At 47.4% G+C, this 59,863-nt stretch overlaps 1 protein-coding gene across 1 annotated transcript; it reads right to left on the bottom strand.

Moving 5' to 3' along the window:
- Window positions 1–2,697: 2,697 nt before the first annotated feature.
- On the bottom strand, window positions 2,698–37,147 carry LOC147114707 (myosin light chain 3, skeletal muscle isoform-like). The gene is made up of 7 exons (XM_085992566.1): window positions 36,956–37,147; window positions 31,968–31,995; window positions 29,423–29,572; window positions 25,169–25,342; window positions 8,144–8,221; window positions 5,845–5,889; window positions 2,698–2,962 (listed from the first exon to the last, which is right to left on the bottom strand). The coding sequence occupies exons 1-6, from the start codon at window positions 37,061–37,063 to the stop codon at window positions 5,861–5,863; spliced, it is 567 nt and encodes a 188-aa protein (XP_085848692.1). The 5' UTR covers window positions 37,064–37,147; the 3' UTR covers window positions 2,698–2,962; window positions 5,845–5,860.
- Window positions 37,148–59,863: the final 22,716 nt, after the last annotated feature.

Here is a 59,863-nt window from a genome sequence, read left to right as displayed (position 1 = left end):
GATTTTTAAACCCAGTATATCATTATTAATAATGTCAGAAATCATAGGATGGTGTATTTTTCTGAAATATGGCTTATTCCTTCACATATAATGGACAGATGCATCTGCGACACGTAGTTTGATGAGAATGCGGTCAAGTAGGTCTTTCCCTCGTGTTGTTTCTCACACCACCTGCCGCAAGCCTAGTCTGGCAGCTATGTCCTTCCAGACTCAGCCATTTCGGTCAGTAGTGGTGCTACTGAGCCACTCTCGGTGATAGACATTGAAGTCCCCCACCCAGAGTACGTTCTGTGCTCTTGCTACCCTCAGTGCTTCTTCCAAATGGTTTTCAACATGGAGTACTACTGATTCATAAGAAAATTAGAAACATAAGAAATAGGAGCAGGAGTAGGCCATTTGGCCCTTATAGCCTGCTCTGCCATTCAATAAGATCATGGCTGATCTTTTACCTCATCTCCACTTTCCTGCACTATCTCCATATCCCTTGATTCCCTTAATATTCAAAAATTATTTTCTCTGTCTTGAATATACTTAACGACTAAGCCTCCACAGCCCTCTGGGGTAGAGAATTCCAAAAATTCACCACCCTGAGTGAAGAAATTTCTCCTCATCTCGGCCCTAAATGGCCGACCCCTTATTCTGAGACTGTGACCCCTGGTTCTAGACTCCCCAGCCAGGGGAAACATCCTCCCTACATCTACCCTGTCAAGCCCCGTAAGAATTTTGTATGTTTCAATGAACTCTAGAGAATATAGGTCCAGTCTACTCAATCGCTCCTCAGGATCATCCCCCCATCCCAGGAACCAGTCTGGTGAACCTTCATTGCACTCCCTCTATGGCAAGTGTATCCTTCCTTCGGTAAGGAGACCAAAACAGTACACAATACTCCAGGTGTGGTCTCACCAGGGCCCTATATAATTGCAGTAAGACATCTTTACTCTTATACTCAAATCCTCTTGTAATAAAGGCCAACATACCATTTGCTTTCCTAATTGCTTGCTGTACCTGCATTTTAACTTTCAGTGATTTGTGTACAAGGACACCCAGGTCCCACTGAACACCAACATTTCCCAATCTCTCACCACTTAAAAAATACTCTGCTTTTCTATTTTTCCTACCAAAGTAGATAACTTTACATTTCTCCACATTATATTCCATTTGCCATGTTCTTGCCCACTCACTTAGCCTGTCTATATCCCCTTGAAGCCTCCTTGCATCCTCCTCACAACTTACATTCCCACCCAGCTTTGTATCATCAGCCAACTTGGATATAATGCATTTGGTCCCCTCATCCAAATCATTGATGTAGATTGTGAATAGCTGCAGCCCAAGCACTGATCCTTGTGGTACCCCACTAGTTACAGCCTGCCAACCCGAAAATGGCCTGTTTATTCTTACTCTCTGTTTTCTGTCCGTTAACCAATCCTCAATCCATACTAGTATATTACCCCCAATCCCATGAGCCCTAATTTTGTAATAACCCCTTGTGTGGCACCTTATGGAATGCCTTCTGAAAATCCAAATACACCACATCCACTGGTTCCCCCTTATCTGTTCTACTAGCCACAACCTTAAACATGATTTCTCTTTCATAAATCCGTGTTAACTCTGCCCAATCCTATTATGATTTTCTAAGTGCCCTGTTACCACGTCCTTAATAATAGATTCTAGCATTTTCCCTACTACTGATATCAGGCTAACTGGTCTGTAGTTCCCCGTTTTTTCTCTCCCTCCTTTCTTAAAATAGTGGGGTTACATTTGCTATCTTCCAATCCGCGGGAACCGTTCCAGAATCTATGGAATTTTGGAAAATGACAATCAATGCATCTACTATCTCTATAGCCACCTCTTTCAAAACCCTAGGATGTAGGTCATCAGGCCCAGGGGATTTATCAGCTTTCAGTCCCATTAATTTCTCCAGTACTATGTTTTTACTAATACTAATTTCTTTCAGATCCTCATTCTCACTAGAGCCTTGGTTCTCCACTATTTCCAGGAAGTTTTTTGCGTCTTCTTCTGTGAAGACAGACACAAAGTATTTGTTTAATTTCGCTGTCATTTCCTTATTCCCCATTATAATTTCTCCTGTCTCAGCCTGTAGGGGACCCACATTTACTTTCACTAATCTTTTCCTTTTTACATACCTCAGCCGAGGGAGGGTGGTCGGTGGTAATCGGGAGGAGGTTTCTTTGCCTATGTCTGACCTGATGTCATGATACTTCATGGGGTACGGAGTCAATGTTGACGACTCCCAGGGCCATTCCCTCCCGACTGTATACCACTGTGCTGCCACCTCTAGTGGGTATGTCCTGCCAGTGGGACAGGACTTACTCAGGGATAATGATGGAGGAGTCTGGGATGTTGGCTGAAAAATTCTGTGCATTAAAAATGAGCCTGAGGGCAAATTCCACTTTAAAGGTTAGCCAGTGAGTAACTGAACCTATATAGATTGGAAAGTGCGAGATTAGATCCTCGGTCGGTAAACTGAGTGAGCTAAAAGACTGTGATCAACATGTGGAACAAACTTCCAGATGGAGTAGTGAGGGCAAGAACCCTGGAATTATTTAAGGAGCAATTGGATGCTACTGTACAATGGAATCAATTAAGATGGGTCAAATCACCTTCCTCCTCTGTAATTATCTTGTGATCTCAGGATAGAAATTGTAAAACCAGAAAAGAGTGCAACACAACGTGAACTTAAACCTTTTGAAAGATTAATTTTATTACACAGAAAATAATTACATTTGGACCATTACAAGGAAATCCTTGACGTTAGTTACTGAGAAGGTTACAGAAAGGTCACAGATAACAGGGCATTTTACAAATATAAACGTTCTATGGGATTTGAGGGCTGTTTGAGATCATCGGGGCTGTAAGGGGGAACGCTTTCACTGGGTGAATGTCCTGTCAGTCGAAAGGGAGGGATTCAATGCGAGTTTGGAGAAGTCCTGATAAAAGAAAACTAACAGAAAAGTTGGAGTTATAAAGAAAAGAAAGACAAAGGGAACAAATTAGAACCTGTGGAAAGAAGAAAAGAAATAAGATGCCTCTATACAGATATCACCTTAGCACATTTCTTCAGAAACATCCCAAAGTGCTTCACATACAATAAATACTTGGCATTTCAGTGACGATTGTCAAGTAGGTGAAGAGTCTGGTTCTCTATTTTGACAATCTTTTTAAAATTCATTCTTAGGGTGTGGGTGTCACTGGCAACACCGCCATTTATTGCCCATCCCTAGTTGCCCTTGACAAGGTGGTGGTGACCCTTCTTCTTGAACTGCTGTAGTCCATGTGGTGAAGGTGCTCCCAAACTGCTGGTAGGTTGAGAGTTCCAGGATTTTGACCCAGCGACGATGAAGGATCGATGATATATGTCCAAGTCGTAATGGTGAATGACTTGGAGGGGATCTTGGAGGTGATAGTGTTCCCATGCACCTGCTGCCCTGGTCCTTCTAGTTGGCGGAGGTCACAGGTTTGGGAGGAGCTGCTGACGAAGCCTTGGCAAGTTGCTGTAGTACATCCTGCAGATAGTACACACTGCAGCCACGGTACACCAATGGTGGAGGGAGTGGATGTTTAAGCCAATGGATGGGGTACCGATGTAGCAGACTGCTTTGTCCTGAGTGAAGATGCCTCTTATCCTTTGCTGTCCTATAAGTTTCCTACTCAAGTTTTTAAAATTTGTTCTCAAGATGTGGACCATGCTGGCAGCGCCACATTTAATGCTCGACCCTTATTGCCCGTAAAAGGTGGCTGTGTGCCTTCATCTAACGATTGCTTTTCCAAATAGGCAGCATGATAAGCCACTTCAGATGCCATTAAGAGTCAACCAAGTTGTGTGAGACTGAAGTCATGGGTAGGCCAGACCAGGTAAGGACAGCAGGTTTCCTTTCCTGAAGGACGATTGTGAACCAGCTGAGTGTTTATGTCAATTTCCTAGAAAATTTGCTGGTGCCAGACCACAAATTGGGGGTACGTTAGTGTAGTGATTATGTTACTGGATTAGTAATCCAGATGAACGTGACTTCAAATCCTACCGCGGGAGTCTGAGAATTTGAATTCAGTTTTTAAATAATTGGAACTAAAAAGCTGGTATCAGTAAAAGTGACTATGAAGCTGTCGTTTTGTCATAAAAACCCAACTGGTTCACTAATGTCCTTTAGGGAATGAAGCCTGCTGTCCTTACGCAGTCTGGCCTATATGTGACTCCAGTCCCACACCAATGTGGCCTAGCGAGCCACTCAGTTGTATCAAAGCCCTGTGGTACAAGGAGAAGGCCCACCACTGCCTTCTCAAGGGCAACTGGGGATGGTAAATACCGACCTTTCCAGCAACACCCACATCCTGAGAACGAATTTTAAAAATATTTTTTAAATGACCAGATTTATTGAATTCAATTTCACAACTTGCTAAAGTGGGATTTGGACTCAAGATTTGAACTCTGGCTGCTGGTCCAGAACAATAAGCACTGCACTTGTATCTGATATGTGCCCATTCTTTATGTGTGAGCCCCGACAGTGAGTGTTAGCTGTTTTTTCATCCTTGGAGAGCATCAGAGCCAATCCCAATCCTGTTGTCACCTGACATCCACATACACGCACTTCCAGAAGGAGTCACTGGATATTGATTAGGAGCGGGAACCCTGGCTGATTTTCCCCTCCCCTAGCCCAGGGAGACAGACACCAACCTTTGAGTCTTAAATGCTGTCTTGGCTGAAACCAGCTAGCTCAACACAGATTGGAGATTGGACGTGGGATTTTCCTGATTTGTATGGCTCACTGCTACACCAGCCTGTATCATTTTTTTCTTCTTCAATGTGAGATATTAGCTAGTAGATGGGGTCAGCCATCAACTTGTTTGTAAACCTCTGCCTGTGCTGGTTGGCAGAAGGCTACTGAGGATCTGGTATAACTCAATTGTTAATTTCTTCTCATTCCCCAAGTATGGCAGTGCAGTGAAGTAAAGATGTAGATCGGTGAGTTGTGTCGTTGTCTTCATGACCCCTCCCTCAGCACCACCAATGTCCCAATCACATCACATTGCTGTGGAGAGGCCCCAGTAGAGACTTCCCTTCATGAAGGGAGAGTCAACCTCACTTACCTCCTTACAACCAGGCCAGAGCAGCGTTGGTTTGGGAGAGTACTCTCCAGGCCAGAGCAGCATTGGTTTGGGAGCATACTGCCTGGTCATCTGGTCCACTGGACTCATTGTGATGCCCAGGAAGATATTCTTCAGAGGAGTGAGAGGTAAATAGAAAAGAGGGGAAAATGCACAAGGGGTGGGCTTATCCTAGATAAAATGCCAGGATATGTCTGCCCAGGACCTTCGCCACTAACCCCACCAGAGGTCAGGGGAATTCCTTAATTTAAATACAGTACCCTCAGTGAGAAGCCGTGCCCCCAGGGGCACATCTTGGGCACCTGCTTGCCCCAAGAGGCTGCAAACCAGTGGCAGAATTTGTAAATGGGTTGAATTTAAATAATTTAAAATGAAATTCCTTTTTTTCTTCATGGAGTTGAGTGGGGCCCAGGCCACCATTTGGCAGCCTGGACAGGTGTACCGCCAGCCAAGAAATGCTTGGCCCCCTGGGAGTGTGGAACGTCCAGTGTTGGGAGTCCCCAGCCCCGCTTCTTCCTGCATCAATGGCCTTGTTTAGAGTAGGTGGGAGCTCCACACCTTACAAACTCATTGGGAGACTCCAACAATAGGCCAAACCCCAGTAACATTTAACCCCAAATCCTGTGACACAAGTTACCAAACTTGATTAATAGGTAACCTCAACAGCAAACACTACTAATAATAATTATAAACCAGTCTTTTCAGCAAAGTAAACATGCTCACCAGCTACTCCCAGTCTTCAGCCAGCCATGATGTGCTTTACAAAAGCTGTGAAATAACAAAGAGAAGATTAATTATTTGATAAACTTAAATGTAGAAGACTTAGCTTATACCTGAGGTGAGATTACAGCATTTATCAACTCTTTTGCTTCCAATTTATCTATACTAGTATCCATTCTGCTGGGGGTCTCAATGGCCTACAGAGTGTAATTCACTGGTAAGGCCATAGGCCTCTAGAGGGACCCAGGTGTCCCGTGAAGCTAACATTGGGCCCCAGAGGGACCCAGGTGTCCCATGAAGCTAACATTGGGCTCCAGAAGGACCCAGGTGTCCCATGAAGATAGCATTGGGCTCCAGAGGGACCCAGGTGTCCCATGAAGATAGCATTGAGCTCCAGAGGGAGCCAGGTGTCCTGTGAAGATAGCATTGAACACCAGAGGGACCCAGGTTTTCAGTGAAGCTAACATTGTGCCCCAGGGGGACCCAGGTGTCCTGTGAAGATAGCATTGGGCTCAAGAGGGATCCAGGTGTCCCGTGAGGATAACATTCAGCTCCAGAGGGACCCAGATGTCCCGTGAAGATAGCATTGAGCTCCAGAGGGAACCAGGTGTCCCGTGAAGATAGCATTGGGCTCCAGGGGGAGCCAGGTATTCCATGAAGATAACATTGGGCTCCAGAGGGACCCAGGTATTCCATGAAGATAACATTGGGCTCCAGAGGGACCTATGTGTCCAATAAACCTAGCATTGGGCTCTAGAGGGATCCAGGTGTTCCGTGAAGATAACATTGGGCTCCAGAGGGACCCATGTGTCCAATAAAGCTAGCATTGGGCTCTAGAGGGACCCAGGTGTCCTGTGAAGATAGCATTGGACTCTAAAGGGACCCAGGTGTCCAGTGTAGCATTGGGCTGCAGAGGGACCCAGGTGACCAGTGGATAGTATTGGGCTCCAGAGACTTGAGCTGACACTCCAGTGTAGTACTCTAAGGGAGTGCTACACTGTATTTCAGATGAGGTAGACGTAAAAGATTCCATGGCACTATTCGAAGAGCAGGGGAGTTTTCCCAGTGTCCTGGCCAATATTTATCCCTCAACCAACATCACTAAAAAACAGATTATTTGGTCATTATCATTTTGCTGTTTGTGGGACCTTGCTGTGCAGAAATTGGCTGGCAGGTTCCCTGCATTACAATGGTGACTATACTTCAAAAGCACTTCATTGGCACTTTGGGATGTCCTGAGGTCATGAAAAGTGCTCTATAAATGCAAGTTCTTTCTCCCTTTCTAATAGAGCAGTGCAGAAGAAGCGTTTAGCTCATAGTATCAGCGGGGCTTTAAGTCTACCAACTCTGGTTTGGATCGGATTCTATTTTAGTAAATTACTGTTCTGGTTTTAGAGGCAAGTCCTGGGAATGGAATATTCATCATTGCGTACCTTCCAGGTCAGGTAAAGCACAGGTTAGATCCAAGGTCCTTTGACTCTGCCCCAGCCGCTAAAGTATATGCCCTACGGAACTGGTCTGAATTGAATGGTACTTCCCACACTGTTGGTCTCTGAAGGAGAATGAATTATCTGTGCTGTTTTGCCGTCTGCCTCATCCTTTAAGAACTTGGAAAATTAATTCACGTAGGACCTTTATAGCCAGCTGATAAAGGAAACTTTCAACCCACCAATCTGGGCTGGATCCAAACTTAGGTTCCAGAGATGAAAGGATAGTACAAACCACACCTGCAAGAATAATGATCAAAATAGAATTTGTCCCTAAAGATTTGTGTGTGTCTATGATAATTTCAGTAGTGTCTACCTAAGTAAGCCCATTAATGTGCTATGTCTCTGCCTACTTATCATGTTCCACCTAGACTTTTAATTATTCCAGTTTTCTCACCTCCTTTACTGAAATTGCTGACTGGTGCTTGGGTATGTTTCCATACACATATAGCCTTGTGTTAAGCCAAGTGGCCATTTCTCCTTGTGTGAACCAAGATGGGGCGTGTCAGCAGGTTATTCGACCGTGGAAGGACATCACAGCCAAGCCTGATCTTGTCATCACCTGACACCCACACACACACACACACTTTCCAGCAGGAGTCACCGAATAGCAATCAGGATGGAGAACCTGGGAGATATTTGTCCCTCCATCACCTAGAGGTGTTAAGGCCAAATGTAGTATCTCAACTCAACACAAACTGCAGGTATGCAAACCGGGAACTTTCCTGGCCTGTATGGCTCAGTACCACAAAGGCCATTGCTTTTATCCACTGTGCCATGGAGCCCAGCTCTTGACTTTGATTTTAATAACTTGCCTTCATAGTTGATGCATCCATTGGCATCTTCCTGTCCAGCCATCAGCTCCTCCACCTCGTCCTCCGTCATCTTCTCACCTGTTGGAAAAACATGAATAGTGACGTTAGCACCAGGAGTGAAGGTAAACCCTCATTGTGAGTGATTGCTGCAGGCTCCAACTCCATCATCATTACTTTTACTCTCCTCTCACTTACTCCCCTCACACCCTGTCACTTTACTCCTAAACTACGTTGAAGGGAAAGTTGCTGAGCAGAGTTGGTGGGAAGAGTCACACAAAGCTGTTCCTGACATCTCTTGGTGCCTAGCAGCAGGGTGGAGGGGGGAGGAGGGGGGGGTGCGAGGGAGAAGCCTGGGGATAGGTCAGGCACCTGACCTGTTGGCTGCAGAGAGACAGAAGAAGTCAAAGGAGAGAAAAATGGGTATGTCGGTGCAGTGGTTATGTTACTGGAGTAGTAATCCAGAGAATGTGAGTTCAAATCCCACCATGGCAGTTTGACAATTTGAATTCAGTTTAAAAAAAGATCTGGCAATAAAAAGCTGGTATCAGAAAAAGTGACAATGAAGCTATCGGATTGTTGTAATAACCCAACTGGTTCATTAATGTCCTTTAGGGAGGAAAACCTGCTCTCCTTACCCAGCCTGGCCTATATGTGACTCCAGTGGCCGACGCTTAACTGCCTTCTAAAGTGGCCTAGCAAGCTACTCAGGGCAACTAGGGATGGGCAATAAATGTCACCTTTGACAGCGACGCCCACATCCCGAGAATAAATTAAAAAAATAAAAGGAAGGAAACTTGTCATTCCCTAGAATGAAGCCGAGAGCAGAACGACAAAGGTTTGAGTTGTCTGCCTCAGGCTGGGTAAGGCAAAGCAAAGAGGATGGGAGATGGGATCTTTACCAAGGTGTTCCCATGTGCCTTCTGGTGGCTGACTGACAGAAATGTTTGTGGTAGTTTGATAGCCACCCACCTGCCTCTTGGCTATAGGAGAGAAATTATTCTTCTATTAGTCAACTAAAATTAGGAGAAATAAGGTTCCTGACTAAAACTACTGTATTTTTAACATTAGATTAAAATGATGACAACATTTATGAAAAGTCAATATCTCAGTGTTCCCCGTGGCCTGGTGAGTTATAAGAAGTGAAGCAAAAATTAGGGAATATCTTAAACATGAATTTGAAAAATATTCCTGAATGCCAGAAGTAAAATGTGGAAAGTATAAAAAAAAGACTACTGTCCCAAAAGTCCGCAGGCCACAATCCCAGTAGTTACACCACGATCGCCTCTACCGATGCCTTCCAGTAGAGTTTACGGTTCAGTGGGAAGGCACCTCATCAGTACTACGTGCTTATATCTGATGCCATCATGCGGGATCCAGGCTCACCCTCCCTCCCCCCAGGATTCCATTGGGTTGCCCCTGCCCCTTCCACCTCCCGCCACCACCCCCCCCCCCGACCAGTGGGACCCACTTGCACCCTTCCAGAAGGCCACATGTCTCATCTCTCTCAGTGTACTGGCCTCCAGTCCAGTCTGAATAGGGAAGCACGGACTCCGGGTATATGGAGTTTCTGCCCTTGGGACCGCCACCTGACATCATTGCGAGGGGTGGGCTCCTTACATGACCGAACAAGAACTCCCAGAGTTGGCAGCGACCCAGTGTAACCAGTCCCTGCCCAGTTCCGGCGTGTTCCGCTGGAGTTATGGCAAGAGTCTGGCCCACATTTTTGATTGTATTCCCGCCATCCTACCAACTACAGTTAAAATATGGGAACCAAAGACCAATTAGGACTCATTTTCTTCTGAAGATCATAGTTAAAATCAGCCAAAAACCCAAGACTCAAGAGACAGGACTGAAACTAAAGTTAAAATAATTTCTAAATGGACACTATGGACCTGAGTGCATATTCTAGGCTGACATGTTAGTACTACACAGTCAGATGTGCCGTCTTTTTGATGAGGCCCCATCTGCCTGTTCAGATGGACTTAAAAAATCTCACAGCACTATTCAAAGAAGAGCTGGGATTTTTCCTGTGTCCCGGCCAACATTCCTCCCTCAACCTACAATAACAAGAAGAAAGCACAGATTCCCAAGTAATTCGTTCATTTGCTGTTTGTGGGACCTTGCTGTGCACAAATTGGTTGCTGCGTCTGCCTGTGTAACAACCGTGACTATACTTCATTCAGGTAATTCATTGGCTGTGAAGTGTGAGGGGTGAAAGAATAGGAGGTGCAATATAAACACAGCTCGACATCTCACTTCATTTGCTTTAGGCTGACAGTAGCAGGATAGTTTTAAGGAGTTCAGTGTGTATTATTTGCACTGACTGGGGTCCAATAGACACTGAGCAGAATGAGCTGACAGGACAAACCATCGGCAGATTAATACTGGCGACAGCGAGAGTGGGACACAGGGGTGTAAATCTCTCTGCTACTACAACATTTATATGCGGGATTACGGTTCTGAGCATTTCAAGTGTTCAGTTTGAACAGGAGGAAAAGTTCATTATGCGCTGTGTCAGCTCTTCTCCCCTGGGGGTTACAACTGGCCTTAGCAACTTTGCGCTAGGGTGAGAAATATCAGCTTGGGTTCCTGCTCCGCATCGCTCTCTAGCGAGGCTTCTTAGAAATTGTGATCATCTGTGGATGTCAACTGAGGAGAGGATTGGATTCTGCTGTTATGTCCTCTGTGCTAAAATAGTCAGCTGACACTGAAGAGGTGGGTGGGCAGTTAAGATCGGCCAGGTGACTCACCCACTGATGTCCCTAATGGATCCTCCTGTCTTCCATTGTAACCTGCGCTCCTGATATACAGAACGGGGTCTGCAGATGTCATCGAACCCCCACCGCAATTTTAATTCTGGCCTGAGCAGGGAAACCCACTCCCAGTTAAAATTCCCCCTTCACTGTCTAAGATAGAAAGAATTTGCATTTACACATTGCCTCATCACACCCTCAGGACATTCAAAAACATTTCAGAGCCAGTAGAATCAGTGTTAAAATGGCTGCTATTTCAAGAGGTACTTGGACTCCTTATGCATATTGAGGCTGTTTGCGTTTCTGTCAACATCTTCACCGCAGCATACGAGAGCATGGGCCTTACACTAATCATCCGTAAGACAAAGGTCCTCTACCAACCTGCCCCCACCACACAGTACTGCCCCCCAATTATCAAAATCCACGACAAGGCCTTGGACAACGTGGACCACTTTCCATACCTCGGGAGCCTACTGTCAACAAGGGCAGACGTCAATGACGACGTCCAACACCACCTTCAGTGTGCCAGTGTAGCCTTCGGTCGCCTGAGGAAGAGAGTGTTTGAAGACCAGGACCTCAAATCCGGCACCAAGCTCATGGCCTACAGAGCAGTAGTAATACCCGCCCTCCTGTATGCCTCAGAGGCATGGACCATGTACAGCAGGCACCTCAAAGCACTGGAGAGGTACCACCAACGCTGCCTCCGCAAGATCCTGCAAATCCATTGGCAGGATAGGCGCACCAACGTCAGTGTGGTAAACCACTGTATTGTATATTGCCACCTCTGGGTGGCGCTGTGTATGGAGGCATGCCTCAGCTGACTCCACCCACCACTGTGTGGGTTTCGTTCAGACTTATTCAGTCACTCACGAAGAAGCATGGTCTCTTCTTAGCTAATAAAAGCCTTATTCATCTCTTCTTTCGACTCATCATCTCTTCTTCGACTCATCACCTTTTATGAAGTAATTGATAAGCGTATCAATTTTATTAGCTAAAAGTTAAATGGCGACACCTGAGGAGCAACAACAGCAACGGATACAGCAGACATTGCTGAGAGCCCTCAGACCACCACGCCTGGACCTCGACCCTCAAGATGTGGGTGCATCAGCCAAGTTTGAACACTGGCTGAGCTGCTTTGAATCCTTCCTCGCAATCTCACAGGTTACAGAGGAGGATCACAAACTGAAAATTTTGACCGCCCAGGTGAGCCATCAAGTATATATGCTAATCCGGGACTCTAATACGTACGTGGCGGCCCTCGAGCTACTAAAAGGGCAATATACGCGCCCAGTGAACACAATTTACGCCCGACACCTCTTGGGATCCCGCAGGCAGCAACCGGGAGAATCGGTAGGGGCATTTGCACGGGCGCTACTGGCACTCTGCAGAGACTGCGATTGTAAAGCGGTAACGGCTGTGGAGCACGCGCAGGGACTCGCCTGTGATGCCTTCGTCAGGGGCCTCCAGTCAGACCACACCCGGCAGAGACTGCTAGAAAGCAAGGAACCCGACCTGAAGATGGCCATTGCCCTTGCGCTCTCGTTAGAGGAGGCCCACCGAAACCTCGAGGCATACCCCCGTAACGGCGCCGAGACATGGCAATCGAAACCGTGGGACACGGGACCGCCGCCCCCGGCACCAACCGCTGCAGCGACCCAACCGAGACAGCAGCCTCCGGTAAGAACTGCTTCGATGCCCAGTAACCAGGCCCAAAAATGCTATTTCTGTGGCCAGTTAAAACATCCCAGAGCGCACTGCCCAGCTAAGACAGCTACCTGCTCGGGCTGCGGGAAGAAAGGCCATTACGCTAACGCCTGCAAGGGGAAGCCAGCCAGCAGCGCAGCGTGCGGGCCGTGGGAGCAGCCATCTTATCCGCCATTTTGTGTACCCCCGGCCGCATGGCATCCGCCGCCATCGTATCCAACGCACTCAACCGCCATTTCGTCACCGGAACCGACCACCGTCTCGGCGGATGACTATAGTGACTCACTAAGCCACATACTGGCCTCCGTGACGCTGGATCAAGGCCACCCTCACCATCTATCCAGCTCCATGATGGATATCGCGGTAAACGGCCGCGCCACCAGTTGCCTGATCGACAGCGGGAGCACAGAGAGTTTCGTCCACCCCGACACGGTACGTAGCCACTCCCTCACGATTCTGCCAACGCACCATCGCATTTCTATGGCGTCCAAGTCCCAGTCAATGGACATCAGCGGCTACTGTGTGGTGACCCTGTCAGTAGGGGGCACTGAATATCAAAAATTTAAACTGCTAGTCCTGCCCCGTCTTTGCGCTGCCGTCCTGCTAGGGTTGGATTTTCAGTGCCACCTTAAGAGTGTCACACTAGCATACGGTGGACCCCTCCCCCCACTCACAGTCTGCAACCAACAACTTTTAAATCGCCCGCTGCAAACCACCTGCAGCCTTTCCACATTAAAAGTCCCCCCCCCTCCCCTGTTCGCTAACCTCACCCGCGACTGTAAACCCATCGCTACCAAAAGCAGGCGGTACAGTGCCGGGGACAGAGCTTTTATCAGCTCTGAGGTGGAGCGGCTCTTGAAGGAGGGCATTATCGAAGGTAGCACTAGCCCCTGGCGAGCCCAGGTTGTAGTCGTTAAAACCACTGCAAAACGCCGCATGGTAATCGACTACAGCCAAACCATAAACCGGTACACCCAGCTGGACGCGTACCCCCTCCCTCGCATATCTGATATGGTCAATCAGATTGCGCAATACAAAGTATTCTCCACCATCGACCTTAAGTCAGCGTACCACCAGCTGCCCATCCGCCATGAGGACCGCCAGTATACTGCCTTCGAGGCAAACGGCCGCCTCTACCACTTCCTTAGGGTCCCCTTCGGCGTCACCAACGGGGTTTCGGTCTTCCAAAGGGAGATGGACCGAATGGTTGACCAGAACGCGCTGCGGGCAACCTTCCCCTATTTGGATAACGTCACCATCTGCGGCCACGACCAGCAGGACCACGACGTTAATCTAGCAAATTTCCTCCGTACGGCCCAACGGCTAAACCTAACGTACAATAAGGAAAAATGTATGTTTCACACCAAGCGCCTGGCCATCCTCGGCTGCGTGGTGGAGAACGGAGTCATCGGGCCCGACCCCGACAGAATGCGCCCCCTAATGGAGCTACCCCTTCCCCACTGCCAAAAAGCACTGAAGAGATGCCTGGGGTTTTTCTCCTACTACGCCCAGTGGGTGCCCCTCTATGCAGACAAAGCCAGGCCCCTCATCAAAGCCACCTCCTTCCCCCTGACACCAGAGGCGTGTGCAGCCTTCACTCTTATCAAGAACGATATCGCGAAGGCCGCAATGCACGCGGTGGATGAGTCCATCCCCTTCCAAGTGGAGAGCGATGCCTCCGACTTCGCCCTAGCTGCGACCCTTAACCAGGCGGGCAGACCCGTGGCCTTTTTCTCAAGGACCCTCCAGGGCCCCGAGACGAGACACTCCTCCGTCGAAAAGGAGGCCCAGGCTATTGTAGAAGCGGTGCGTCACTGGAGGCATTACCTGGCCGGGAAACGATTTACCCTGCTCACTGACCAGCGTTCAGTAGCTTTTATGTTTAATAATAAGCAGAGGGGTAAAATCAAGAACGACAAGATCTTGAGGTGGAGAATCGAACTCTCCACCTACAATTATGATATCTTGTATCGGCCAGGGAAACTCAATGAGCCCCCAGATGCCCTATCACGTGGTACATGCGCCAACGCGCAGAGTGATAGGCTGCAGTCCCTCCACAATGACCTCTGCCACCCGGGGGTCACCAGGTTTTTCCATTTTATCAAATCCCGTAACCTGCCCTACTCCATCGAGGAGGTCAGGACCATGACCAAGAGCTGCCAAATCTGCGCCGAGTGCAAACCGCACTTCTATAGGCCGGACAGAGCAAGCCTGATCAAGGCCACCCGCCCCTTCGAACGCCTGAGCGTCGATTTTAAAGGGCCCCTCCCCTCCGCTGACCGCAATGTGTACTTCCTCAACATAGTTGATGAGTACTCCCGTTTCCCCTTTGCCATCCCTTGCCCAGACATGACCAGTACCACGGTCATCAAGTGTCTGAATGACATCTTCGCTCTGTTCGGGTTCCCCAGCTATATACATAGCGACAGGGGCTCATCGTTCATGAGCGACGAACTTCGGCAGTACCTGCTAACAAGAGGTATCGCCACGAGCAGGACCACCAGTTACAACCCCCGGGGGAACGGCCAGGTGGAAAGGGAGAACGCGACGGTTTGGAAGGCAGTCCTCTTAGCACTAAAATCTAAGGGCCTTCCGACCTCCCGCTGGCAGGAGGTCCTCCCTGCAGCGCTTCACTCCATTCGGTCACTGCTTTGTACTGCCACTAATGCGACCCCTCATGAGAAAATGTTCGTTTTCCCCCGGAAGTCTACATCGGGAACCTCGCTACCGGCATGGTTGACTTCTCCTGGGCCCGTCCTACTGCGGAGGCACGTGAGGACGCATAAAACGGACCCCCTGGTCGAGCGGGTGCACCTCCTACACGCCAACCCCCAGTATGCCTGGGTGACATACCCAGACGGGCGGGAGGACACAGTCTCCATACGAGATCTCGCACCCTCGGGTACCCCTGAATTACCACCGTTATCCCCCTTACCACCGTTATCCCCCTTACCACTGTTATCCCCCACCACCCCTCCCAACCCAACCCCTGCAGACGGCATGCCAAAGCCCCAGGAATCTTCGCCAACCACCCAGACACCAGACCCGACGTCGGATGCTGCAACACCACCGCCGCCACCACGACGATCAGGACGTCAGACAAGGCCTCCTGATAGACTTAACTTGTAGTACCCTTCACCCCGCCGGACTTCACATTAAACAAGGGGTGAATGTGGTAAACCACTGTATTGTATATTGCCACCTCTGGGTGGCGCTGTGTATGGAGGCATGCCTCAGCTGACTCCACCCACCACTGTGTGGGTTTCGTTCAGACTTGTTCAGTCACTCACGAAGAAGCATGGTCTCTTCTTAGCTAATAAAAGCCTTATTCATCTCTTCTTTCGACTCATCATCTCTTCTTCGACTCATCACCTTTTATGAAGTAATTGATAAGCGTATCAATTTTATTAGCTAAGAAGAGACCATGCTTCTTCGTGAGTGACTGAACAAGTCTGAACGAAACCCACACAGTGGTGGGTGGAGTCAGCTGAGGCATGCCTCCATACACAGCGCCACCCAGAGGTGGCAATATACAATACAGTGGTTTACCACATTCACCCCTTGTTTAATGTGAAGTCCGGCGGGGTGAAGGGTACTACAAGTTAAGTCTATCAGGAGGCCTTGTCTCAGCTGACTCCACCCACCACTGTGTGGGTTTCGTTCAGACTTGTTCAGTCACTCACGAAGAAGCATGGTCTCTTCTTAGCTAATAAAAGCCTTATTCATCTCTTCTTTCGACTCATCATCTCTTCTTCGACTCATCACCTTTTATGAAGTAATTGATAAGCGTATCAGTCAGTGTTCTCGCTTAGGCCAACATCCCCAGCATCGAGCTTTGACCATGCTCGATCAGCTCCGATGGATGGGTCACATCATCCGCTTGCCCGATACGAGACTCCCAAAACAAGCGCTCTACTTGGAGCTCCGACACGGCAGGAGAGCCCCAGGTGGGCAGAGGAAACGCTTCAAGGACACCCTCAAAGCCTCCTTGAAAAAGTGCAACATCCCCACCGACACCTGGGAATCCCTGGCCCAAGACCGTACAAAGTGGAGGAGAAGCATCCGGGAAGGCGCCGAATACCTCAAGTCTCTTTGCCGGGAGCAAGCGGATGCCAAGCGCAAACAGCGGAAGGAGTGCACATCAACCCAAGCACCCCACCCACCCACCCCTTCAACCACCATCTGCCCCACCTGTGACAGAGACTGTAGGTCCCGCATTGGACTCAGCAGTCACCTGAGAACTCATTTTTAATGTGGAAGCAAGTCATCTTCGGTTCTGAGGGACTGCCTAAAAAGAAGAAATTTATGTTATATCATTAGTTCCCATTTTAGCTGTAATAACTTACAAATGCAAAGTTTTTTTAAAAAAGCTTCAAATACTAGGGGCCACAAATTAAAGATTAGGGCCTAGAAATTCAGTAGGCTGCGCCACCCGTTAGCACCCAAAGAGGGCACTTACTGGGTTTTACGCCACTGGCCACGCCTCCCGCTAAATTTAGCGGGACGCTAATGGCGGCGCTAGCCGTTAGCGCTGCGCTGCTACCGATGATGTCATCGGTGTGCGCAGCACCCCGCTACCGCCCCGATCGCGAAATTTGGTAGCGCCCCCTATTGCGACCGGTTCAGGGGGGCCTACCTGCGGCGGTAGAGGTGCGGGCCGGCCATTTTTTTTGCTGGCCGCCTGCCAGCACTTCTCTGCGCTGCCGTCCCCGGCCTCCTGAGCCCCCCCGCCCCCCGCATTGTGCCGGCTGTGTCCCAGGAGCCCGGCACTTCTCCTCGGTGCCGGGCTCTTTTGCCGGCACTCGCGATCGCTGATCTCGCTGCAGCAGGCCCCTCCCCTTTAAGAAGGGGAGGAAGGCCTGCAGTACCGCAGCGCGCCGTGCCGCAGCGTGTGGCGCTGCGGCACATTGCGCTGCGATTTTCAGTTGCAGCGCCCCAAGAGGGATGCGGGGAGCCTCGAGTAGCGCTGCGCTTCCGTCTGGGGCGCTGAAACTGAATTTCCGGCGGGCGTTTGCGACTCCTTCCGGGGCGGTACTTCCGGCGCCCTTGCGAGACCGGCACCCCGTTGAATTTCTAGGCCTAGGAGTCTGAATGTCACATACACTGCAGAAAGTCGCTAAGGCTTCTTCGGCAGCACCTCCTAAACCTACGACTTATTGTTTGGCGGAATGTTAGCCAGGATGGTTCTTCCAATCCAAAGAGTTGTGAAAAAAGTTGCTGCGGCAGGAAATTGCAATGGATGGTATAAATGGGTTCAAAAGACAATTGAGTGTGTTTCTGAAGAAAAATGATTGGGGGATATGGTGAGAAGGGGTTTGATTGGGTTGAACTATGAAAAAGGGACAGGCTTGTAGAACCTAATGACATTTTCTGCATCCAAAATTTTTTAATGTTCTTATAAAGGAGCCAATTGCATTGTTATAACTTAGAAAGGTAGAGGTGAAGAGGAATGATATTTGCAGCAAACTGTTGCTGGTAAGTAGGCCCTTTGTTGTTTGTCAAACATTGAGAAGGTCAGATCGGTCATTAAAATATCTTCAAGCCCCTGTCCATGATGCTGGAGGTCACCTTGTCTTAATGTCTGTAGTGATACATTTCCATTTTAGTTCCTCTGATTTAATTCCCAAAACAGCCATTGTCCCTCCCACCCCTCCCCCTCTACCAGTAAGTTGGCAGATGTCCCAGGCAGATGCAAGTAAAGAAACAGCCCTCTCAGCCAATTCCAGGGCAAATTCCTACGATGATGATGTTCATCCATATTGGGAGTTTTCTGAATGAGCTAAATTCTCAGAACAACCAGGAATAGACTTACCCTTGGATGCCTGGAAGAGTGCCCAACCTTTGGTTAATCTCTCACTGCGGCAGAGACTGAATCTACCGCTGTGCTAACTATGATGCTTTTTTTCCATGGTTCCTTTTGATAAGAAGGACCAGGGACAAGAATAGACCATTAGGCCCACCGAACTCCATCCCAACCAAGCATCCAACAGTCCTTTGAGTGCCTTATAGTATTCACCCTATTACCTTACTTGGCAAGTTATTCCAGACATTTATCAGTCTTTGCATGAAAAAGTTCTTTCCGTACCTGTTCTAAATTTATTTTTAACTTGTGCCTTATTTTATAGTAATATTCAAGGTCGCAGACAGCTCCCAGCAGAGAACTGACACAGGCACAATAGGGTCGATTTTAATCTGGACGGCCAAGCAGTTAAAATGGCTGCAGCAACTTACCCGCTCCGCATCCAGCTGCCTTCCTGTGGGTTGCAATTTTACCCTGCTCTTTTTTTGAGCAGGTGAGCGGGACACCCAATAGAAGGTACCAGGATCCTTCTTTAAATATGCAGATCAGGCTTCGATGATGTCAGCTGGGCCTGATTGCAATTTTAACCCAAGGTCTGCTCGGGCTACTCCGACCCAGCGGACCCAGGGCCTGCTACCCCCTCCCCCCCACCCCCCCACCGGGTTCAGGCAGCAGACTGACGGGGCTCATGCAGATGAGGCCGAGGAACTAAAATCTCCCGGGCCTCGTGCAGCGGCAGGCTGGACGGTTTGCTGTGCACCTCAGCCCACTACCCACACGACTCGCGCAGGAGTTAAAATTCGGGCTGATGTGTCTAATGGCCTCTTTCTGAGCTGTAACCATTCTATGATTCTATGAACGGTTGTTATTCAGACTGGAGGGAAGTATACAGTGGCGTTCGACAGAGATTAAGACCAATGTTCCCCCTAAGGTGCGTGGCTGCGCACCAATTGCAAGGTCCCCTGCAGGCTGCTCACCAGCTGCCGCCGCTGGAAGAAATACTGCATAGCCGCGCAGTAAACTTAAAGAGCCCGCAAAGGGACAAAATAATTAGAGGGAACATTGATTAGGACCACTGCTCTTTTTAATATATATATTAATGACCTGGACTTGGGTATACAGGGCATAATTTCAAAGTTTGCAGCTGACACAAAACTTGGAAATGTAGTAAACAATGAGGAAGATAGTAACAGACTTCAGGAGGACATAGACAGACTGTTGAAATGGGTAGACACATGGCTGATGAAATTTAACAGAAGTGTGAAGTGATACACTTTGGCAGGAGAATGAGGAGAGGCAATATAAACTAAATGATACAATTTTAAAGGGGTGCAAGAACAGAGGCACCTAGGGATGTATCCTTAACTAAGAAGTTAAAGATAGTATTAGGTTAAAAGAAGAGGCTTATAATGTTGTGGCTTATAATGTTGTGAAGAATGGTAGTAAGCCTGAGGATTGGGAGAGATTTAGAAACCAGCAAAGAATGACCAAAAAATTGATAAAAAGGGACAAAATAGAATGACAGTAAACTAGCAATAAATATAAAAACAGATTGTAAGAGCTTCTACAAGTATGTAAAAAGGAAGAGAGTAGCAAAACTAAATGTTGGTCACTTAGAGGCTGAGACAGGAGAAATTATAATGGGGAATAAGGAAATTGCAGAGACTTTAAACAAACATTTTGGGCTCGATTTTGTCAATGGGGAGCTTTTGGAGGTGGGACTCACACTTTTTGGGTTGTAGTCCCGCTTCCATCGACTTGTGGCCAACCCACGCTATTTTCCCTTGATTGACCTTGTTGAAGCTCTGTGAAGCTGTCAAACACTGACAATCTGTCTTCTAACTTGAGTCCTTCTACATAGACTCAGTTAGAGAGCTCTCCAGACCAGAAAGCAGAGGCTGCAGCTTTTGACAGTTCAGCGGCCATTCTGCTTTCTGTGCCGGTGAGCTGAGGGACTCCCGAGAACTGAAGGAAGGAAGCCTGCAGGAGAAAGTAAAGTAAGTAAAACTTATTAAAACACTTTACACTTACCTCACACACTTACCTCTGCACACATGCACCCATCACTCACCTGCACAACGGACAGCTCGACCCCTCCAACCCCTGCAGACCGACAGTCCACCTTGCTAACTTGGCGTGATTCGGAGCCGTCGGACAGCCCACACTTCAGGGCTAAAAATAGGGATTAGGCAAAAAACTGCCTGTTAACTACCTGTTAACAGGCAGTTAATTGGCACTAATCCCCTTCCCGCCCCGGGGAGGCAGCTCCCAGCACAGGTCGGGTACCCGCCTCCTGGGACATTGGCACGGAGGCGGGTTGGGGGCGGGATGGGTTCCTGCCCCCCGATTCTGCAATTTTCCCACCACTCCCGCCTCCAAACCCGCCTCATCGGGGCTTGGAAAATCGAGCCCTTTGTGTCTGTCTTCACGGATATAGACAGGTTAAGTGAATGGGCAATGAGGTGGCAGATGGAGTATAATGTGGGGAAATGTGAGGTTATTCACTTTGGTAGGAAGAATAAAAAAACGGAATATTTTTTAAATGGTGAGAAACTATTAAATGTTGGTGTTCAGAGAGATTTAGGTGTCCTCGTACAGGAAACACAGAAAGTTATCATGTAGGTACAGCAAGCAATTAGGAAGGCAAATGGCATATTGGAATAAGGGAGTCTTACTACAATTGTACAGGGCTTTGGTGAGACCTGGAGTACTGTGCACAGTTTTGGTCTCCTTATCTGAGGAAGGACATACTTGCCTTAGAGGCGGTGCAACGAAGGTTCACTAGATTGATCCCTGGGATGAGAGGGTTGTCCAATGAGGAGAGATTGAGTAGATTGGGCCTATACTCTCAAGTTTAGAAGAATGAGAGGTGATCTCATTGAAACATATAAGCTTCTGAGGGGGATTGACAGGGTAGATGCTGAGAGGTTGTTTCCCCTGACTGGAGAAGCTAGAACTCGGGGGCATAGTCTCAGGATAAGTGGTCGGCCATTTAAGCCTGAGATGAGGAATCTCTTCACTCAGAGGGTTGTGAATCTTTGGAATTCTCTACCCTAAGGGATCGTGGATGCTGAGTCGTTGAGTATATTCAAGGCTGAGATAGATAGATTTTTGGACTCTAGGGGAATCAAGGGATATGGGGATCGGGCGGGAAAATGGAGTTGAGGTGAAGATCAGCCATGATCTTATTGAATGGTGAAGCAGGCTCGAGGGCCCATATGGCCTACTCCTGGTCATATTTCTTATGTTCTTATGTATGTACACAAATCTTTGAAAGTGGCAGGACAAGTGGAGAAGGCTGTTAAAAATTCATGTGGGATCCTTGGCTTTATTAATAGAGGCATAAAGTACAAAAGCAAGGAACTTATGCTAAGCTTATGTAAAACACTGTTAGGCCTCAGCTGGAGTATTGTGTTCAATTCTGGGCACCACACTTTAGGAAAGATGTCAAGGCCTTAGAGCTGGTGCAGAAGAGATTTAGTAGAATGGTACCAGTGATGAGAAACTTCAGTTATGTGGATGGACTGGAGAAGCTGGGGTTGTTCTCCTTCGAGCAGAGAAGGTTAAGAGGCGATTTGATAGAGGTGTTCAAAATCCTGAACAGTTTTGATAGAATAAATAAGGAGAAACTGTTTCCAGTGGCAGAAAGGTCGGTAACCAGAAGACACAGATTTAAGGTTGATTGGCAAAAGAACTAAAGGTGACATGAGGATTTTTTTTTTATGCATTGAGTTGTTGTGAGCTGGAACGTACTACAAAGCAGATGGAATAGTAACTTTCAAAAGGGAATCGGATAAATACTTGAAGGGAAAACATTTACAGGGCTATGGGAAAGAGCTGGGGAGTGGGACTAATTGGATAGCTCTTTCAAAGAGCCGGCACAGGTGTGATGAGCCGAATGGCCCGCTTCTGTGTTGTATCATTCTATGATTCTATGACACCAGGTCAAACAAGAGCAAGGCGAACCACATGCTGCTTATAATCACAACTGATGAATTGGTGCTCCATTATGTTGAACATCATTTGGAAGAAGCATTGGAACTTCAATGTCCATGATCAAGAGTAGTTTGGTAGTAAACTGGCCAAACTGGCTGTGTCCTGAAGGACATAGCTGTAATATCAGGCCTCCATCATGTGGTGAAGAGACCAACAGTACTACTGTGCCCAGCTCTACCTCACCACCACCTCTCTCAACCCCTCTACTGCCTCTGTGTTGTCAGACTGCTTGTCCGATATCCAGTCCTTCATGAGCCGAAATTTCCTCCAATTAAACATTGGGAAGACAATGGCTTCTGCTCCCACCACAAACTCCATTTCCTAACCACTGATTCCATCCCCCTCCCTGGCCACTCAGACTTTTCACAGTCCTATTTGACCCTGAGCTGAGCTTACTACCCCATATCCTCTCCAGCAACAATATTGCCTACTTCCACCTCTGTAATGTTGCCCGTCTCCACCCCTGCCTCAGCCCATCTGTTACTGAAACCCTCATCCATGCTTTTGTTACCTTCAGACATGACTATTCCAATGCTCCTCTGGCCAGCCTTGAGCTCATCCAAAGTTCTGCTGCCTGTATCCTAACTCACACCAAGTTCCATTCACCAGCCACCCCAGTGCTCGCTGACCAACATTGGCTCCCAGTCCCTGAAGGCCTCCATTTTAAAATTCTCATCCTCGTGTTCAAATCCCTCCATGGCCTCGCCCCTCCTCATCTCTGTAACCTCCTCCAGTCCTACAACACACCGAGAGCTCTACATTCCTCCAATTCTGGCGTCTTTTCCATCACCCACTTCCTTCACCCCACCATTGGCAGCCATGCCTTCAGCTGTCTAGGCTTAAGCTCTGCAATTCACTCGCTCTGCCACTTCACCTCTCAAACCCTCCTTAAAACCTACCTCGGACCAAGCACTTGGCCACCTATCCTAAAATCTTCTTCTTTGGCTCGTTGTTAATTTTTCTTTGATTACGCTCCTGTGAAGTGCCTTGGGACGTTTTACTGTGTTAAAGTGCTATATAAATGCAAGTTATTTTTGTTGTTGTTGACCAGACCCTACTTGACCAGGGTTGATCTTCATGTTTGATGGAGTGAGGGATGAGTCAGGCCATGAAGTTGCAGATTGTTGTGGTCTACGATTCTGCTGATGCCAATGCTTGTATGTAAAGAATGGGCACTTGGGTGAAGTACCAGCGGATTGCTGGCACCTGAGGAAGGGGCAAGCGTAACACAAGCAAGAGCCTTTAGGATGAAAGGAAAGCAAATTGGAAACAAATAAAACAATTATTATTGTAGACACTGAAGAAGTTCTGTAATGATAAATCATCCAAGAACAATCTCCACTTAAACCAATAAAACTTTAACCTAACCAATCTACTTATAAACAGTCATATCTGTGTCACATTTCATTTAAATATTGTCTCTCCCTTGGTCTGTTTATATGTTAACAACCTTTATTAGGACTAGGACCTCCAAGTCCATCAATATGACTCCCAACTCACTCAGTGAGAGTCTTCAGCTCCATCAGCCAGGGCCTGCAACTCTATTAGCAGGGATCTCCAGCACAATCAACCAGAAACACTAGCTCCATCAACCAGAAACACCAACTCAATCAACCAGAAACACAAGCTCAATCAACTAGAAACACCAGCTCAATCAACCAGAAACACCAGCGCCATCAACCAGAAACACCAGCTCAATCAACCAGAAACACCAGCTCCATCAACCAGAAACACCAGCTCCATCAACCAGAAACACCAACTCAATCAACCAGAAACACCAACTCAATCAACCAGAAACACCAGCTCCATCAACCAGAAACACCAGCTCCATCAACCAGAAACACCAACTCAATCAACCAGAAACACCAGCTCCATCAACCAGAAACACCAACTCAATCAACCAGAAACACCAACTCAATCAACCAGAAACACCAGCTCCATCAACCAGAAACACCAGCTCCATCAACCAGAAACACTACCTCAATCAACCAGAAACACCAGCTCAATCAACCAGAAACACCAACTCAATCAACCAGAAACACAAGCTCAATCAACCAGAAACACCAGCTCCATCAACCAGAAACACCAGCTCAATCAACCAGAAACACCAACTCAATCAACTAGAAACACCAGCTCAATCAACTAGAAACACCAGCTCAATCAACCAGAAACACCAGCTCAATCAACCAGAAACACCAGCTCCATCAACCAGAAACACCAGCTCCAGCAACCAGAAACACCAGCTCCATCAACCAGAAACACCAGCTCCATCAACCAGAAACACCAGCTCCATCAACCAGAAACACCAACTCAATCAACCAGGACATCCAGGTACATGAACTGGGGCCTCCAGCTACCTCAGTAAGACCTCGGATACAAATTTCAGGAGCTCTGGTGGTGAACAATTCCACACAAATTAGAGTTCCTGTGGTCCTAGCTTGTCCGTGCAACACAAATAGTGGACACTCCAAAGCAGAACAAGAACAATAAACCTGCAAAGCCAAAGAAATGGTTCAGTAGGATTAATTCCCAGCATAATGATTACCAGTACCTTGATCCTCTTGATTAGGAACAGCTCAGGAATATTTTAAAGAAGGACAATAAAACAGGCAAAGAATGGACAACAGGCTTAGATCTGAAGGATTCTAGAGCAGGGGCAATCGATGTTATCTTGTTCCCTCCTAATCCCATGAGTGCACAGTGGCAGTAATGGCTTTGGATTTATACCTTTCATACTCTTTACCAGAAATCAGTTAGTTCTAAGATACAGACCCAGTGTAGCTAAGACATGGCGAAGTTCAGCCCCCATTACTGTGCCATTTCCTTCCTTATCGAACACTCTCAGACCCTCAACGAAGTCCTCAAATGTGCCCTGGTCCTTAACCCTGCAGATATGCTGATGCATCGGCAGAAAGGTTTCAAAGTCCAACATCTTTATCTGCATCTCTAGAAAATAAAAGAAATTAACATTATTTTAATTTTAAAAATGATAACTACAGTATATAACGAGTTGCAACAACGCATCACAAATCATTTGAATTTCTTCATTTGCATGCTGGACAATCACTGTAAGTTCACTTAAAATGTTGCGAAGTGAAAATGTTGGGCACGATGGCTCTGTGCTGGATCAAATCAGTTGCCCTCTTTTATTGGACTTGGCCTAAGGCTCCATGGGAGAGGGTTGGCCTATGCAGGCAGCTGATTGCCGGTGCAGAGAAGGCTTCTGGGAGCTAAATGTAGGCAGACCTTTGGCCTGTGCGATGACTACACATTTAGTTTTATATCAGTTTCACATCCTCACCTGAAATCCTGAAAATGCCTTAGGAACGCACTATGAATCCCTGAGACCCTGACACTCTGGGGGTAATGTTAACCGACAACCCCCCCCCCCCCACCCCACAACAGGTGGGAGAGGGCCGGGGGGCAGGGTTAAATCTGACAAAATGTGAACCCCAACCCCAACCTGCCATAAACGTGCCTACTTCCGGTTTAACCGCAGCGGGTTTGGGGTCGACTGAGTACCCTGCTCTGGAGAGGTGGGCCGGTAACTATTATATTTAAATGAGCTCCATGCCTCAGATTTTGGGAGCCATTTGGGAGAGAGGAAACAGGGAACTACAGACCAGTTAGCCTGACATCAGTAGTAGGGAAAATGTAGAATCTATTATTAAGGACGTGGTAACAGGGAAAAATAATAATAGGATTGGGCAGAGTCAACACAGATTTATGAAAGGGAAATCGTGTTTGACAAATCTGTTAGAGTTTTTTGAGGTTGTAACTAGCAGAATAGATAAGGGGGAACCAGTGGATGTGGTGTATTTGGATTTTCAGAAGGCATTCGATAAGGTGCCACACAAGAGGTTATTAAACTAAATTAGGGCTCCTGGGATTGGGGGTAATATACTAGCATTGATTGAGGATTGGTTAACGGACAGAAAACAGAGAGTAGGAATAAACGGGTCATTTTTGGGTTGGCAGGCTGTAACTAGTGGGGTACCGCAAGGATCAGTGTTTGGGCCTCAGCTAGTCACAATCTATATCAATGATTTGGATGAGGGGACCAAATGTAATATATCCAAGTTTGCTGATGATACAAAGCTGGGTGGGAATATAAGTTGTGAGGAGGATGCAAAGAGGCTTCAAGGTGATATAGATAGGCTAAGTGAGTGGGCAAGAACATGGCAAATGGAATATAATGTGGAGAAATGTGAAGTTATCCACTTTGATAGGAAAAATAGAAAAGCAGAGTATTTTTTAAATGAGAGATTGAGAAAAGTTGGTGTTCAGAGGAGTACACAAATCACTGAAAGTTAACATGCAGGTACAGCAAGCAATTAGGAAAGCAAATGGTATGCTGGCCTTTATTACAAGAGGATTTGAGTATAAGAGTAAAGGGGCTAAAAATTGAGTAGCGCCCCAATTGAGGCGCTAACTTTGCCGGGGCACTAAAAGTAGCGCCCCGGAAAAATTAGCGTCCCCGCGCCGGAAATTGAGTGGTTGCGCCCCAAGAGGGAAGCGGGGCGCTACTGGAAGCGCCCCGCCTCCCTCATGGGGCACTGCGAGTGAATATCGTGATGCTACGTGCCGCAGCACCACGCGCTGCGGCACGTCGCGCTGCGGTATTGCAGGCCTTCCTCTCCTTCTTAAAGGGGAGGGGCCTTGTGCAGCGCGACCTGGGGCCCAGCTGGGCCCCCGGGGATCGGGAGTGCAGGCAAAAGAGCCCAGCACCCAAGAGAAGTGCCGGGCTCTTGGAGGCCGGGGACGGGAGCGCAGGCAGGTGCTGGCAGGTGGCCAGCAACAAAAATGGCCGCCCCGCACCTCGCCTTTAAATTGCGCCTCCCCGGCCGCAGGTACGCCCCCCTGACCCTGTCAGACATAGCGTCTGGCGGTAAATCAGGGGGCGCTCCCGAAGATCGCGGCTGGGGCGTGAGCGGGGCGCTGCGCACACCAATGACATCATCGCCAGCAGCGCAGCGCAGCGCTACCGGTTAGCACCACCACTAACCTCCCGCTGAATTTTGCGGGAGGCGTGGGCAGTGCCGCGCCCGGGCGCTAGTTGGTTTGCGCCCTACTTAATGCCCTCTTAAGGCACTAACGGGTGGCGCTACCAACTGAATTTTTCCCTCAAGACATCTTACTGCAATTATATTGGGCCCCGGAGAGACCACATCTGGAGTATTGCGAACAGTTTTGGTCTCCTTACCTCAGGAAGGATATACTTGCCATGGAGGGAGTGATTCCTGGGATGGAGGGATTGTCCTATGAGGAGAGATTGAGTAAACTAGGCTTATATTCTTTAGAGTTTAGAAGAATGAGAGGTGATCTCATTGAAACATACAAAATTCTTACAGGGCTTGACAGGGTAGATGCAGGGAAGATATTTCCCCTGGCTGGGGAGTCTAGACCCAGGGGTCACAGTCTCATAATAAGGGGTTGGCAATTTAGGATTGAGATGAGGAGAAATTTCTTCACTGAGGGTGGTGAATCTTTGGAATTCTCTACCCCAGAGGGCTGTGGAAGCTCAGTCATTGAGTATATTCAAGACAGGGATCGATAGATTTTTGGATATTAAGGGAATCAAGGGCTATGGGGTAGTGCTGGAAAGTGGAGATGAGGTAGAAGATCAGCCATGATCTTATTGAATGGCAGAGCAGGCTCGAGGGGCCAAATGGCCTACTCCTGCTCCTATTTCTTATGCTCTTATGTTTTTAACGGCTCGGGGAACGCTGCAGCTGCAGGGAGCTTTCACATCCAGCAGATAAATGCTTTTCCAGGACTGCTTGTGGGCCAGGAGAAGTATCCTCCCCTGGCCCCTCAAGCAAAGCTGCTGCAATCTCTCCCCATTTCGCGAATCTGATCTTTCCCCCACGATCACTCCCTCACTCCGTGCGATCTCTCCCTCCCTGTGATCTCTCTCTCCCCGCGATCTCTCTCCTCTCCTGTCCACTGTGCTTCATGTCCCCTCTCCCTTCTCGATTTAGGGCGCGGTCCCCAGCTGCTGCCTTTTACCGCAGGGATTCCCACCCAGCAGCTGGCCAACCTCACAATCTGCCCGGCTGCTGGGCAGAAAATGGAGTAAAAAAAATTCTAATGAGATTCTGTCGGTAAATTCAGCAGGACCTCCGCCTTCCCTGTATTTCCGGGTTTCTCGGCCACTAACAGGCGCCCCTGCTCCCTTTCCGATTTCCCGTAAATATTGGGGTCTCTGAGACTGGGAATCTAGATTTCAGGCCATGATTGATCTGTGGAAAATTTCAGTGTGTCTGAGGAGCTTTTTGCCTCTCCCAATGGGTTTCAATTGGGCTGTTCATTCAGCAAATTTAGTATCTCATCAAATTACATCAGGCCCAATTGTCGTTCTCCTTTACAGATGCCTACTGGTACCTATACCCGTGGATAGTTCTCAGGCTGAATTAGTTTTAAGGTTCATTAAAAATCCAACATTGAATGATAATCCTTACTTTATTAAGATTGAAAGACAACTTTATGCACAACTGCTCCTGCTAGTTTACAAACTCCATCTTGCAGACTACCTGACTTATCCATTTTAGATCTAACCAGTTGTCTAATTGATACATTGTCCGATGTTGATTGTTAAGTGGCTGTCTTAATGCTCATACTCAAATTAAAACATTGACACTTTGCTGAATTAGGAGAATGTCTAAATGCTCATACTATATCGTTACAGGATCCATAACAGCAGAGGATGTTATAACTTTGAAGGGGGTGATCGATACATTTTCGGTAGACAGGTCTACTGAACAGCATTGTGGGAGCTCCTTCACCACACGGACTTCAGCGATTCAGGAAAATGGCCCATATCACCTTCTCAAGGGTAACTAGGGATGGGCAATAAATGCTGGCCTTGCCAGTGACATCCTCATCCACATCCCAAGAATTAATTTTAAAAAACTACACCACACTGTTCCCCCAAAAAGGGGGAATCTAATAGCCCCATCATTGTTCTTTCACCAGACAGAGTTATTCTGCTTTTCATCTGTCTGTGTCTTTCTTTCAAACACTTACCTTCTTGTTTGGGTCTTCCTAAGACCTTCATAACCTCTGCATTGGTTGGGTTCTGACCCAGAGCGCGCATGACATCACCACACTGGGCATAAGTGATCTTCAACTCTGAGGTGGGCGTTCTGTCAAACAGGACGAATGCCTCCTTGAAATCTGAAAGAAAAAACAATCAGAGAAGTGCAACATACCTTGTGGAGGCACGGACATTCTGTGCTACGCTAGTGATTTCCCTCACCCCACTGAGTTACTGATTTTAGTCATGCTGGTGCAACATGCTGCTGAATCAAAGGCCATTTTCCTTCACGGTGGTGGGGGTGGGGGGAGGAAAATTGGTGTCAAAATTGTCCCCCACCCCAGACTATTGTCACATGCTTCTTGTTGACTGGCTCAGACTAGTGACCCACTTAGATTAGGGGTTGACTTGCACCAGCACTGCTGACAATGTTTAATTTCAAGAATAAGAATATAGAGGTACTGGAGAGGGTGCAAAAAAGATTTACAGGGACTGCAAGCAAGGTTATACCTATCAGGAAAGGATGAACAGGCTGGCTCTCTTTTCTCTTGAAAAGAGAAGGCTGAGGGGTGACCTAATAGAGGTCTTTAAAATTATGAAAGGTTTTGATAGAGTAGATACAGAGAGAGTGTTTCCACTTGTGGGGAAGAGCAAAACTAGAGGCCATCAATATAAGATAGCCACCAAGAAATCCAATAGGGAATTCAGAAGAAACTTCTTTACCCAGAGAGTGGTGAGAATGTGGAACTTGCTACCACAGGAAGTAGTTGAGGCGAATTGTATAGATGCATTTAGGGGGAAGCTAGATAAGCATATGAGGAAGAAGGGAATAGAGGGTTATGCTGAGAGATTTAGATGAGGAAAGACGGGAGGAGGCTCGAGTAGAGCACAAACACTGGCATGGACTGGTTGGGCCGAATGGCCTGTTTCTGTGCTGTATATTCTATGTAATTCTATGTAATAAGACATGCCAAAATAGGAAACTTTATTAGACCCAAAATGAGTGAGTCTCACTCCAACTGAATCAGAGACTTGGTAGGTCTGGTCTATGAGCCTATGTCTGTATGTTGTATTGGTGTTTGTGGGGCAGGCGGAAGGCACAGTGGTAGATGTGGCTGTGCTTGCTCTAAATCTGAGACGCTCTGAAATGCACATGGTTACCAGTGGAGACGGTGGAAAATAGCTCTGTGCATTTGTACCTGAAAGCTGCAAATGGGGTCCTACAACCAGCGGAGCACATTGATTTGAATATTTAAGCAGCCTTCCGCCTGAAACAGGCAGGCGTGCTGCTTGCCCACCTGAACATTGGGCGTCAATGGGGTGGCTGTGGTGCTTCCCCCTTGATTTTCATCTGTTACCCTCGCCACCCTCCAATTTTCAGGTGGGAAACTGCTGGCAGTTGAAAATTGCTCCCATTGTGTCTGACTATGGCCGTCTCAAACTAGGTATAGAAGGAGTTCAGGCTCCAGGGCTTTCAATAGCACGACTCTCGGCTGACTGGGGTAGTGACTGAGGCTGCTTTGATGGTTTGGGTCTTTTTAACGTAACCCCCCCCCCCACCCCAGCCTGCACCATTCCTGTAGCAGAAGAGACAAGCAAGGAAAAACAGAGTGGAGGGGGGTAATAGTAAAAAGGCTGATGGCAAAACAGCATCTTACTCCTTTTTTTCTACAATTTGTTCCCTCCTCTCACACCAAAGATGCTGACTCTAGCTGGGGGACCCTTGTTCAGCAGCCCTTCAGCACCTCACCCAAATGGCCAACCTTCACGTGTGACCCGAGATAATGAGTGCCAGCAAACTTTTTAACAGTGGGTGGGCTTCACAGTCAAGCCCAATCGTCTTCTTGTCTGACACCCCTACTTTCCTACTGGATAATGATTAGGAGTGGAATCCCTGGCTAATTTTCCTTTCATAGGCCTGTAGGCACTGAAGCCAACAGGTAGTGATCCAACTGCTACTGGGATCAACTAACAGAGGGGTCATCCTTGGTTTAGTGATAGCACTTGCCTCTGAGTCAGAAGGCTGTGGGTTCAAGCCCCATTTCAGGATTTGAGTACATAATCTAGACTGAGTGCAGTACTGATGGAATGCTGTACTGTCGGAGATGCCGTCTTTCGAATGAGACGTTAAACCGAGGCCGTCCGCCCTCTCAGGTGAACATAAAAGCTTCCACGACTTTATTCAAAGAAGAGCAGGGGCATTCTCCTAGTGTTTGGCCAACATCTATCCCTCAATTAACGCCACCAAAACAGTTTAATTGGTCATTTATCTCACTGTGTGAGTTTACTGTGTAAAAGTTGTCTGCCACGTTTCTCTACATTACAACAGTGACTACACTTCAAACTGTAATTTGATGTCCTGAAGTCATGAAAGGTGCTATATAAATGTATTTTAACTCAACACAGACCAGGTCTGGATCCTGGGACTTCAGTACTGCTCTCACCCCACTTATTCATTAGAACAGTCTCATGTTATTCATTTGCTCATGTAACAAAGCTGAGCTCATGCAGTGTCAGTCGTGTCTGCACCCTCACCTTCAAGCTGATCGGGAGTGAATTCAACCTGGAAAGAAAAGAATACTTGTGTCAGGTAGAAATTTTACCAAACCTGCTCCTCTACAAAAAAAAAAATCAAGCTTTCTAAAAATGAAAAAGAGACACAGTAGCACAGTGGTATTTATGTCCCTGATTAATAATAACAACAACAACAACAATTTGCACTTATATAGTGCCTTTTAATGTAGAAAAACGTTCCAAGGCGCTTCACAGGAGCATTATCAAACAAAATTTGACACCGAGCCACATAAGGAGATATTATGATAGGTGAGAGGTAGGTTTTAAGGAGCATCTTAAAGGAGAGAGTGGTAGAAAGATGGAGAGGTGGGAGGGAATTTCAGAGCTTAGGGCCCAAGCAGATGAAGGCACAGCTACCAATGGTGGAGCAATAAAAATCAGAAAGAAAGAAAGAACTTGCACTTATAGAGCACCTTTCACGACCTCAGGATATCCTAGAGCGCTGTACAGCCAGTGGAGTACTTTTTGAAGTGTAGTTAATGTTGTAATGTGGGGAAGCATGGCAGCCAATTTGCTTACAGCAAGTTTGCACAAACACCGGCGATAAATGACCAAATAATCCATTTTGGTGATGTTGATTGAGGGATAAATGTTGGCTAGGACACGGGGAGAACTCCCCTGCTCTTTGTCAAATAATGCTATGGAATCTATTATATCCATCTGAGAGGACAGAGAATGCATCAGTTTAATGGCTCATCCTAAAGGTGGCACCTCCGACAGTGCAGCAGTCCCTCAGTACTGCACTCAAGTCTCAGTCTAGGTTTTGTGCTCAAAACTTTGGAATGGGGCTCGAACCCCTGACCTTCTGACTCAGAGACAAGAGTGCTGTCATTGAGTCATGGTTGACAACTTAAAAAAAGTAAAGAAAAGAGCAACAAGACCTAGCCCAAGTGTAAATAGTGAGCAATGAATGTCGCAGGGAGATAATTAGTCTGCTAGTGCGAGTTCACTACCTCCCAGCTGTCACATCACAAGCCCTTTTTACCTTTTTGATTGGATTTCTGGGGTCTGACACTCAGATGACCTCTGTGTGCCATAACCCCCGCTCCCCAATTTATCTTGTAATCATTTTCCTTGTGGTGCCTCCCTCCTTTTAGGCCTGTCAAGGCCAACTTTATGGGAAGTGGGTCCGACAAGAAACAAAGGAATACTCATTACTCAAGTGCAGAGAGAATCCACGAGTTGACCCCCCCCAGTGTCAGAGGTCTGAGTTATGAGGAAATGCTGGAGAGACTTGGGGGGAAAAATTCAGTATCGCCCCATTTGGGGCGCGATTATCGGCCGTGCGCAAAGTTTAGCGCCTGCCGCTAATCATCGCCTCCGACTGCAAACTTGGCTTTTATCGCCCCTGGAGGTGATTGGAGCGCTAAATCAGGCGCTTCACACCTGTCTTAAAGCGCAAAGGCCGAGGAGCGAGGCGCTACCTCAGAGCACTGGCGAAGCTCATGTGATGTCAGTCAGCAATGAAACACAGACACAATGGCGCCGACCAGTTCTTAAAGGGGAGGGTCGATCTTGCTCTCCATCCACAACCTGCTCATTGCAGCCTTCAATCTCGGCCTGGAGAGACCTGTACATCAAATCTGCTGGAAAGAACAATGGAGAGACCCAGGGAAAGAGCTCAGAGTGCAGCCCCCATAGTCTCTTCTAAATTGATACAAGGAAGGGCAAATCAAAATGAACCTGCAAAGTGCTGCTCAGTACCCAAACTCCTTCACACAGCGTTGAATCTCTCCAGAAGTCTCTCTCTCTCTCAGAATACGTGGTGCAAAAATGTCACCAACAAAAAAAGGCAGGAAGCGATTGCCTTTAAATAGCGCTCTCCCAGTCCCTTCCCGACTGCAAAACGCTCCCCTCAACCTGCCGTTGCTAGCGGCAGGCAGTAAGGCAGGGGGCGCCACTCAATATCCGGACGGGGCGCTACCGGGGCGTTGCACACTCGACTGACATCACGATCTGCCGGCACAGGAGATCGTGGCGGTAGTGTTTAGTGCCACCGCAAAATGTCTAGTTAATTTCGTGAGCAGCGCAAACATCGCCGCGCACGGGCACTAGTTGCTTTGCGCCCCATTAGCGCCCTCTTAAGGCGCTAACGGGAGGCGCAAACCAACTTAATTTTTCCCCCATGTGCTTTACAGCCTGGAAAGGAGGTGATCTTAAAGAAGTATAGGAAATAGCTAAGTGAATTGAAAAGGCTAATTCGCATTATCACTTTAAATTAAATTGCGAGAGTTGAGGCAGGGGGACACCAATTCAAACCTGTAAAAGGTCATCTTTGGACTGATGAACCATAAAAAGTGATCAATGTGTGGAATAAGCTTTGGATCGTGCTGTACACACAATGGTTGATGCATTTGTATATAAAACACAGTGGCCTAGAAATTCCCTATCGCCGCGCCTGGTGTTTAGCGCCCGAAAGTTTGCGCTGCGCCCGGATTCCCGTAGTGCCCGCCTGAAATTCAGTTGCAGCGCCCCAAGACGGAGGCGGGCGCTATTGCAGGGTTTGGCCGCCTCCGCTTGGGGCGCTGAAAGTCAATTTCAGGCGTCCAGCTGCCGCAGCGCCACCCGATGCGGTGCAGCAGGCTGGGGTACTGCAGGCCTCCTCCTTCTCTTAAGGAGGAGCTGCCTGCAGCCGTGAGATCGCCGCTGGATTCCCCCGGCAAATGGGCCCGGCACCACGGAGAAGTGCCGGGCTCGCGGGGGTCAGAGACCAATGCCGCGGGGGGGGTGGTGTGGGAGTCCGGGGAGGAAGGTGCGGCCAGGCGGCCGCCGGGAAAGCGGCCGGCCGCACCTCCACCTTTACACCCCGGCCTCTCGGAGCTGCAAGGCCCCGTTTTACAAACGCTCTTTGCGGCCGCTACGGGAGAGGCGGCCGCAACTGAATTTGGGCGTCGGGTCGGCATCGCGTTGGAACCGGGGCGCTGCGCACACCGATGACATCATCGGTGCTGGCGCAGCACTACCGGCTAACGCCGAATTTCGCCCAGAACTGAATTTCAGGCGCAACAACACTTCCGGCGCAAAACACCTCCTCAGGCGCTAAGTGGCCGCAAACGCCACTGAATTTCTAGGCCAGTGACTGGTCTTCAGAAAAGTAATTAATTGGCTGTAAAGCACTTTGGGATGACCTGAAGATTTGAAAGGCGCGATATGATTGCAAGATCTTTCACCACAAGGAGTTCAACTTTAATACAGACTTCAAAATCATTTCTCTCTCCCACCTATGCGTCTGAATTTGTAATTAGTTTTTGAACTGTTTTGACCTAACTCAGCTGCTGGGCCCTAGGCTATGGAATTCTCCCTAAGCCTCTCTGACTCTTTACATCTCTGTCCTCCTTTAAGACGCTCCTTAAAACCTACCTCTTTGGTCACCTGTCCTCTCTCCACACTGTCCCATCAAACATTCTCAGGGCAGTTACAGTTTGAGTTAGATACAGAGTAATGCTCCCCCTACACTGCCCCAACAAATACTTTAAGGGTAGGTACAGTATGAGTTAGATACAGAATAAAGCTCCCTCTTCACTGTCCTGTCAAACACTCCTAGAGCAGGTACAGTACAGGTTAGATACAGAGTAAAGCTCCCTCTACACTGCTCCATCAAACACTCCCAGAACAGGCATAGCACAAATTAGATACAGAATAAAATTCCTCTACACTGACCCATCAAATACTCCTAGGCAGGGCTACGGGGAAAGGGTGGGGGGGTGGGATTAGCTGAAGTGCTCTTGCAGAGAGCTGGAATGGACTCGGTAGGCCGAATGGCCTCCTTCTGTGCTGTAACCATTCTATGATTCTATGATTATAGACCTTGTCAAATGTTCAATCAGACCTTTAATGCAACAAAACATCCCAAGGTAACTCACAGGAGGAGCAATGGACATCAATAGATACTTAGCACGGCTTTAGCATTCCACTTTCTCAATGTCCTATTCAAGGCTGAGCTTATCTTCAAACTCAAACCTCACATTATAAGCACAGCAATAGTCCTAATTTCCACTTCTGCAATTTCTGCCCATTCTGCCCATACTTCATCCCTACTTCTGTTGAAACCCTTATCCACAGCTCTCTATCTCCAGGCACAACTATCCCAATGTTCCCCTCATCTTGCCTCCACCTGCATCTGTAATTTTAATTTTTTTAAATTTGTTCTTAGATATGAGGGCATTCATGGCAAAGTCCCATTTATTGCCTAGTTTCTTTGAGAAAGTTATGGGGGAACCTTCTTGTTGAATAGCAGCAATGGCTTTGCAAGTGAGTGGCTTGATAGGCCACGTCAGAGGGCATTAAGAGTCAATGAGGTAGAATCAGACTGGAGTCACATGTAGGCCTGACCGGGTAGGAGTGGCAGGTTCCCTTCCCTGAAGGACATTAGTGAGTGAGCCAGTTGGGTTTTCACAACAATCCGACAGCTTTTATGGTAATTTCTCTGGTGCCAGACCACAACATAGGAATTACTAAATGAAAAAAAACCAAGATCCATCTAGTTCACCTTCTACCATCCTGGCTGCATGTTATGAAATTTGTTGAATTCAGTTTCACAACTCGCTATGGTGGAATTTGAACTTCTGAGCTGCTAGTCCAGCACCATAACCACCACAGTGTAAAACTGCAGCTTGCCGAGAACTCTGCCATCTACAAACTATCCCACACTGAGTTCTGCTCCTGCCATCGACTCCAAAATCCTTGTCCTCATCTACAAGTCTCTCTGTGGTCTTGCCCCTCCCCACCTCTGCAACCCCTGAAAGGAAGCATCTCACCCAAAAGGAAGGGTCTCTACCTGAAACCTTCATTATTTTTCTTTTCAGATGCTATACATGCCGAATTTCTCCATTTGCTGCAGTTTTTCCCTTGTCAAGATTTTGTTTTTTCATCAAGTCAATACCGCTTTGAATCTTACAGTGAAAGATACAGACCAGGCGCCCCTTGCTGATGGGGGGAGGTGTACTCACGATTACTTTCTTGGGGTCGAACTCAGGCTCCTTAGGGATCTCTGGCTCAGGAGGCTTCACCTCCTTCTTTGGCTCCTCTTTCTTGGGGTCTGGTTTCTTGGGCGCCATGTTTGGGCGTCAGAAAGAGATGACAGGACAGCGAGGGGAAGGGACACAGGCTGAGCAGAGAATGGGCACACGACATCTGGGACAGAGGCCTTTTATCTCTGCTCAGCTCTCCCAGGCATGCCACAGTATCATTTCTCCATACATTCCAGGCCTGACAATGCAGCCTTCACTATAAATGGAAAAAGCATATGTTGCTATTTAAAAGCAGCTGTACTTAGTATTGTTAGCGATCAGTCTTGGGATAGAAAAGACTTTGAGGCAACAAATCACAGAGGTGACAAAGTCACAGTCCAGACTGTCAGTCACAGAAGCAGCCTCTTCAGATTCTTTTATATTTAACGGTGCTCATTAAACAGCAGCCTCCTGCAAAATAAAGTTCGTATTAATTGTTTTTTCTCCTAGTTTTTGTCCCCTCCTCTCCTGACTCACGCTAGGGTACAGTTCCACGGTTCAGACAAACCCCTTCCAGTACCTCCTGGCCATTCTTTGTAGGAAGGACCTAGACAGTGAGTGTTTATTTGTTTGGTAACATTGACCCCTCTGGATAAAAGGTTGTGGGTTCAAGCCCCACTCCAGGAATTGAGTATGTAATCCAGGACGACACTCCGATGGAATACTGAGGGACTGATGCACTGTCAGAGGCGCCGTCTTTAGGGTGAGACCTTATACCTATTCCAGCAGTTCAGGTAGATGTTTAAAATCCCATGACACCATTTGAAGAAGAGCAGGGAAGATCTGCCAATGTACTGATCAACATTCCTCCCTTAACCTACACCAGCAAAAAACAGATTAACTGTCATTCACTTCAGTGCAATTTATGGGATCTTGTAGTGTGTGAAATGCAGCTGCCTTACTACATATCAAAAGTAATTCATTGTGTGTCGTGTAAGATTGTTATAAATTCTGCTATAGATACCTTCTTAGGTTCAGTGGCATCAGCTGCTCCCTTAGACGGTCTCAGTGTTTTACTTTTATAGGAGTTGACTCACACTGCCTTATATCTACTTGCTCGATAGCGTGACTAAAGGATGTAACAAGAGCATCTCCTTGCAATTTTGTCTGGATACTCATGCCTTTTGCATGTGTGTTTCTTCAATCTTTCCAAAGGCGGACTGAGTTAACACTAGATGAGGCAAAGTTTGGTTTGAATTGAAAGCTGCTGTATTCCACAGCAAGGTGACACATAGGAGCAAAGGAATTGCTAGATGAAAAAAGACCAAGGTCTATCTAGTTCGTCTTCTACCCTCCTGGTAGTCACATGATACAACAATAATGGAGATGTTGACTAATCATAGCAATCAATCTCTATCAATTAGTTTACAATAGATCCAGACATGAGGTGAGGAAACCCCCCAGTGGTGGAGAGCTTTGGGAACAGTGGGGGTGAAACTGGGTGCCTTTGTGGGCACGTTAACAGGGCGCAAATGGTTTTGTGACCGGGCGCAGCGCTGACATTGACTCCCGCCATATTTGGTGGGAGTATTGCAGCGGCGCTACGGCGTTGCGCCCCGATCTCCTTCGTCCGGAGATCACGACATCATCGCCGTGCACATCGCCCCGGTAGCGCGCCGGACCTGAAATTGACTTCCGCCCCCTGCAGCAGCGCCAGTCGAAAACACCGATAGCTGCAGGAGGTGTGCATCGGGCGGCCGGCCGCTTCAGGAGCAATGATTAAAGGCGAGACGGCCGAGGTAAGTGGAAAAAAAACGTACCTTTCCTGTTCTAGTTTTTCCGCGCGTTCCTGCCCGCGATCGATCAGCCCGGCACTCTGCTTGAGTGCCGGCTGATCGCGCGGGATCATGGCTGCCTTGGTGGTCCAGGTAGGTACTTTTTAAATTGTAGAGCCTGCAGCGATCGCCCTTCCCTTTAAGGGAGGGAAGGAGCCTTTGAACGCGGCAGCACTGCACGGCCCAGTGTGCAGCGCTGCTGAAGTCTCCGCCTTGCTCTCCGACGTTAGCGACCTAAGAAGGAATTGAAGCACTTGATTTAGCGCTCCACTTCCCTCTTGGGGTGCTAAAACTCAATTTTGCGGTCGCCGCCGCTAATTAGTGCTGGATGCTAAAGTTAGTGCCCAGGCGATGTTAACGCCCCAAAATGGTCGATACTGAATTTTTCCCCCCATAGGTTCAAAGTCACCTGTTCCTCCCAAGCATGCTACGCTTACCAAATGTCCTGTCTCAAATTACTCATATACTGTATCCCAAAATGTTATTTTCTGAAAAAAATCTATCTAATTTGCATTTGAATTAATCAATACTAACTGCTTCCACTGTCTCCCTAGGGAGCCTGTTCCATAGATTGACCATGCAGAAAACTACAGATCAATAGGTATGATCTGAGTCACTTAGTTCAATTGGTACAACTTACGTTGGTGCAATGATAAAAAATAAAGAAGACGAGACACGATCCTACTTTGGTGGATACTCATATTAAACAGAATAACCCCTCAGCATTCTATCCTACAGTCCCAGGACAGAACCTCCTCTTTTTTCAGCCTTTTTTCACACTGATTGCCTGTGCAGAGTCCTGCTTTCTGAAAACCAGACTGCCTTTTGGTGTCTGTGTCTTTTTTTTTTGAAGCCTGATTTCAGTGTCAACATTTAGTCAAAACTGACTTTCCCCCTTCCCCCAACTACCCCCAACTACTCCCCCCTCACCGCCACCACCCCCCCCCCACCCCCCACCCCAGAGCAGAGTCCACCAGCCTTAACTTGGCAATGACCCCTGCTGAGTTCAAATAAGAACATAAGAATTAGGAGGAGTAGTAGGCCATTTGGCCCTTCGAGCCTGCTACGCCATTCAATGAGATCATGGCTGATCTTCTGCCTCAACTCCATTCACCGGCCCTATCGCCATTACCCTTGATGCCTGTCCTAGTCAGAAATCTATCAACTTCTGTTTTGAATATACCCAATGACTGAGCCTCCACAGCCCTCTGGGGCAGAGAATTCCAACGATTCACCACCCACTCTGTGAAGAAATTTCTTCTCATCTCAGTCCTGAATGGCCTACCCTTTACCCTGAGGCTGTGGCCCCTGGTTCTAGACTCTCCAGCCAAGGGAAACATTCTCCCAGCATCCACCCTATCAAGCCCTGTAATAATTTTGTATGCTTCAATGAGATCCCCTCTCATTCTTCTGAATTCAAGAGAATACAGGCCTAGTTTACTCAATCTCTTCTCACGACAGTCCCGCAATCCCAGGAATCAATCTTGTGAACCTTCGTTGCACTCCCTTAGGTAAGGAGACCAAAATTGTACACAGTACTCCAGGTGTGGTCTCACCTAGGCCCTATATAATTGGAGTAAGACTTCTTTACTCCTGTGCTCAAATCCTCTTGTAATGAAGGCCAGCAAACCATTTGCCTTCCTAATGGCTTGCTGCACCTGCACATTCACTTTCAGTGACTCGTGTACAAGGACACTAAGGTTCCTTTGAGCATCTGCATTCCCCAATTTTTCACCATTTAGGAAATACTCTGCCTTTCTGTTTTTTCTACCAAAGTGGATAACTTCACATTTATCCACATTATATTCCACCTGCCATGTTCTCGCCCACTCACTGAGCCTGTCGAGATCCCCTTGAAGCCTCTTCACATCCTCTTCACAACTGACGCTGCCACCTAGCTTTGTATCATCAGCAAATTTGGAAATGTTACATTTAGTCCCCTCATCCAAATCATTGATATAGATTGTGAATAGCTGGGGCCCAAGCACCGATCCTTGCGGTACCCCACTAGTCACAGCCTGCCATCCTGAAAAAGACCCGTTTATCCCTATTCTTTGTTTTCTGTCTGTTAACCAATTCTCAATCCATGCTAGTATATTACCCTCAATTCCATGTGCCCTAACTTTGTTCACCAACCTCTTGTGTGGGACCTTATCGAAGGCCTTCTGAAAATTCAAATAGACCACATCTACTGGTTCCCCTTTGTCTACTCCAGTAGTTACATCCTCAAAGAACTCCAATAGGTTTGTCAAACAGGACTTCCCTTTCATAAATCCATGTTGACTCTGCCCAATCTTACTATTAGTTTCTAAGTGTCCAGTTATTGCATCCTTTAAAATAGATTCCAGCATTTTCCCCAACTACTGATGTGAGGCTAACAGGTCTGTAGTTCCCCGTTTTCTCTCTCCCTCCTTTCTTAAATAGCGGAGTTACATTTGCTATCCTCCAATCTGCAGGAACCGTTCCAGAATCTATAGAATTTTGGAAGATGACAACCAATGTGTCTACTATCCCAATGGGCACCTCTTTCAAAACCCTAGGATGTAGGTCATCTGGTCCTTGGGATTTATCGACTTTTAGTCCCATTAATTTTGCTAGTAGTTTTTTTACTAATAATAATTTCTTTAAGTTCCTCATTCTCGCCACACCCTTGGTTTTCTCGTATTTCTGGGAGGTTTTTTGTGTCTTCTTCCGTGAAGACAGAAACAAAGGGCTGGATTTTGCTACGGGGGCGGGTTGGAGGTGGGAAACCCACATTCGGGCTTGTTGTCCCGCCTCCATGGAGATGTGGCCAACCCACTGGATTTTCCTCTGATTGACCTTTTTGAGCCCACCCTGTGGGCTCAGCAGGCCAATTAAGGGCCACCCGGCAACAGGTGACGTCAGAGATTGACATTTCATCTGTCAAAAGCTTTTGGCAGATGAAATATCAGTGTTTAACAGCTGTTTGAAGCTGTCAAGCACTGAAAAACTGCTAATTCAGCCTCAGTCCTTTCTCAGGATAACTTTAAAATCATTTTGCTGCAGAAACCAAGAAGCTGATTTTTTTTTAAAAATCGGAGCTTCTGTGGTTCTTGCAGCCGACTCCCGACACCGGAATGCAGGACTCCTGTAAAGGTAAGTAAAAGTAAGTTAAACTTATTTAAACACTTTAAACACTTGCAAAACACTTACCTTTGCACTCCTGCACCCCTCACTCACCTGAACACTGGGCATCTCGACCCCTCCAAGACCTCAGACCCACGTCCCGCCTCGAAAACTTTTCGTGGTTTGGAGCTGTCGGGAAGCCCACAAACCAGCAATAAAAATCGCGAATAGGCAAAAAACTACCTGTTAACTACCTGTTAACAGGCAGTTTAATTGCCTTTAATCCCTTCCCGCCTCTGGGAGTCGGGTTCCAGCACTTGTCGGAAACCCGACTCCTATGAAATTGACATGGAGGCGGGTTGGAGGCGGGATGGGTCGGGACCACCGGATCTCCGATTTTTATCGCCCGCATGCCTCCAACCTGACTCCAGGGGCTTAGGAAAATCCAGCCCAAAGTATTTATTTAATTTCTCTGCCATTTCCTCATTCCCCCATTATAAATTCTCCCGTCTCTGACTGTAAAAGACCTTCCCCAGTCTTTTCCTTTTCACGTACTTATAGAAGCTTTTACAATCCGTTTTTATATTTTTCGCTAGTTTGTGCTCATATTCCATGTTCCCTTTCTTTATCAATTTTTTTTTGGTCCCCCTTTGCTGATTTCTAAAAAGATCCCAATCCTCAGGCTGAATGCTCTTTCTGGCAACTTTATAAGCTTCCTCCTTTGACTTAATACTAGCTTGAATTTCTTTTGTTAGCCATGGTTGGATCACTTTTCCTTTTGGGTTTTTATGCCCTAGAGGAATATGAATAGGATTGTCGGAGCAGCAATGAGTGTGAACAGTTGCTGCAATATCAAATTATCCTTCATTGTCTCCAGGAAACAGGGCAGACGTTCCGTATGAAATCTAATACTTATCTGCCAGCCCTGCTGTCATAGAATCATTGAATATTAGAAGTTTACAGCACAGAAGGAAGCCCTTCAGCCCATCATTTCTGTGCTGGCCAAAAAGAGCTATCCAGCCTAATCCCATCTTCCAGCTCTTGGTCTGTAGTTTTCTAGGTTACGGCACTTCAGAAGGCTTTCGATAAGGTCCCGCATAAGAGATTAGCGTGTAAAGTTAAAGCACATGGGATTGGGGGTAAGGTACTGTCTTGGATAGAGAACTGGTTGGCAGACAGGAAGCAAAGAGTTGGAATAAACGGGTCTTTTTCCGAGTGGCAGGCAGTGACTAGTGGGGTACCGCAGGGACCGGTGCTAGGACCCCAGCTGTTCACAATATATATAAATGATCTAGATGAGGGAACTAGATGTAATGGGGGAGAAATTGGGTGAGTAGCGCCACCTGTTAGCGCCTAAAGAGGCAGCCAGTGGCTGTAGCGCCACTGGCTGCGCCTCCCGCGATATTCAGCAGGGGCGCTAATGGTGGTGTTAGCCTGTTGCGCTGCGCCGCCACCGATGACGTCATCGGTGTGCGCAGCGCCCCATTCGCGCCCCGATCGCGATATCTGGTAGCGAACACCGCTGTTGCGCCGTTTGCTACCCGCGCCCGGTTCACAGGGCCTTACTGCGCCGGCAGAGGCGCAAGTTAAGGTGGAGGTGCGGGGCGGCCGGTTTTTTCGGCGGCCGCCTGCCAGCACCTCTGTCCCCGGCCTCCAGATTCCCCCCCCCCCCCCCCGCGGCATTGCCGGCTGTTTCCCGAGAGCCCGGCACTTCTCCACGGTGCCGGGCTCTTTTGCCGGCACTCGCGATTGGGGTTCGCGCTGCTGCAGGCCCCTCCCCCTTAACAATGGGAGGAAGGCCTGCAGTACCGCAGCGTGCCGTGCCGCAGCGTGTGGCGCTGCGGCACGTTGCGCTGCGAAATTCACTTTCAGCGCCCTAAGAGGGACGCGGAGCGCCTCGAGCCGCACCCCGTCTCCCTCTAGGGGCACTGAGGCTGAATATCTGACGATCGCTACTGCTCCGAATGCTGCGCAAAAATCTGCGCCCAGGCGAACTTGGCGCCAGTTTGGCGCCTCACCCCAATTTCTAGGCCAATATCTCCAAGTTTGCAGACGACACAAAGCTGGGTGGGCATGTGTGCTGTGTGGAGGATGCAGAGAAACTCCAGTATGATTTAGACAGGTTGGGTGATTGGGCAGATGCATGGCAAATGCCGTATAATGTGGATAAATGCGAAGTTATCCACTTTGGTGGCAAAAACAGGAAGACAGATTATTATCTGAACGGCAATAGATTGGGAAAAGGGGAAATGCAACGAGACCTGGGTGTCCTTGTGCACCAGTCGCTGAAGGCAAGCATGCAGGTGCAGCAGGCAGTTAAGAAGGCAAATGGTATGTTGGCCTTCATAGCGAGAGGATTCGAGTACAGGAGCAAGGATGTCTTGCTGCAGTTGTACAGGGCCTTGGTGAGACCACACCTTGAGTATTGTGCGCAGTTTTGGTCACCTTATCTGAGGAAGGATGTTCTTGCCATGGAGAGAGTGCAGCGAAGATTCACCAGACTGATACCTGGGATGGCAGGAATGACGTATGAGGAGAGATTGGGTCGATTAGGCTTATATTCGCTAGAGTTTAGAAGAGTGAGAGGGGATCTCATTGAAACTTATAAAATTCTAACAGGACTAGACAGACTAGATGCAGGAAGGGTGATCCCGATGGCGAGGGAGTCCAGAACCAGGGATCACAGTCTAAAGATAAGGAATAAGCCATTTAGGACTGAGATGAGGAGGAATTTCTTCACCCAGAGAGTGGTGAACCTATGGAATTCTCTACCACAGAAGGCAGTTGAGGCCAATTCATTAAATGTATTCAAGAAGGAGTTAGATATATTTCTTAAGGCTAAAAGGATCAAGGGATATGGGGAGAAAGCAGGGACTGGGTACTGAATTTGGATGATCAGCCATGATCTCATTAAATGGCGGAATAGGCTCGAGGGGCCGTATGGCCTACTCCTGCTCCTATTTCTTACGTTATTGGCCTCTCTGCTAAGTCCTTTCTATCCACTCTATCTAGGCTCCTCATAATTTTATACACCTCAATGAAATCTCCCCTCAGCCTCGTCTGTTCCAAAGAAAACAACCCCAGCCTATCCAATCTTTCCTCATAGCTATAATTCTCCAGTCTTGGCAACATCCTTGTAAATCTCCTCTGCACCCTCTCGAGTGCAATCACATCCTTCCTGTAATGTGGTGATGAGAACTGTATGCAGTACTCTTGCTGTGGCCTAACTAGTGTTTTATACAGTTCTAGCATAACCTCTCTGCTTTTATATTTGTAATGTATGTACCTTTAAGGGGAGAACTACTTTTTACAGCTCCTGTATACTGTAGTACCGGCAGTGACCACACCTGTATATAAACCCTGAGTAGTGATCTGTACACTTAGTTCTAGAGTAACCCTCATTCAGTAAACACCTGTTGATCGTTCCCTGCAGTCTTTTGTCTGATTATTGAAGGACACAACATTAAGATACACGGATCTAACGCAGATTCGCACCTACCTGCAACTCTGCATCACCTCCCAGGGATTCGCTCCTGGAGAACAGTGGAAGGAGGTCGAGTCCAGAAGCACGGGCATCAACCACGGGCAACCGCCCAGTCATCCAGCGGAGATTTGAGTATCGCAGGGGAGGCTGTCGAGAGCCAGGCTTGGCTTTCCAGTCACGGTGGTCCAGCAAAACGGGCTGGCAACAGGTACTGCGCAGACCCTTCCTGGATAGCGGCGGCTAGAGCCCGACCGAGCGGCACAGAAAAAGGCCGAGCAGCGTCGACGGGGGGAGAGAAAGAGGGCAGAGCGCACAGGGCGCAGCCGGTGTTCAGGACCAAGCGGTGTCAACGGGGAGAGATATGAGAGAGAGCAGAGCGCAGCCGGTGTTCAAGGGCCGAGCAGTGTCAACGGGGGAGAGAGGCGAGAGAGAGCAGAGCGCAGCCGGTGTTCAAGGGCCGAGCAGCGTCAATGGGGGAGAGAGGCGCGCAGGAAAACGCGAGGCGCTGCCATTGCCACGAGGACCACAGAGAGCGGCATTGGCAGCAGCGCAGGAGCAGCGCACGAAACCCACAGGGCGTCGCCATTTGCCACGAGGACCGCTGAGAGTGGCGTTGGCAGCAGCGCGGGAGACGCCATTTTAAGCCACAGCAGGGAAGAAAGGAAAGCGCGGGAGACGCCATTTTAAGCCAGTCTAACCACACCCAAAAATGCCGAAGAGTGGCAGTATCACAGCGTTCGACAATGAAGTCGAAGATTGGACGACATATGTCGAACGCATAGAAGTATGCTGCAAGGCGAATGAAGTGCCAGATGACAAGAAAGCGCTGGTATTGTTGAATTCAATGGGTGCAAAAACGTATGGCTTACTACGAAACCTAGTAACCCCAGAGAAGCCAGTAGAAAAGGATTTTGAAAACATAGTGTCAATCCTACAGGACCACTTAAACCCCACACCGCTGCTGATAGCAGAAAGATTTAAGTTTCACAAAAGGAACCAGCATAAAGATGAAAGTAATGCTGAGTATTTAACGGAACTGCGCAAGCTATCGAAACACTGCCAGTTTGGAACGGGACTAGCAGATACTTTAAGGGACAAGTTTGTGTGTGGGCTTCAAAGTGAAGGAACCCAGAAACGGCTTCTATCAGAAAAGGATCTTACGCTGGACAAGGCTTTCAGCATTGCAGTATCACATGAAGCAGCCGCACGGGGCACTGCAGAGATATAACGGAGACCGCAAGAATATGGCACAAATGAAATGTCATACGGAAGAGTGAAGTGCTATCGCTGCGGCAGAACAACACACGACCATAATGATTGCTGGTTCAAGGACAAAGTGTGCAGACAGTGTGGAAAAGTAGGACACATAGCAAGAGTCTGCAGGTCGGGAAAGAAAACCAGCAGCAAGAAATCTCCACAGGAGAAGTACAAGAAAGTACATAAGGTGACGGAGAGTAGTTCAGACGAACAGAAAAGTGATACAGACTCCGGAAGCAAGGAGCTGGGTTGTCTGAAACTACATAATGTGATCCAAATGGAGGATCACCAAACTACCTGGGTCACGCTCAAGATAGCCGGAGTCCAAGTGAAAATGGAATTGGACACAGGATCAGCCCTAACAGTCATAAACCGAAGGGACTACAAGCGGCTATTCTCCCATACTCTTGCTGTGGCCTAACTAGTGTTTTATACAGTTCTAGCATAACCTCCCTGCTTTTATATTTGTAATGTATGTACCTTTAAGGGGAGAACTACTTTTTACAGCTCCTGTATACTGTAGTACCGGCAGTGACCACACCTGTATATAAACCCTGAGTAGTGATCTGTACAGTTAGTTCTAGAGTAACCCTCATTCAGTAAACACCTGTTGATCGTTCCCTGCAGTCTTTTGTCTGATTATTGAAGGACACAACATTAAGATACACGGATCTAACAATATTCTGTGACTCGGCTAACAAAGAAAGTATCCCGTATACCTTCTTAACCACATTATCTACCTGTCCTGCTGCCTTCAGGGATCTGTGGACATGCACTCCAAAGTGCCTCTGTTACTCTACACTTCTCAGTATCCTACCATTTATTGTGTATTCCTTTGCCTTGTTAGCCCTCCCCGAATGCATTACCTCACACTTCTCTGGATTGAATTCCATTTGCCCACCTGACCAGTCCATTGATATATTTCTGCAGTTTACAGCTTTCTTCCCCACTATCAACCACACTGTCCTATGATATTTAATCACCCGAGAGCTACATTTAATTCAATAATAGCATTTTTAACATGTATTATACCAAGGTAATCCTGTAGTAGAATAGTCTGAAATTCTGAAATGTGAAAAGATCCTCTGATGTGATTATTGCAAGTGTTATTTTTATTATGTTGGCCAGATATTCAACCACAGAGGGGCAGTCAGCGCTGCTTTGCAGCATCAACTTAGAAAGTAAAAACTGTTGGTTAAAGGGCTCCCTTGATAGCTGAGAGGCAAATGTGCTGATCTGCACAGACCAGAAAGTCTAATCTCTGTACGGAGTTAACTGACCTCCATGGAGTCAGCTCTATACTTGAATCCAATATTCCTGGGCTAGGGAGGTGAAGATTCAGCCAAGGTTCCCACTCCTGATCACTATCTAGTAGTGACTCTTGCTGGAAAATATGTGTGTAGATTACAGGAAAGGCCAGAAACAGAGTCAGCTCTAATGCCTTCCATGGTTGAATAGCCTGCCAAGGCTGTCTAGGCCCACACATGGAGAATGGCCACTTAGAAAAGGTATCAGAGAATTGCCAGGGCCCATAGAATCATAACCCAGCACAAGGCAGCACCCTCAGGAGAACAGGAGAGACAACTTGGAGATCAACAAACTGAACAGACGCATTTGGTGCTTGTCGATCCTATTTTTTCAATGGGTAAAAGTCTCTAGGTAGGAATTAGCCAGTGCACTGACCAAATTCAGTGGGTGGGCTCTCAAATCTGGATAACTGTAGAACTGGACTGGGATTTTATGTGAAACTTAATTGGATCAGGGATTCTACCTGAAGATAATAAAGCAAGGAATGAGAAATGGCCACTCAGCTCATCAAGCCTCCTTCCAAAGGTGATCTGGACTGTACCCCAACATACTTTTTCTCCTTAGGAAAGATTCTGTGAAACTTCTCCCAGTCGCCAGAGGTAAATCAAGCAAAACTCCAGAATGCCTCCTACATTATTCATCTCAGACAAGTTCTCACCTTTGACATGACATTTCCATGCTCTCAGCAGCAACAACAAAAACTTGCATTTATATAGCGACTTTAACGTAGTAAAAACCTCCCAAGGTGCTTCACAGGAGTGTAATCAAACAAAATTTGACACCGATCCACGTGTTCCAAGCGGTATTGCGTCACCTCTGTGCTTTTCATTATAGCCATAAATCCCAATTCCTAATTAGATATCCATCCAAATCTATTATTGAAGTTGTTAATCAACATGGCAATAACTGCTTTATCTGAGTCTATTCCATTTATTTCTTGTCCTGTGGAGGTAAAAATAATGCCTTCTAATTTTCATGTTTCATTTAGTGCCTGTTAATTTTGGACCCTGTCCTCTTGTGTTCAGAGGCCCTGTTAAATAACTTACTTGCATTTACATTCTTCTCAGACACCAAAATAACCAGGATCATCCATTATCATCCAGCTACTCTCTAAAACCAGTTCAGTTCTGTGAGTCTCTCCTTACAACTTAGAGCACTGAATCCTGGCATCATCCTGTCTCTGAACCCTCTCCAATGCAGGAATGTCTTTTCGAAGGCTAAAGTGTTCATAACTGTACAGAATATTCAGAACATTGCATCCTATTATGCATGTCCTGGTATATCTTTTAAGATGAGAAACACAATTCAAATGGTTGAACTAGCCAGCCCTGCAATGGTTAATGCCTCACAGCAGGACTGAGCCAGAGACCTCAAATGTGTTAAGTTTATTTCAGCTCAATGTGATGTCACACCAAAGTCATCCAAAGCTAGCTGGAATCTTCAAAATGTTGGCACAAAATGCCCCCCCTCTCTCCTTCCCCTCCCTTGGTGTCTGTGACATGCCTGATGAAAGCTATTTAAATAGCTTGTTCCACATCCTCAATCCAATTCTGGACTTTCCCCTGGGAGGCACCTGGCATTTGTCCTCTCAAAGACATTGAGATTGACGACAACAGTGGTTACTCCCCCACCCCCACAGTAAATGACCTTTTATTTTAAGTAGAATATTCTGGAACTTACTGTGCGAACAGGTTCTGTCTTGTCCGAAGTACCGAATAGATGGAAAGTAAAGCATTCAGAACTCAAGCACCAACAGATTCCTCCGGGTTCCTCGTATTTCTTGATTTTATTGACACCACTAAGCTCAGTGTTTCTCTGAACTCTTTTATTCCTGCAAAGCTCCAAATACACCATCCTTTTCTTTATATCCTGTGTTGAAATCAAAGGAAAATTTCAGTGGGAGCTACACGGGCACGGGTGAGAGATAGGGCTACAAAGTTATCCAACCCGTGCTCCCATCTAGTGTGGCTCCTGTTGGGAACATCTGATTGCTGAATTTACCCTTTGGGCTCCCTGTATCAACTCCGACTCATTCTTTCCCAGGTCCTCAAAGCTGTGAAACTCTTCACTTCCCTCAGTCCTCCTTTCCTACTACAATCTATAGGCTTTCAAAAGCCAAGTGTTACGTTTTTACTCGAGAGATTTTGGTTCTCAGATTCAGAGGCTCAGACCAGTGCTGTGGGTGACCTGTCACTCCCTCCAAGCTGGAGTATGCCTTTACCTGTCCAATGCCTAGGTAACTTATAGTGCACTCAGGGGTCAAACAGAAAACCCTCGCCACTGTATTTTGGGTTACTGGTTGTATCACTTTCCCTTTGTGATCTTCCTTGCCTTTGAAAGGCAATAGAATAGTCACTTGTTAAACAGATATATTAAACAGTAAGTGCATACAGTGGAAACGATAGACTGTAGATTTATAGTAGTTACAGGCGTCACTAGCGCTCCTCAGAATACAGCAAACAATCAAGGCCTGATACCGTGCCTATTTTCTGTGGGTAAACCTACATTTAAGCCTGAATGTACTGTGGCAAACAGTAAGAAGCCAAATAAAAACAGAAAATGCTGCAAGTACTCAGCAGGTCAGGCAGTATCTGTAGAGAGAGAAACAAAGTTAATGTTTCAGGTCGATGGCCTTTCATCAGAACTGGAAAAAGTTAGAGATGTAACAGGTTTTAAGCAAGCAGGGCCAGCCTTAGGGAAAATAGCGCCCTGGGCGAACTTGTATTTGTAGTGTATGTAACCGTCTACCTTTAAGAGACTATTGTATGTAACCGTTCACCTTTAAGAGAACTATTTTAGGTGTGGCACTACTTGTTTGGCTTCTGTATACGGTAATACCGACGGTGACCACACCAGTATATAAGTGCTGTGGCATGATTTATAGGGCAGATTCGCCCTGACCTTCGAATAGTAAAGTCCTGTTTGTTTGTTACTCCTGAAGTCTGTGTCGTTATTAACTGCACAACCCACAGACTTTACAGTGGCGACGAGTCCAATCGTACCCTGCGGCAAGACTACCAAAGCAACTAAAGAGCGTCGAAGAGAGGCAACCGCCCTCGTCGTTCTGCTGGGAGAAAGCACGAGGCTGCAGCAATAGAAAGGAGGAAGACTTTAGCAACAAAAGCTTCCATCAGCAACAGGCACTGACTGTCCCTTCTGCCACGGTGCGGAGTGAGCCGATCAGCAGAAAGCAAGGCGGCCACGGAGACTGTGAGTAAGGGAAAGTGTAAAGAATATCCGGAGGATATGGGCTGTGCACTCGACCATGGTCGAGGGGGAAAGGAGCCGGACGGAAAGTCGGGTCCAACGGCGTCGTGAGACAGCCAGACCGCGATCGGCGGGAAAGCCGGGCAGCGACCGAAGCCACGAAGCGCTGAGACCGGGAGCGTAGGCGCGGGAAGAGAGAAACTCAGCCGCAGCCGGGGAGGGAAGCACCGGACTGCGAGAGGGCTGGGAGGCGAATGGGAACCGAGCGTGCGGGAGAAACAGAGCCGACCAAGGGAGACTGCGCGAGAGCCAGTCCAGCGGCTGAACTGTTCTCCGCCAACGGGAGTATCCAGCGCCGGTAGAGCTGAGCGGGCGGGAGAGAGAGAGACAGAGCCGAGCAAGGGGAGAGAGACTGCGCGAGAGCCAGTCCAGCGGCTGAACTGTTCTCCGTCAACGGGGTGTACCCAGAGCCGGTAGAGCCGTGCGAGCGGGAGAGAGAGACAGAGCCGAGTAAGGGGAACTGTGCGAGAGCCAGCCCAGCGGCTGAACCTGTCCGCTGTGGGGAAAGCGTACCCCTCCCACCAGGGAAGAAACGCGGGAAGCCGCCATTAGGCGGAGAAGACGACAAACGCGGGAAGCCGCCATTAGGCGGAGAAGACGACAGACGCGGGAAACCGCCATTGAAGGGGCGGGGAGAGAAGGAAAGAGCGGGAAACCGCCATTTTCGTGGGAAAAGCCGCCATCTTAGAAAAAAAAAGAAATAATAATTTAAAGAAATACTTGTGTTGTTCCCAAAGAGAGGAAGATGCCTAAGCGTGGTAATATCAACGATTTTAATTCCGAGGTAGAAGACTGGGCCACGTACGTGGAACGCATTGAGATCTATTGTGAGGCCAATAAAATAGAAGAAGATGACAAAGCTATAACCTTGCTGAACTCGATGGGCGCAAAGACGTACGGGCTCTTGAAGCATCTACTAGCACCAGCTAAACCGACGGATCAGACTTTCGATGATATTGTGGCTGTCCTGAAGGACCACTTGAACCCTACACCGTTGATGTTGGCTGAACGATTCAAATTCTATGCGAGAACGCAACGGAAAGACGAAAGCAACGCAGAATACTTGGTCGAACTGCGTAGACTAGCGAAATACTGCCAGTTTGGAGGGAATCTGACAGAGGCATTGCGAGACAAGTTCGTGTGCGGGTTGGCAAAGGAAGGAACGCAAAAGCGACTACTCGAAGAGAACGACCTTACACTTGACAGGGCTGTCCTTATTGCAGCATCGCACGAAGCCGCAGCGAAGGGAACTGCGGAAATGCAGCTAAAGACAGCAGCACTAAGTGTGGATCAAATTACCTCGACAACAACAAAATGCTATCGTTGTGGGAAGACAACACACGACCAGAACCAATGCTGGTTTAAGAACCAGGAATGTGGGAAATGTGGCAAACTGGGTCACATAGCTAAGGTATGCCGGTCAGGGAAGAAGACCAACAACCAAAGGACCAACAACCAAAGGAAGCCATCACAGGAAAGGTACAACAAGGTACACAAGGTGGCTGAGAAGAGTCCAGACGAACAGAATTCAGACTCAGACCCAAACGGCCAGGAGCTGGGTAGTCTGAGAATTCACAATGTGAGTAAGGAAGCTGACCTACAAACTATCTGGGTCATGCTGAAAATAGCTGGAATCCAAGTGAAAATGGAGTTGGACACTGGATCAGCTCTATCAGTTATAAATCGAAGGGATTACCACCGGCTATTCTCACATATACCCTTAAGAGATACCAAGTTCGTATTGCAGACATACACGGGGCATAAAGTATACCCCATGGGAAAGATAAGAGTCAAAGTGAGAGATAGGGGTAAAGAACACCCAAGAATGAACTTATACGTACTACATGAGGGAGGACCACCACTTCTAGGACGGGAGTGGATCAAGAAAATAGACATGGAATGGCACTATCTAAAAGCCATAACGAGTGAGGACTCGGTGCAGACAAGCAGCTCAGATTCTGAAACGGATGACGATAAGACCAACCCAAATATGAAAGACAAGGCTGAAATGGACTTGCCGACGAAGGTTGGAAAAACGAAGGCATGCATAAAGGCTTATGCTCCAGAGAAGAACAAAGTTTCAGAACAGAACTCCACCGAACAACGACAACAATTAGAACAATTGAGTTACTGTCTCGTACAAGAGATGAAAACAATGAAAAAGTTCTATGACACCGAATGGGAGAATCTGGAAAGACAACAGAAGCAGCTAGCTCAAGCAGAGAGCGACCATAGAGCCATCGTGACCAATTACCGATCACATCTCCCTTATGATGTTCAGGAGTTAGAATATTTGCATGATCTAGAGATACAGCATAAAGGCAAACCACGCTACACTGAGGATTTTGTTCTGCAATTGGAGACGGAGCTAGTGCAGGCAAGGTTAAGAGAAGCTGAATCGCAGTGTGCACTTAAAGAGATGCAAAAAAAAAATCTTGGACATAGAAAAGAGAAACGCTTCTTTACCTGATGAGAATAATGTGGCCATGTTGCAAGAGGAGCTTATAGGGGCGAAACTGAAAGAAGCTAAGCAAAGGATGTTGGAACTTGAAACACAGAACCAAATCAGCAGTAACCAGCTATGTCGAGCAGAGAAGGAGTGCAATGGTCTACAGGAGAAGGTGCAATATCTCTCAGCCCAGAATAAGGGACTACTCACTCAGTTAAATGAAAGTAAAGGGAAAATGGCTGAGATAGACTGCAAGAATAAAGAAGATTTGATGGCAATGAGACTTCGAGAGGCAGATAGCATAGCAGCCTTGGCTGAACTCCAACAGAAAATTGCGAAAGAAGCAAATGAAGAGGAATCTTCAGGAAGCCAGGATTTTATTCCAGTTCTTCTCTACGACTCCTTACAAGCAGAGTGTGAGAAGTTGAAAGAACAGTATGAACAGGCCCAGGCTACAATTCTGGAGGGGGTTAACTCGGCAACCTCCGAAAAGCTAGTTTCAGTAGAAGCATATGAGCAACTAAAGGTTGAACATGAGCAAGAAGTCCAAAGGCTGCAGGAAATTCTTGATGAGCTCAAGGCCAAGACAGACTCATCGGTAGAAGTTCCATCCATAGAGGAGAAATTAGAGGTGAAAGACATGGCAGAACATGAAAGGCAAGATGTCCAAGAACTCAGAAAATTATTGAAGGAAACCCAAGACAAATATAAGGCGGCAATGACCGAGGTTCAACAACTTGAAGAACAGATTCAACTGGGAATCCTTTCAGCGGAAGAAAAGGAAACTGTAAGAAACACAGAGACTGTAAGACATGAGCTAGAGAGCATCATGGCACAAGAGCTAGATAGCATCATGGCACAACTTCTCCGAGCGCTGAAAGCCAAAGTCCAAGAGGAAAAGAAGGTGAAAGCATTGGAGGAAAAGGTGGATGAAATGGAGAAGACTCTGATTCACAGTGTTCCCGCGGAAGAGTTAACGGTCAGCCAACTCCTTCATATGTTGAGGGACAAGACTCTGCAATGGGAACAATCTGAACACGAGCTTCAATCTTCAGAGGGAAGGAGTTCGGAGCTCTCAAAAGTTACGGATATAGCTGAGGGTGCAACACGGATTTTACTGGGATGCCAAAAGTACGCTGAATCACGTCAATGGGAACAACAGACTGTTGAAACAGATGCTCCAGTAGAAGGATTGAATAGCCCGATCAATCAATCTCCGATGGAAGGGGAAGTATTGAAGTCATTAGTGAAGGATTTGCAGGAAACCCAGGAAGAGTGGGATGAATATGAACGCATAAAGAAGTCTCTTCAGGAAAGATGTCTAGGGAGGGAACAACAGTCGGCTAACGTCCAGTTGGGTAAGGAAGAAGTAGCAGGCCCTCTCGCTAGACTAGCTCAGGACGACACCGAATATTACCATGACCTGTTGAGTGACACGGAATATTACGAGGACTTGGTCTGCCCAGCTTGTGATGAAAACTCCCAAAGTGCAGAAATCAGGATGAAGCACTTAAAGTCTAAACAACATAGGGAGATGGTGGCGCTACAGCTGGCAGCTGATAAGGGAGCCCCGAGAGTCTCCAAGAAGCAAAAAAGGAAAAGACGAAGCCGAAGATGATAACCATCAAAATCATTATTACTTCTAATGGGAAAGTAGGGAAAAATTACGAAGGCAGTCCAGCTGTTTGTAAAAGTCAGCACTGCTGGTTCAGCAGGACGGAAGTTCAAGCTGTTACGTCAAGGGAAAGACTATTGGATGAGTCACGCTAGCAATGTGAACCGGCTACACCACAGAGATGTTGTTCAGACCGAGTCAAGACCAGAGACTGAATCTGTGAACTGTTCCCACAGAGACTGAACCTGTGAACTGTTTTCCGCAGAGACTATATCTGTAAATTGTTTTACATGAAGTTGAATATATGTTATGTTTAATGGGGAATACGTATGTTGTAAGCTAAAAAGGGAGGATTGTAGTGTATGTAACCGTCTACCTTTAAGAGACTATTGTATGTAACCGTTCACCTTTAAGAGAACTATTTTAGGTGTGGCACTACTTGTTTGGCTTCTGTATACGGTAATACCGACGGTGACCACACCAGTATATAAGTGCTGTGGCATGATTTATAGGGCAGATTCGCCCTGACCTTCGAATAGTAAAGTCCTGTTTGTTTGTTACTCCTGAAGTCTGTGTCGTTATTAACTGCACAACCCACAGACTTTACAGTATTTTGACACCTTTTCTTTCATTTTAAATATGTAGTATTAGCGAAAGTTTCAGAAATAAAGCTGTAATCTCAAAAGTTTTTATAACGGGTTCAAATCTCTGTATATGTTCTTGCTTAGACATTAAGGGGGAGAAACTCAGTTGGCAGGGGCGCTAACGGGGTGCTAATGAAGTAGCACCGAGGCGAGGCGAATCCAGCCCCCCTTAGTGCCGCCGCTAACAGTTAGCGCCTGGGCTTCAGCGCCAGGCAGATCATGACGTCATTGAGTGTACAACGCTCACTCAGTGCCCAATCTGCCAAATTGATTATCACCCCCTGCCTTAGCGCCTTGTCCCGACAACGACAGGAAGAGGAGGCGTGAAGCAGGCGGCTGGCGGCTCCAGGGGCGATATTTAAAGGGACCAGGTGCAGCTGTCAGGTTAGTGCTGTTTCACTGCTTCCTTGTCAGTTTGCGATTGTGCAAGAGTTTAATTCAGTAATTTGAAGGTTCTTTAGTAGCAGGAATGTTGTGGCTGCTAAAAGTTTGTTACATTTATTCTGACAAAATTCCAAAGTGTTACACATTGTTACATTAATGGGGGCTATACTGGCAGTCGACCTCGCCCTCCAGGATTTACTGTGGAGGGAGTGGAGGCAGCGAGAAAGATTGCAAGATGTGGCCAGAGGGAGGAGGAGGGCCATCAGGGCTCTCAACAGGAGGCCTTACCCTCCAAGTTTATTCAAAGAGCACTTCTCCGACCTCTAATTAAACAAGGAGCAGCGCATTAGAAGGCTCCGCTTCAACAAGGAAGTGCTCACCGAACTCTGCCACCTCCTGCAGCCAGACCTCGAGCCTCAGATCAGGTCGACCACGGCTCTCTCAGTGGCAGTCAAGGTCACCATCTCCCTCAATTTCTTCGCCAGCGGTTCCTTCCAGTCTGCAACAGGAGATATAGTGAACATCTCACAGTTTGCCATCCATCGCTGCATCCGGGAGGTCACAGAGGCTCTCTACAGTAGGAGAATATTATGTCCGTGTGTAATTGAGACACGGACTGCAGGAGTTGGTTATAACAGGTCTTTACTGAGTGGAGACAACCTGGAACTAACTATGCAAAGTTACTACACAGGCTTATATACAGGGGTGGTCACTACTGGTACTGCAGTATACAGGGGCTGCAGAATATAGTTCCTTCTGCAAAGTACATACACTACAATTCCTCCCCTTTTAGCTAAACAGTACATAACATTCGATTAATAATTAAATAACATATTTACAATTACAGTTGTCATATACATTAGCTGAAGTTAAGCAATTATAAGTTCAGTCTTTGAGGAGGCTTCCTGATTCTGTCTGGATAACGCCTCTTTGGGGTATCAGGTTCTTCTGGCAGAGTTGATTCGGAATCAACGTCGTTGTTGGGTTCGTCTGCTTCCAATATTCCCGATTCTGAGGTAGTTGCAATTGGTACTTCGGTTTCATCACCAGGTGTATCGGATCGTGGTGTGGAATTGACGTTTTCCAGTGACTCTAGAATCTGGTCAGCATGGCGTCTTACAATGCTCTCTCCAACGTCCACGGTATACATTAGAGGTCCTTGCCGTGTACAGATCGTTCCTGGCTGCCATTCCTCTGTGTGGTAGTCCCGGGCCAAAAATGGTTGACTTATCTTAAAACTCCTGGTCGGCCTTTCATTCATATTCTGAAACTGCCTGTTCTCCACATCTCTTCTGATGTTTGGCTTAACCAAATCCAAGCGGCATCGTAGTCTTCGATTGAAGAACATCATGGCTGGAGTTTGGTTGGTAACCGCATGTGTCGCATTCCGGTAGGCAAACAAGAAGTTATCCACCTTGTGTTGTAGGGGTATGTCTTCATTACACATTGCCTTGATAGCCTTCTTGAATGTTTGAACGAACCTCTCGGCCAATCCATTGGTGGCTGGATGATATGGGGCGGATGTGTAATGCTTAACACCATTGTTCTTTAAGAACCTCCGGAACTCTTCAGACACAAACTGTGGTCCATTGTCGGAGCAAATCTGTTCAGGCAGCCCATTTCTGGCGAATATAGTTCGTAAGACTGTGATAGTTTTTTCTGTGGTGGTTGAGGACATTTTTATTATCTCTGGCCACTTTGAGTGTGCATCCACCGCAATTAAAAACATCGAGTCCATAAATGGACCAGCAAAATCAATGTGCACCCTTTGCCATGGAGATGAGGGCCACTCCCATGGATGTAGAGGCTTGTGGTGGGGCATTTTGGACCTTCTGGCATCCTGTACAGCTCTTGGTCATCTCTTCGATTTCTCTATCGATTCCCGGCCACCACACAAACGCTCTGGCTAAGTTCTTCATTTTTACCCCTCCCAGATGACCCTCATGAAGCTCATTGAGCACTCTATCCTTCAATTTGGGTGGAATTACTACTCTGGATCCACACATCAAGGTTCCTCTGCACACTGACAGCTGTTCTCTTTGCAGCGAGAATGCTGGCAACAGTGGTTCGCCATGTGCTGGCCATCCCTTCACCGTTAAATCATAGACCCAGGAGAGTGTCGGGTCATTTCGTGTTTCCTTTTCTATGTTTGCATTCATCACAGGTAGACATTCGACTATGGTCGAGTGGAATACCTCCACTGGATCCACTGCAGGTGCTTCTTCCACCGTCGGCAACGGTAGGCGCGACAATCCATCAGCATTCCCATGCTGTTTAGTTCCTTTGTACTCGATGTCATATTGGTGTGCCCCTAGGAAAAGGGACCACCTCTGTAGCCATTGTGCTGTCATTATCGGGACGCCCTTCTGAGGGTTGAAAATGGAGACAAGAGGTTGATGATCAGTTAGTAGAGTAAATTTCTGACCGTGCAGGTAGTGATTGAACTTCTTCACCCCCCACACCATGCTGAGGGCCTCTCTGTCAATCTGGGCGTAGTTACGCTCGGCTGAAGTTAACGAGCGTGACGCAAAAGCTATCGACCTCTCTGAACCATCAAGGAATTTATGTGACAGTACCGCTCCAATGCCGTAGGGAGACGCATCACACGCCAGTCTTATCGGTAGTGATGGGTTGTAGTGAGCCAATACTTCTCTTGAAGTGATTAGGTCTTTACTCTTCTGAAAGGCCCGCTTACATTCATCGCTCCATTTCCATGCTACTCCAGTTTGTAGTAGGGCGTTCAGTGGGTGCAGAATTGTGGACAAATTCGGCAAAAACTTATGGTAGTAATTCACCAATCCGAGGAATGACCTCAGTTGCGACACATTTTCAGGCGCTGGAGCCTTAACTACCGCTTCAATTTTGTCAGGGGACTTATGTAACCCCTCTTCATCAATCACGTGGCCACAATACGATATCTGTTTCTTAAAAAACTCGCACTTGGGGCGATTGGCTCGTAGCCTATGTTCTCTTAGTCTAGTGAGCACCTGCTCTAGATTGGCAAGGTGTTCACTCTCATCTTCACCTGCCACTAGGATGTCGTCCAAGTAACACTGAGTCCCCGGAATCCCTTGCAGGACTTGTTCCATTGCTCTTTGCCATATCGTCGGAGCTGATGCTACTCCGAATACCAGTCGATTATACTGGTAAAGACCTTTGTGAGTGTTTATCGTGAGATACTTCCTAGAGGATTCTTCAGCCTCCATCTGCAAATATGCTTGTGCTAGGTCAATTTTTGTAAAACGCTTCCCTCCAGATAGTGAGGCGAAAATATCTTCTATCCTCGGGAGAGGATATTGTACTGTGTGAAGGACTGGGTTCACCGTCACCTTGAAATCCCCACAGATGCGAACCTTCCTTGGCTCCTCAGACTTATTGTTTAACGTTTTCTTCATGACAGGAACGATGGGTGTCGCCCACTCGTTCCAGTCTACCTTAGATAACACACCTGCATTCTCCAGATTCTCCAGCTCTGCCTCGACGGCTGGGCGAATTGCATATGGTACCGGTCTTGCCTTGAAAAACTTGGGAATTGCATTCTCTTCTATTTTTATCGAGGCGGTTACGCCTTTAAGAGT

The sequence above is a fragment of the Somniosus microcephalus genome, chromosome 7, assembly GCF_052327205.1.
Source record: "Somniosus microcephalus isolate GS21.2 chromosome 7, FLI_Smic_1.0, whole genome shotgun sequence".
Lineage (NCBI taxonomy): Eukaryota > Metazoa > Chordata > Chondrichthyes > Squaliformes > Somniosidae > Somniosus > Somniosus microcephalus.
Note: the sequence above shows the minus strand (reverse complement) of the source record. Positions and strands in the feature narration are given on the sequence as shown.

Excerpts from the sequence above, each read along its gene's own strand:
- LOC147114707 (XM_085992566.1), bottom strand. The coding sequence starts at position 37,063 with ATGGCGCCCAAGAAACCAGACCCCAAGAAAGAGGAGCCAAAGAAGGAG. Across the intron at positions 31,996-36,955 it reads TCGACCCCAAGAAAGTAATC|GTTGAATTCACTCCCGATCA; the intron begins GTGAGTACACCT and ends TTTTCTTTCCAG. Across the intron at positions 5,890-8,143 it reads TGGATGCATCAACTATGAAG|CTTTTGTAAAGCACATCATG; the intron begins GCAAGTTATTAA and ends GTTATTTCACAG.